This window comes from Chenopodium quinoa, unplaced genomic scaffold (genome assembly GCF_001683475.1).
Source record: "Chenopodium quinoa cultivar QQ74 unplaced genomic scaffold, ASM168347v1, whole genome shotgun sequence".
Classification (NCBI taxonomy): Eukaryota; Viridiplantae; Streptophyta; class Magnoliopsida; order Caryophyllales; family Amaranthaceae; genus Chenopodium; species Chenopodium quinoa.
In genome coordinates this window covers 4349411-4421499 of record NW_018745650.1, presented here as the reverse complement: position 1 = coordinate 4421499, position 72089 = coordinate 4349411, and the positions used below count along the sequence as shown (strand labels likewise).

The 72089-nt window shown below is 37.9% G+C and overlaps 3 protein-coding genes and 1 long non-coding RNA gene across 7 annotated transcripts; 2 read left to right on the top strand and 2 right to left on the bottom strand.

Moving 5' to 3' along the window:
• Window positions 1-7193: 7193 nt before the first annotated feature.
• On the top strand, window positions 7194-14160 carry LOC110716810 (uroporphyrinogen decarboxylase 1, chloroplastic-like). Its single transcript, XM_021895451.1, has 7 exons — window positions 7194-7723; window positions 8637-8717; window positions 8827-8981; window positions 11597-11979; window positions 12068-12352; window positions 13444-13679; window positions 13776-14160. Exons 2-7 carry the CDS (start codon window positions 8695-8697, stop codon window positions 13897-13899), a joined length of 1206 nt encoding a protein of 401 aa, XP_021751143.1. The 5' UTR covers window positions 7194-7723; window positions 8637-8694; the 3' UTR covers window positions 13900-14160.
• Window positions 14161-41242: 27082 nt separating this feature from the next.
• LOC110717043 (acyl-CoA-binding domain-containing protein 4-like) lies at window positions 41243-48721 on the top strand. Its single transcript, XM_021895680.1, has 17 exons — window positions 41243-41483; window positions 41733-41802; window positions 42472-42550; window positions 42629-42781; window positions 42886-42963; window positions 43072-43176; window positions 43294-43360; window positions 43465-43526; window positions 44950-45089; window positions 45779-45905; window positions 46021-46135; window positions 46576-46664; window positions 46762-46845; window positions 46925-47263; window positions 47487-48005; window positions 48136-48195; window positions 48387-48721. The coding sequence occupies exons 2-17, from the start codon at window positions 41759-41761 to the stop codon at window positions 48465-48467; spliced, it is 2142 nt and encodes a 713-aa protein (XP_021751372.1). The 5' UTR covers window positions 41243-41483; window positions 41733-41758; the 3' UTR covers window positions 48468-48721.
• Window positions 48722-49073: 352 nt separating this feature from the next.
• Window positions 49074-56986, bottom strand: LOC110717045 (THO complex subunit 3-like). Of its 2 annotated transcripts, none has more exons than XM_021895682.1 (12): window positions 56792-56986; window positions 56420-56570; window positions 56202-56297; window positions 54062-54191; window positions 52620-52711; window positions 52334-52402; window positions 51440-51497; window positions 51256-51355; window positions 50375-50461; window positions 50201-50279; window positions 49886-50018; window positions 49074-49752 (listed from the first exon to the last, which is right to left on the bottom strand). In XM_021895682.1, exons 2-12 carry the CDS (start codon window positions 56498-56500, stop codon window positions 49718-49720), a joined length of 960 nt encoding a protein of 319 aa, XP_021751374.1. In that variant the 5' UTR covers window positions 56501-56570; window positions 56792-56986; the 3' UTR covers window positions 49074-49717. The 2 variants fall into 2 exon arrangements, with proteins under 2 accessions (XP_021751374.1, XP_021751373.1); XM_021895681.1 differs by having other exon boundaries at window positions 56420-56543.
• Window positions 56987-67377: 10391 nt separating this feature from the next.
• LOC110716932 lies at window positions 67378-70938 on the bottom strand. 3 transcript variants are annotated; one of them, XR_002510630.1, is made up of 5 exons: window positions 70878-70938; window positions 69438-70756; window positions 68821-68892; window positions 68317-68718; window positions 67378-68023 (listed from the first exon to the last, which is right to left on the bottom strand). It is a non-coding gene; the product is annotated as an uncharacterized LOC110716932 (long non-coding RNA). The 3 variants fall into 3 exon arrangements; XR_002510628.1 differs by having other exon boundaries at window positions 68821-70756; XR_002510629.1 differs by having other exon boundaries at window positions 67378-68013; window positions 68821-70756.
• Between the last annotated feature and the right edge of the window lie 1151 nt (window positions 70939-72089).

Sequence of the window (72089 nt, the reverse complement as noted above, 5' to 3'; positions counted from 1 at the left end):
AATATTTGACGCATGCAACACATGTATGTAATTATGTAAAAGCTAGTTTTATCAGAGGCAACTCCAATTGGTCTTTTTGATAAACTTCTTATGTTCATCTAATGACACTAATGTAAATATAAACAATATATTTTTGTGTTTTATAGGTTTAATATTCGTTTTTCCTTCTTCCCTTTCTTCGTTCTTCTCCATTCTCCTTATTTCTTCTTCTTCCTCCTCTGTTTTTCTCAGCACGTGGATTCTTTACCAACGCCTCATACAACGCCCCAACACTACTATTTTCGCCGCCAAATTAAAAGAAAAACCCTAAAAAAACAAAATAAGGATATGGTTAACCTTATAGGGTAAGGGTCTTTCTCCTCCATTAAAGGTGCTCATAAAGTTATTTTTCGAGACAAGTGCTCATAAAGTTATTGATTTCTCCATTGAAAGTCTTTGAATTCGAGTGACGGAGGAGAGAGAATGGACGAAGAAGAACGCATAGACAAGAGAAAAATGAAAACAACCAACGAATTACGATTATACCCCAACATATAGCATAAAAAGACAAATATAATCCTTAAAATATTTATCAAGCGTATTTTCCCATTTTATCAAGGTGAAGAGAGCGTGACATAAACCGAGGATTCGAGGAAGTATGATGTTTGACATTACTCCGTCCTTACATGCGTATCATTAATCTTATCATCCTCCAAACATTTTCATTTTTTTTCATCCTTTTGAAGCTCTTCACTCTTGCAAATTATCTGCAGGTCACCTCATCCTTCTCTTTCCTCCACTGAAGCGCAATGCTTTGAATTCTCCATTGAAGCGCACACTCTAAATTCACCATCGAACAACTTTTGAGCTTTATCTCCTCCATTAAAGCAGCTTCTGAGGTAAATCATTTTTTTTTCTTCTTCTTATTTAAGCATCGGATTACATTTTCATAAGGTTTTATTGTTAATTTAATTGTCAGTACAGTCAATTTAGGGTTCCTCTAAGATGAATTATTGAACTTTTGGTTGTTAATTACTAAAGTTACGAATAATTGTAACAAATGATTGTTGCTAGAATTTACTATGTGCAATTTGAGTTTGACATTCCTTAGCGAGAAGAATTTAAAGTGATTATTTTGGAGCCTAATTTGATAATTGAGTCAAATGTAGTTGCTAATGTGTTGCATGATGTTCTGTTTATGACTAAAGGTGGGCAACATGCCGTGCCGGGCGTGCCACGTGCTTGAAGAAGCGTGTCGTGCCGTGCCACCCAAAATCGCAGGCCAGCCGAGCGGGCTCGTGCTGTGCCACGTGCCTTTAAAATCACGGCACGGCACGACCCACGTGCCGAGCAGGCTCGTACCGGGCTGGCCTGGGAGCTGGCATACGTGCTGCATTGCTTCTTTTTTTTTTAATGTTTATACTTTATACTATTATTTTTAATTTCTAAAATAAATTAAGTTTAATATTTATGTTTTATTATTTATTATATTTAATATTTATATTTATATTTAGTTTATACTGTTTAATGGTTATAATTTATTATATTTAATTTTGAATTATTAATTATTATAATTTTATTTTTTTTGTTATATTAATTTACAAATTATAACTTAACGGGAAAAAAAGGTAAATTGGACTTTGGATGTGAATAATGCATACTTCATATTATTATTACTTGAAAAAAATTGTACAATGATAGTAATAATAATAAAAATTGTACAAGGATATTAAACAAAAATTGGATAATGACGAAAATCGTAAAATGATAATATTGATAATGATAAAAATCGTACAATATACAAAAATTGTCTATTCTTCATCTATTCTTCTTTTTCTTCTTCTTCTTCTTCTTCTTCTTCTTCTTCTTCTTCGCCTTCAAGGTCATCGGCTAGTTGAATAGATTGGGAATTAGCCAAACCCGAACAGTCAGAAGCGGAGGTTCCTTCATCGTTGTCGTTGTCTTCGTAAGAACGGTCTTGTGAGCGATTTTTAGCATCCAACCAATCTTTGAAACACACGCACATTTCAAGTGTTTCGGGTTTTAGACTTGTTCTTCTATCGTCTAACACCCTCCCGGATGCGCTGAAAGCTCGTTCGAAGGCAACGGAGGAGACTTGGATACCAAGAATGTCTCGTGCCATTGCCGCCAAAGTTGGATGCTTCATGCTTTGTTGTTTACACCATGCAAGGAGGTCGAGGCTGTTTATCTCATTGTCATCCATGCCCTTGGTGAAGTTGTAACTCAGGTACATTTGCAACTCCGAGACATCGCTTTGCGTTCTCCTTATTGATGAATCACCTCAAAACCTTGAAATCAAGTTAGTAGCTTGTGAAAATACATGTTGGACCTTTTTACTTACGTTTTTGGATGGTTGGGAAGGGCCTGAGCGAGGAACGGTGCCATATTTGGTTTCATAGACTCTATATAAAGCCAAAAATTAATCCTTCACATTACTCTTATAGGTTTCTACATTATCGTAAATAAGCATGCATCGAAAATAAATGTCAACTAGCATAAATGTATTTTCATACTTTTGCCTAGGATCTAATATGGAAGCAAAAATATAAATCAAAGGAATTTCACTATATTATTTACGCCACTTTGTTTCCATTGCCGGAAGATATTGATCATAATCACTTTGGTTGCGATGATCAGCGAAAAGTTGGGCGAGTAAACATGCATTTGAAAGAAAGTTTTGAGCACAAGGATTATAAACAGAAGAAAAACAAAACGTCATGTTATATAATAACTGTAAAAATTGCATATATCTTTCACATTTATCCCAATCATCCTCATATATAGCATTGTTTGGAAATTTTCTGTTTTAAAAAATTGTTAAAGGATTCTTATATTCAATTGCCTTGGTTAACATGTCATAGGTGGAATTCCACCTAGTTGGACAATCGGTTTTGATTTTTATTGCTCTTATCTTTTGTTGCTTTAGAAAACTCTTCCATTCTTGGTATCTCATTTTTAAGCTATTAATAGACATAATAACATCTCTAATTTTTTTATAGTATGGACCAATTCCTCTAATTCCATCCTGTACACATAAGGTAAGAACATGGCAAACACATCTAGTATGAAGTGCGTCACCATCTAATATTACATCGGTCAAGTTTTTTTTGACATAATTAGCAGTATATGTCATTGAGGTTGCATTGTCAAATGTTATAGACATGATTTTTTCTCGAAGGTTGTATTCATTTATTGCTTCCATTAAATAGTGAGCAATGTTAACACCGACGTGGGGGTATTCTAGCATTTTAAAATGAATTATTTGTTTTTGTAACAACCATTGATCATCTACCCAATGGCAAGTCACACATAAATAGTGATATTTATAACCACTATCCCAAGAATCGGCAGTCAAAGACACTCTACAATTAAGTTTACTCAATTCGTCTTGTAACCGCAATTTGTACTCTAGGAAGTTTTTCATGGTGATGGAATGAACAGTTTTCCTAGAGATTCTTTTATGTTGGGTTGTAAAATGTAAGTTTTAAATGGGTCACTTTCGGAGAAAAGAAAAGGTAGGTCGGCGTGTACTATCATTTTCCTTAGTTCATCCCTATTCCTCTCATAGTTGTAGGTAAAGCCGTGTGGATGAGATTTGGAAATTTTTGGCTCGGTTGGATCACTAGCTGGTTGTGCACAATTTCTAGAGTGTCTACTTAAGTGTCCCGTCCCGGACTTGGATTCTGCCGAGTATATTTTACCACATGTTTTACATTTTGCTCTTGTTTGGGCTTTATTTAGCACAAAATAATTCCATACATCACTTTTGCGGCTTTTAATATTTACCATGTCACTTTCGGTTAATCATTGCTCTTGTGTGTTTGGGAATTGGTGTTTGTGGATTCGGGGATTTGTTGGTTAGTGGTAGAACCGGAGGCATTTAGGGTATCTTGTTGGCTATCTTGGCTAGAATAAAAATTTTGTGGGTCAAAGAAATTAGGTGGGAATTGACCGAATTGTGGAAATTGGTTTTGTGGAAATCTGGCCATATTCATATTATTCATGTTATACGGTTGAAAACCGGAAGTACCATCGTGCCTAAATTGTTCAAAGCCTGGGGGGACGTTACCCAGGTCATTGGTCGGACTTGAAATTGGGGGGGGGGGTCATTGGATTAGGTGATTCCCTAGAACTATTACCACGGACAAATCAGGCTTTCCTATAGGATAATGGGTTGTTCATGTTTGGTGATGCTATAGTTAACAATAATAATTTTAATAATAACAATAATAATAATTAATAACAACAATTATAACAATAAGAATAACAATAATAATAATTAATAACAACAATTATAACAATAACAATAATAATAATTATACAATTATACAATAACAATAATAATATTAATTAATAACAACAATTATAACAATGACAATAATGATAATTAATAACAATAATTATAACAATAATAATAATTAATAAGTAATAACAATAATGATAACAACAATAATAAAGATTAGTTAGATCTTACAACCGTGCTTCAACGCTTTCCACTAATTACGATTACGAACTTTTATTTTTTTCGATATTAAGAGATAATAATTAGAGAATTTAAGAGACTAAGAAAATTATTAGAGAATATAAGAGATTAAGAGAATTATTAGAGAACATAAGAGATTAAGAGAAGAGATTGTGAATTAGTGATTTGGAATGAAGAATTGTGGAGGTATTTATAGAAATTTAGGGGAAGAAGACCGTTGGAGCTATTGAGGGGAAGAATTGTGACGTTGAGCAATGGTCTGCAGCTTGCACGCGGGCCTTGCCTAGCGGGCTGGCACGCGGGCTCGTGCCGTGCCGTGCTAGAAATTGTGAATATCTGAACGTGGCACGGCCCACGGCCCACCTGCCAACCACCGTGCCGGGCCAGTCCACCTCACGTGCTGTGACGTGCCCCGTCGTTCGCCGGGCCGGCCGGGCCGTGCTGCCCCGGCCCGTGCACACCTTTATTTATGACCAATGTTGACAGAACCGTTTTTGACATTTTAGAGGTCCAGGGCAAAATGATAATTAAAAAAATTATTCATTTATATAATTGTTAAATAGTTATGTAGTTTTTTAATTTGTAAATAATTTTATATAATTTGTTAAATACTATCTCCCTTTCTTTAATTGCACCATTTGGACATTTTCATTCACACTTCTCTTTTGATCTTCTTTTGTGATATATCCGTTAGAAAAAAATATAATTAAATATCATATTTTTATATTTACTTAAATAAATAACTAGTAATCATCAATAAATAATAACCAATCAATAATCCATAAGTATATATTTCAATAACTATATACTTAAAGACACACTAAAAAAAATTGTGCTGATTCTTGGTGAGATAATGTACCATTCTTTTTTTTTTTTGCTTTTTTTGTCATTCTCGTATAGAAAATATTTGTGTAAAATATAAGTTCATATACAAATAATTAGTAAAAGGAAAGTCTAATATAATAAAATAATGAAAAAAATTACTATAATAAGTCGAACTTTAGGTGATTTTCCACTATTAAGTCAACTTTAATGAATTAAAAAATAAGTCTAATATTGATGTCCACATTCCATAAATAATTTAAGTACTAGATTTGACTTGTGACCAGTCAAACAAGTCATCAATTGACTTATACTATAATTACCTCCCAATTAAATAAGAATTGACTTAATTAAAAACAAAATATAGCTTAATATTAATTTTAAATATAAAAAATTATTTTTAACTTTAACTATAATAAATAATTTTTTAAAAAGATTGGGGTGCCAAGTTTGGTGTGGAGGGCTGGGTGGTCATAGGTTCGTGCCGACTAGGGGGGGTGGGAGTTGTGTGGGTTCGATCGATCGGCTAGGTTAGGGCTAGGTGGGAGTTCTCCACATAATTGTGGTTTGAGAGTAAGGGTTGGGGTTTGGGTGGGAGTTCGCCAAATAAGTGGGGTTCGAGAGTTAGACTTAGGGTTAGGGTGGGTGTTCGCTAGACTGGTTGGGATACTAGGGTGTAAAGTCAAAATGTATCTAATAAAAGGAACAGATGGAGTATTAGAGCAACTCCAATGGTACGCTAATTAGCAAATTAGCTTTTTTGGCCACATAAGATTTTAAAGCTAATTTTTTTGTAGCTAGTTTGTGCCCTAGGTACTAGCTTGTGGTGTTTTCCAGAGAGAAGAAGAATCTGTCATCCATGCGTTAAAAGATTGCAATTTAGCCCGAGCAATTTGGAGTAAGTGCAATTATTCTATGGTTTTGTCTCACTCTCTTTGTAGTATGGGTGACTGGTGGGAGCAATGTTTTGGTAATTTTGGAAAGGATATGGTGAGTTTAATTACCATGTGTTGGGCTATGTGGGGCGCAAGGAACAAATGGATGATTTGGGTGAAAATCCGAATGTTAAGCAAATTATTGTCTATGCTTTGAAGATTAAAGGTGGAAAAGTTGAATATGGGGAATGGAGGGGTGGAAAGAGTGTCTCTATGGACAGGTCTCTTTCGACATCTGGTGTGGTTAAAATTATTGTTGATGCTGGTGTTTTGGGGGAGGTGGGGACGGGGCTGGGTGCAGTTAGCAGGAATAGTGATGGGGTGGTGCTTTAGGGAGCTACGGTGTAGTGGAGTGAAAAATGAGATACTAAGATTGCAGAGGTGAAAGCGGTATTTTGGGGCATGAAGATTGCGAGACACAAGAATATGAGCTGCATTTGGATCAAGAGTTAATCTGGTGGTGATTAAGGCAATGGGGAAGCGTTTGTATGGCTCCAGTCCCTTTCATCTGATTATGAAGGATATTCTAGATTTTTTTTTCTTCTAATTTTAGTGATTCATGGTCTTTTGTAAAGCGATGGGTTAATAATGTAGCACACAAATTGACTTACTTTCAACCATGAGAGTTTGGCCAATGGGTGTGGAGTGATGTAATCCCTCCTCGCATTTTGGAAATTTCTTCGGTTGATCTAGATGGGTTTTTTTTCAAAAAAAAAAAAAGGTATTAAAGTTGTCACTTCCAAAGTTATTCACTAGTAATTTTTTGTTTTACACAAGTCACTAACCAACTCATACAATTAACTAACTCATACAATTCTACACTTGCTAGTCTGCAATTGTATTTATAATAAAATGTAGGTGACCGTCAGCTGATGTTAAAACCGCAAAGGTAACACTACCTATACAAATGCATAGTTCACACTTCACGTGACACAATTAATTTACCATAATGGTCACGACAAAAGAGTCATCATAACCACATTCTTTTTTGAGGAAAACTCATCCTAACCACATTTAAGACATGATAACTTGTAATTGACTTATGTTACCATACTTTCCTTTCGTTTGTTGTAAACTCAGTTTAATCACTGTAATTTCAGCAATTTCCAAAAAAAAAAAAAAAAAAAAAACTTACAAACAAATTATACAAGCTTTGGTGTGTGAAGATAGTATTTGAAAAATGGAAGTGTAAAGATAAACTAATACTCCGTACTTTTAAAAACAGGTTTACTCTAAACCTTTAAAAGGTCTGCCATACCCCTTAATTGGACGATCATATAAAGACTCAGCCCATTTATTTATTAGACGGATCTAACCAATTAATAACTGTGGCGGGTCATGGGTCATGGCTTTTAATAGGGATCCAAGGCGTCCAACCCATTGAATTGCTCTATTGAAGCGCAGTAGCCGTTCTCCATTGAAGCGCAGTTGCCGTTCTCCGTTGAATCTAGTTCTTATATCCCCCATTGAAGCAGCTTCTGAGGTAAGTTGTTTGTATTTGTTATCATCATATCAAATATCCCTAAAATTATGAGATAATTGAATCAAATATCCCTAAAATTGTGAGATAATTGAATCAAATTTGGTTGCTAATGTATTGCACAACACTTTAATGTTGGGATTCAACTATGAAATCAGAGCTCTTTTCCCTGGGCCCAGGGCTGCCGCCCCTCCCTGCCCTTCCTCAGGGACGGGCCTGAATGTTGATCCTTATCTTGACCAATTTAGGCTCAAGTAACTGGGTGTATGGATTTGTTTGAGTATTGGGATGGTTTTAACAATTCATTTGCCCAAGAGAAATTTTTCTATACCCTAAATTATTTCAAAGCAGTAGTTGGAAATCAATAATGAACTTATCTAAGTGGAATTAAAAAAAAAAAAAACACTTAAAAAGAGGATTTCTATAAGGTTATTGCTAAACAAATCGAATAAGGGTGTTACGACAATGAATAAATGGGGTGGATGGGGTTACTCTAATCAGTCCATGGAAAAATGGGGTTAGTCTTATAAACTAATGAAATCATTTGTATTTTAATAATAGACAAAACAAAAGAAGAGGGGTTATTTGCTTTTAATATGAAGTATTTAATTAATACATTAGCATACATATATGATTAAAGTTCAATCTCTACAAACTGAGAGATTATAAAAGTTTTCGCTATGTGTGAATAATGCATATAACTATGACATCTTTTGTTATTCCGGGCATAATGAGTTTTTTTTAAGGATTATCGGTAAAAACTAAAAAGAGGCCGGTGTAACGGGAAGTTATTTTCTAAAAAAATTAAAACAATGCCATGTTATATGCACTATTCAAAACAATCAGACTATTGATGAGGGATTATAATAAAGTTGAGCCCTGTCCTTACTCACATAGTCACATTGCCTCTTTTCAGCAACTGAAGCCATTGAAGAAAAATAATTAGCAAGAGAGAAAATAAATAGCCATTGAAGATGACTCTTCTTTCTCTTTCAAGGTCAATACACTTCCTCAATTTTGGATTTTTTTTTCTTAATTTTGATAATTATTGATTTGCAAGGACCTCAAATTTGAATTATGTAAATCCTCAATTTTCATTTTCATAGCGAATTTTGCAGCGGTTGTTGTCACACTAATGGTTGGAATTCGTTGAGCTTTTTATCTACTCTTCCGAATTCTAATTATAAACACATTATCCCTCCTCGTCGCAAGCTCAATTACAGGAAATTCCCTCAGACCTGTTCTGCTTCTGCTACCACTGGTATGGATTTTATAATTCTAAGTTTAATCTTAAGTCTTATTAATTACAATCTTTTTTTTTTGCAAATCGTTTGTATTTTGATACTTGAAAATACTTAACACCATTAAGATTTTTAGCTAACAATGAGAAATATATAAAATTTTAACGGGTTGTTTGGTATGTGGGAATGAGAATTAGGAGAAAAGGGAATGGGAAATATTTTGGAAACTGCTAGTTGGGTATTAAAATATTACCAATGCCTTGTTTGTGGGGGAATATGTTGGGAATATATACCGCTGGTTCTCTTAAATCTTAAGTAGCTCAAGCTTGCAATCATTATTTCAGTATTATTAGAAATGGAAGAAGGAATAAAGAAACAATCCATGACATCTTAGAGCATTTCTATTTGTATCGTGTAACGTGAAGGAACTTGGCCGGAGCCCACTGTTCCAATATAAAATCTTAGTTGGAAACTCAGAACATCATCAATGATAACTTAGAATGCTGGTTACTTTTCCACTCTAAATCAATAAGAGGTCTTAAATATGTGCCCACACTAGTGACCCTATTCACTCTCTGAAGTCAGGGTTCCTTTCATTATTTCTTGATCTCGAGGGCCAGTATTAGGAATAAACTAAAGTAAGGATTTATTATGGATCTTATGATTGGTTTGTTGACCAGAAACTCGACAAGACCTGTAGATAACGTCCAAGTAGTAAGAGAGGCCTTCAAGAAGATTGTGGGATAATATGCAAGAAACAATCTGGGAATTTTGGAGCTGTTCCTTAACACTTTAAGACATAGGAAGCTTTCTTCATGAAAAATCATTCTAGATAATATATTCATGCAAATTGAAAACATAAAGGTGAGAGAAGGTCACCTTGGCGCAATCCACAATGGGATTAGAAGTGCTTTGAATATTTCCAATTACCAAAACTGTGATAGGAACTATTATAATGCATAGACTGATGAGTTGAATCCAATGCTTCAAGAACTCATGTACACATAACACTTTAAGAAGAAAGAACCAGCTAACCCGATTACACACCTTATTCATGTAAATCTTAAGCACCTCCAAATTAGTTTCGTTTTTTCTTGTATTAAGACAAGAAGTAACTCATGGCATAAAAGAGTACTTTTCTTTATGTTTTCCAAGGACAAACACTTGCTAGAAATTTGTGATTAATCTGTGCAGTATATCCTTCATAGAGATAGCCATACATCTATTCTAGTGGTTGTAATTTGTTTATTGATAAGTTGTAGGCTTGTGGCTGACCAACTTCTTATGGAACCAGAACCTTAGGGATCATGACGATTACCAAATGATTCCAGTATTTCAACCAAAATTTGTGATGAATTTAGTATACTCTTGCATACAGTTAGCCTTACACTTAAGCACTTAGCCAAGCGCTTGTAACTTGTGTTACTCAAATTGATTGGTTGTAGCTGACCAACTTCCTACGGAGCCAGCACCTAACTGTGATAGATTGATTCCATTCTTTTAACCAAAATCCTAATTTGCGTAATTTTAAAATTGCCTTAATAAATGAATTCTTAATCATATCCCTTTCCACTTTGAAAAACTCTTAAGGAATAATCATCTGGCCCAGTCGATTTCAAACCTTTTAATTGGCGAGCATTGCCTTCTTAATTTCCTGGGTTTTAAAAGGTTGCTGAAGCTTATTATGATTAACCTGAGCAGAAGTTGAAGAGAAATTACCTTTGAAAACTGAACCATGTTTTATCTTTAATATCCATTCTAGATGATTCTGGATTTATTAAAAAGAAAAAAACCCAACTAATATTCTTCAACTTTTTATAGCTCGGAACTTGACGTGAGGCCAAGCGTTTATATTTAGATGATTTTAATAAATTGTACTTATATCTTTATTGGATGGGGGATGTTGGTGGTGGTGGGGGGAGGTAATGTCTCGTAGCAAGCTGCATAGTAACATTAGAATTTCTGAATTCATACTGTTTGTTTATACCCTTAAAATGTCACCTTCACACCAACATTTGGCTGATACATCAGTTTATTGAGTTGAGTACAGGAACTGTACAGATCTATCCTCTTAAACATTGGTGTATAAGCATGTGAACATACAACTTCTTTGTATTAGCACTAGGCTGTGACTAGCATGTTTAGATAATATATTTTCTGATACATTATTGAAAGACATGGCTTGTGGCATTGGGAAAGAAGAACTGAGGACAAATAATTTGGAAATCACGCATAATGGTTAAGAAATCCACGATAGACTAGGTTGTGAACCTTTAAATTATTAAACTCTTTTTAAAAAATGAGCTTAACTTATGTTTCTGAGAGTTTCACCAGAGGTTAAATCTTAGGAGACAGGCTATTGTTTGTGGTGGTATACATTAGAATGTACAAATTGATTCCGAAGACAGCACTGCTATTGTTTGTGGTGGTATACATTAGAATGTACAAATTGATTCCGAAGACAGCACTGTATTATGTCTTATTTGCATCATGGTAGATGGCTGACTATTTGACCTATGCTGCTGCTGAGAGCATTGATGACGTTATGTGAGCTTTTACCACTTTGTATCTTTTTTTTTTTTTTATTCATTTGATTGCTAGATCTCTTATTTCCTCCACATTTTACAAAATTCAGATCCGCTCTTGGTTCAGGCTGCGAGAGGACATTCTGTTAGCCGTCCCCCAGCATGGATGATGCGCCAGGCAGGAAGGTATATGGCTGTTTACAGAAAGCTCGCAGAGAAATACCCATCCTTTAGAGAGAGATCAGAGACAACTGATCTTATTGTGAAAATTTCCTTGCAGCCTTGGGAAGCATTTCACCCTGATGGGGTTATAATATTTTCTGACATACTCACCCCTCTCCCTGCTTTTGGGGTACCTTTTGACATAGAAGAAGTCAGAGGCCCTGTCATCCAGTCACCTATTCGTGATGAAGATGCCTTGAAAACATTGCATCCAATTGACTTGGAAAAACTTAACTTTGTTGGCGAATCTCTTAACATTTTGCGCCATGAGGTGAATGCTATTTTCTTCATGATCCCTGTGTAAATCCTTCGTGCTGTATGAATCTCTGCTGTTACTAAATGCACTCCCTTCCCCTTAGGTTGGTGACAAGGCAGCCGTTCTGGGATTTGTGGGTGCACCTTGGACTATAGCAACATACATAGTGGAAGGGGGTACTACTCGCACCTACACCACGATAAAAAGTATGTGCCATACATCGCCTCATGTCCTGGAGACTCTTCTGTCACACATAACGGAGGCAATTACTGAATACGTGGTTTACCAAGTTAAGTCTGGAGCTCACTGTATTCAAATATTTGATTCATGGGGTGGACAACTACCACCACATATGTGGGAACGCTGGTCTAAGCCTTACATCAAACAGGTAAGTCTCCAATCTGTTTTCTACAGTTTATGACTAGATCATTGTTCATTTGTCAGCTTGTGCTTTTGAACTTTTTCTGTTTTCAACGCCAAGAGACTTGCATTATTGTTTAGAAGTTGTCTGCTAGGGGTGATTAATTCTCTTTATCTGCTAAGCCAGAAAAGTTAGATGCAAGCCTCTATACTGTCTTTTACAGATAAATTTTTAAAGCTAAACAAGATAAGAACTTTTGTCAAATCTTGAGCCCACGTCCCACTGATTTGTAATCATACGTAGACTACTGTGGAACTGTTTATCAAAAGCTTTAATATCGCCTGACAAACATCTACCTCCTCATTCCTTCCTTTTACTGTCAATTTTAGTCAATGCTTTCTCTTTATTGTAATGTACACTGACCTGGTTGAAGCTCCTTCTGATGTTCCTACTTTCCTGCCAGTTTTTGTATTACCCTTATTTTTGTGGGGAATTGGGGGGTGTTGAAGCTGACTGTGGATGCAGGGTTGCATAGCTTTATGGTAATTCTAAAGCTGGTGCTGGTTGTGGGGTTTGTTTTGGTTTGATAATTTTGCAAGGTTTTGTTGTACTGTATTCCTGTGCCTGTTAATCTGCACTGTGCACTAAGGTCTTTGTGGTTTTTGGAGCTGATTAATAAGCTTAAACTTTCCAAATAAGCTTCCTCTGCAAGAGAGTGACACATTGTTCTGGTCCTTCTGGACGAGCTTAACATTGACATCTGGAACAGTACCTTAGTATCATAAATGGATCTACTCCTCGGACATTGGATGTTTAAATAGTCTTAGGCCCTATTCTCTTCACCTTAAACAAATATAATAAAGAATTAGTAAAAATAAGTTAAGTTTAGGAAAAATTAGTCAAGTTCAGTAAAGATAAGCTGAAAGAGAAAATATAATAGAGAATCAGTTAATTAGTAAAAATAATTTAGTAAATATCAAGTGAAGAGAATAGGGCCTTATCGTAGCCATGAGTTGTTGGTTTTGATGGCTATACCTTTTCACTACACCCCTTCCTTTTTGTGTGGTTGTAATTTGGAAAAGCTTGGTGGTATCTGATAGACTTTAGAAAAAATGCAGGTAGTAGATGCAGTGAGGAAAAAATGCCCTGAAACACCACTTGTTTTCTACATCAATGGAAATGGCGGCCTCCTTGAAAGGATGAAAGATACTGGAGTCGATGTGATTGGGCTGGACTGGACAGTAGATATGGCCGATGGGAGGTCACGATTGGGTCCAGAAATCAGTGTACAGGGGAATGTTGACCCTGCTTGTTTATTTTCTCCTCTTGCAGCCTTGACAGATGAAATCCATAGGTTGTCTTTTCAAATTATGCAACCTTAAGACTTTTGTCTCTTTTATACAAGGTGAGGGTTAAGCTGATATATTTTTTTTCCCTTTGATATTTGCAGAGTAGTGAAATGTGCAGGGCCGAGGGGTCACATCTTAAATCTTGGTCATGGCGTTCTTGTGGGAACACCAGAAGAAGCTGTTGCCCACTTTTTCGATGTTGCAAAAAGCTTTAAGTTTGACTGAGTTATTTGCACAACAGAAGAGCCTAAATTAGTAATTTGAGGGAAAAAATGATTCAACATACTCGTAGTTAACAATTTTTGGTAAGAGTCAACTGATTTATGGAGGGCTGTTGGCCTGTTGCTGTATGTTGTTTGTTGTATGATGAAGTTTACAGGCTGCATATCTTAAACTCTGACCAAGTTCTGATTTTTGTAAATGTTAATGCTGAGGAAATAAGTTGTTTGTAATCAAGTTCCAGCTAAATAAAACTGTTTATGTCAAGTCCGTCATCATCTTCGATTAAGGCTTCAATCTCTGTGTTCATTTGTTTAGTACTCAAGTAAATCTGATTCTGTTTACTTGATCTTTCATGTGGTTTGAGAGTGTCTTAAGATTACCTGAAGTCAGTCTTTGCAGAGTGGCATCTTGCAGTAAAAGTAAGAAGTGTTTTGCCCTTCTGTTGATGCTTATAACTTATAGGAGGATGAAAGTTGGGGTTTAATTACATTGCAGATAAATAGTCTATTACCTTAGTAGTTGGATGCTATACAATTAATACAAATGGTAAAAGCACTAAGTAGTAGTATTGGAATACCATTCTTTTTTATCCTATTATTCTTAATATTAGAGGAGGCATTTTTTAAGGCCACAAATAAATTACCTTTCTAACTTCGCCATTGGCTATGTAAGACTCTTCTTCTTTGCTAAAGATGTGCTCCGTATATTAGCAAGGATACATTCTAGTAATCTAAATGCATGACTTATTGAAACTCTTCTGCAAAAAATCGGTGCAAAATACGATAATCATTGGAAGAAGGTCTTTAGTTACTGTGATTATAAATAGTGCTTTATACGTTTGTTTTTTTAAAGTTGTTCCATTGTCACGGTTTACAAATATTGATTTGATCATCATTGGTTATTTACATATAATGAAAATCATAGTCGTATTATATCTTGTTAGATTCATCTCAATATATTATCATATTGTTACAAAATATCAACTTTTGTCAATAGATTCGGATTTGCCAAAAAGGCAAGTGTAGCCTAGGTTATGGTCAATTGGTCAGTGCACCCACTAATGTTCGAACCAAAGTTAACTGTGATTGGGTTGTGCTTCCCAGCAGTACTTGATTGGGCCTAATAATGTGTCTTGCATACAATATGTATCAATGTATGTTGATGTAATTGTGTTGTGCTTCCCAGCAGTGCTTGATTGGGCCTAATAATGTGACCTTGCATACAATATGTATCAAAGTATGTTAAATGTCTATGTTCCAGTTCGGTCTTCGGTCTTCGGTCTTCGGTCTTCAGTCTATATAACTACGTATTCCCTCCGTATTTTATTACTTGCTCCATTTTCATGAGCGAATTAGGAGAAATAGTAAAAAGTAATAAAATATGAAGGAAGTGGAGTTGGTGAAAGAATAAAGTATGATAGTTGGGAGGAGAGAATATGAAAATATTAAAATAAGGTAGTAAGGGGTCCACTAGAAGAGAAGAAATTAGTAAAATACTAGATTAGTGCCCGTGCAATGCATGGTAGTAATAATCTTTTTTTTCATAATTAATTTGTGATATAATATTAAAATGAGGCAACTCATGTGGAATAAACAAGATGCAATGCATATAAGAAAGATGAAATAATAAGGCAAAAATTATTAAAACTACAATTGAGAACAAAAAAAATATTTTGTTGATTAGTTGTATTGAAAATATTTAAAATAATATACATTATATTACATTAATGATTCATGTTATTCCCCATAAAACTACACTATACAATGTAGATGTCGTATGGCTTTTTAATAATGAATTAATTTAGTTAAAAAAAACTGTACAATGTACTTCCAAAAAATAAGCTAAAAAAAACTTAAAACTGACATCATATATTGTATTAACGGAAATTTTTTTAATGATAGCGACATATATGACTAAAATGATCGATGTAAGCATAACCTATTTTAGTAATAGTTAATAGATTTTTTGAAAGAAAAAAAAAGTTATAAGTAGGTAAAATTATTACAAAAATATTTAATAGAAAACTAAATCAATTATTATTATTTCATAAGATTTTAAATCAACACCATGAATAGAATTATTATTTTTTTCCATTGAACTCATTATTGTACAACTATATAATGGTGATTTTCTTTCAAAAAAAAATAAAAATAATGGTAATTTAAATGTTAATATTTTATTTTTGGCTCCGTTATTTTATACTCTCCATCATATATCAATCTTTTAATTATAGGAGCCTGCCCAGGTTTATAACCTAGATAAACCTGATGTGTTTATCCTATGACATTTTAGTAATTATTTTGCATTGAAAAGCGTATTATATATTAAAAAACAATTTTTCTTCTGTTTATGCCATGTGTTCCTAACGGCTCATATTTAACACCGTTAAACTACCATGAACAAAATTCCTTCCTTCTCTTTCCTCCCTTGCCTCTCTGCTGTTATTTCTCCTTCCCTGCTATTCCTTCTCTCTCCTCCCTTGCTACGCCAATTAACCACATATATCGCCGCTTCGCAGCTATAAACCGGCAAGCTGAACAAGAGACACCCTAGTAGCAAAGTATATAAAGTGGGCCCATACAAACTCCTTAGGGAAAGGTATTAAACTAACTATCGTAATCGTAGAGTCGTGACCGGAAATGTGGGGGGACGTCATTCCGTTTATTTTTCAACAACCCACATTGTTAGTTTCTCTTGTGACCTTGGGACTTTATCATTTTGAGCCATTTACGAGCATTTTTACAATTAATTTCAATCCCATCCTGTTCAAATTGATTTAATCGGCATATGATTCGAACGGAGAACTCCGTTAAATCCAGCCCACGTTAATCACCGGCTTGTGAAATTGGCTTTTACAATTGGTTTTAATCGGCTTATGCAATTGGTGCTCTCAACCTGTGCAATTGGTTTTCTTAAAAGCGGTGGATTTATAATTCCGTTTGACCGATGTAGGGGGTCTTGTAGTTGGAGCAATTGGCGATGCTAGTAGTGGTTGTGCAGTTGGTAGGAATTTTGGTTTAGTGGTGGGTAGTTGTCTATTGTGGTGATGGTGGTGGTTTGGTGGAGTTGGTGGTCTATCCACCACGACCCAAATGGTAACATTTCCACTCTTTAACTTTGGGAGGAAAGTCACAAAATCCATCGACGAAATGCAGTCCCACTTCCATCCAGGAATTTCCAATGATTGCACAGTTCCTTGCGATCTCTTGTGCTCTATTTTCACCTTTTGACAAGTTAGACACTTTGCTACAAATTTCGCAACTTCATTCTTCATTCTAGGCCACCAATACATCTTTTTCAAGTCTTTGTATAGCTTGTCCCCTCCTGGGTGTACTGAGTATGGTGTATTGTGACCTTCTTCCATTAATTTTCTCTTTACTTCCTCACATTTTTGTGGTACACACCATCTACCTTTGTACCTTAAACTTCTATCTTCATGAATTTTTGAAATATGTGGCCTTTCCTTGCTTGATTTTCTCACGAATCCTATCCAACATGACATCTCCTGCCTGATTTTCCCTTATCTCATCAAATATTGTTGGTTGAATGCTTAGATTCGCAAGTATACTCGCTGGTACTCCCCATTCTACCACTTCTAAATTTATTTTCCTCATTTCCCTACACAACTCATCAGCCACTATCAAAGTGTTCAGTCCATGACTGGTCTTACGACTTAGACCGTCTGCAACTACATTTGCTTTCCCTTCATGGTATTGTATGTCAAAGTCGCAGTCCGTTGTAAATTCTAACAATCTCCTTTGATGTGAGTTTAGATCTCTTTGGGTGAAAATGTACTTTAAACTTTTATGGTCTGTGTAAATCCTACATTTTACCCCATACAAGTAATGCCTCCAGATCTTTAGTGCAAAAATGATTGCAGCTAATTCTAAGTCATGAGTAGGGTAATTTACTTCATGAGGTTTCATTTGTATTGATGCATATGCAATCACCTTCCCATTTTGCATAAGCACACATCCTAGACCATTTTTGGATGCATCACTATACACATCATAGATTCCACTATCATCTGGCAATGTAAGCGCTGGTGTTGTAATCAACTTTTGCTTCAAGAGTTGAAACGCTTCCTCGCACTTCTCACCCCACTCGAATTTCTTGTCCTTCTTCATTAGAGAGGTCATAGGCTTAGCAATCTTAGAAAAGTCCTTCACAAAGCGCCTATAATACCCTACTAAACTAAGAAACTCCTAATATCAGACACCGTCTTTGGCGTAGGCCACCCTTTCACTGCCATAATCTTTGCTGGATCTACTTTTACCCCATCCTTGGACACAAAGTGACCTAGAAATGTTATTTTCTCCAACCAAAACTCACACTTGGAAGACTTCGCATAAAGCTTGTTTTCCCTTGAGGTTTGTAGAATTACCTCCAAATGTTCAACATGTTCCTCCTTATTCTTTGAATACACCAATATATCATCTATGAACACCACGACAAACTTGTCCATAAATAGATGGAACACTCTATTCATTAAGTCCATGAAGGTTGTTGAAGCGTTCGTCAATGCAAATGGCATTACTGTGAACTCATAATGTCCATACCTTGTCCTAAATGCAGTTTTGGGATATCTTCTTCTGCGATCCTCAACTGATGGTATCCAGACCTTAAATCAATCTTTGAAAACACAGATGTGCCGCTCAATTGGTCAAATAGGTCATCAATCCTTAGCAATGGGTACTTGTTCTTTATGGTGACCTTATTCAACTCCCTATAGTCAATACATAACCTCATACTCCCATCCTTTTTTCTTAACAAACAACACTGGAACTCCCCATGGCGATGCACTTGGTCTAATGTATCCCTTTTCATGTAAGTCCTGTAGTTGCTCCTTTAACTCACTCATTTCTGCAGGTGTCATTCGATATGGTGCCTTGGAAATTAGTGTTGTTCCTGGAACCGGCTCTATTGTGAAATCGATTGCTCTCTTAGGTGGCATTCCTGGAATCTCTTCTGGGAACACATCCAAAAACCCGTTCACCACTTCTATGTCCTCAGGCTTGGCTGCCTCTTCATGTTCTAAATTCCTCACACTACAAAAATATACTAGATACTCCTTCTTAATATACTTAGCCACTTCAACATAGAGATGATCCTTGGGCACTTTGTTTCACCATGCTTCCAATATGTCACCAACTCACCCTCAGTTGTACTTATCTGTACTTTCTACGATCGGCAACAAATTTCTGCACTATAATTGCTCAACCAATCCATTCACAGAATGACATCGAAGTCACTTAACCCAAACCCGATGAGGTCAGATAAAAATACCTTTCCCTTGATCTCTAATGGCACATCCTTAAAAGTTTTGGTACACTGTACTACCCCTCCCATAGGAATAACTATAGGTACATCTATGTCATCTACGGTTTTCAAACAGTATGATAACTTTGAAATAGTGGTTTTTGAAATGAAAGATAAAGTTGCACCAGAATCAAACAAAACTTTAACAGGAATAGAGTTAATAGAAAAGGTACCAGTAATAACATCCTTCGTAGTGTCGGCTTCGTGCCTACTGATCACATTTAGTTTTCCTGGATCTCCACTCTTCACCTGGTTATTTCTATTATTGTTGCCTTTCACTCCATTCTGATGTGCCCCTTTGTTCCCTGAATAGTTATTGTTCCCTTGAAAATTCCTTTGAACCCCTCCTTGATTATTGCCCTGCTTTTTGTATTAGAATCTTTGGAGAAGCACTCATACTCCCTATGTCCATCGGAATAGGTCTGTCGCAAAACAGCAATATCCGTCAGAAAAGGGCCTTTCAACGGAATTCCGTTGGAACAGGTCTGTCGCAAAACACTTCGTAGGAAAATGGACGTTTTCCGAGGGAAATTCCGTCGGAAGACACCTTTCCGACGGTATTTCCGACGGAATCCATTCTGTCGCAGTTGGATTTGACTTTAAACGGGAGTCCGTCGCAACGGAAAAGATTCCGTCGGAATATACCACTTCCGACGGAAAATTCGTCGGAATGTACCTTTTCCGTTGGAATCTGCTACCTTTCGACGGAAATTTCCGTCGGAAACGGCAATAATAAAAAAAAGCCCCCTAAAATGAACCCACGTACTTGACCCACCACCCAAAATCACCACCAAAAAACCCACGTACTTGACCCACCACCCAAAACCACCACCAGCCCCCCTAAACTAAACCCACATACTTGACCCACCACCCAAAATCACCACCAAAAAACCCACGTACTTGACCCACCACCAGCCCCACCAGCCCCCCTAAACTAAACCCACGTACTTGACCCACCACCAGCCCCACCAGCCCCCCTAAACTAAACCCACGTACTTGACCCACTGACCAAACCCAGCAGCACACCCACCCAGACCACCCCCACCCACCACCACACCTACGTGCTTCACCAAAACCACCCAAAATCACCACCAAAAAACCCACTCACCCACTCACCACCACGACACCGCAACCCAAAAAAACATCAAAAGATCCGACCACAACCACCACAATCTGAACTCCAACATCCACCACCACCACCATAAATTTTCAAAAAAATAAAACCGAAAAAACAACAATATATTTAAAATAAATAAAAAAAAATCGAAAAACAACACTTTAATTAAAATTAAAAAACCGAAAAACAGAAATTTAATTAAAATAAAAAAACCGAAAAAACATACCTTGATTCCACCGCATAAAACCTCAAAATTGGGTTTTCAAGGCCAAATTCGACCATGAAAGCCTTAGATCTAGGGTTTTCATGGTCGAATTTTACTTGAAAACCTTGTGTTGTTGATGTTGATGGCGAAAATGGTGGTGTTTGTTGTTGTTGATGGCGAAAATGGTGGTGTTTGTTGTTGTTGATGGCGAAAATGACCGTGGAAACGGTGGTGTTTGTTGTTGTTGAGGTCAGCGTTGGTGGTGTCGGCGAAAATGAACGAAAGAGAAGAACAATGACAGAGGAGGAGGGGCGTAGAGGAAGAGAAGGAAAAGGAGAGAAAAGGAAGAGAAGGGGCGTAGAGGAAGAGAAGGAGAGGAGAGAGGAAGAGGAGGAGGAGAGAGAAAAGATGGAATGAGAAAGGAGTAGGAGGAGAGAGAAAAGATGGAATGAGAAAGGAGGAGGAGGAGAGAGATACAGTAGAAGGAGAGGGGAAGAGAAGGAGGAGGAAAGAGAAACTGAAGGGGCGTATATAGGAAGATTCCAGATATATAAGGGTTTGTTTTTATTATTATTATTTAATTATATTCCGACGGAATAATCCGTCGAAAACTTAATTTTCCGACGGATTTTAATTCTGTCGGAAATTTAATGTTTCGACGGAATATTTCGTCGGAAATTTCCGACGGATTTATTTCCGTCGGAATATAAATTTTCCGACGGAATATTCCGTCGGAAGGCCCATAAATTTCGACGGATTTTTATTCCGTCGGAAATTTCCGACGGAATATAAATCCGCCGGAATATATAGGATTTTCGACAAAATTTTGTGTTCGTCGGAAGACGTCCGTCGGAATCCGGCCTTTTTCTTGTAGTGATCCAAGGTTTCGAACACTTGTCCACACAGCTTTAGCTGCAAATCAGTGGTCAATCCACACTCAAACTTCCTGCCCTTTGCCTTTTCTGTAGCAACAGACTCTTTGGCAAATCGTGACAGTTTAATAAACTTGGAGTACTCAATGACTGACATATCTCCCATTACTAGGTTGGAAAACTCCTCAGCTTTCTGTTTCTGTAGGAAACTGGGGTAAAACTTGTCCCTAACCTTCTTCTGAAACAAAGTCGAGTTAAACCCAGGTAGTGCTTTTATGGTAGTCTCATTTTGTTACCACCAAAGGTCAGCTTCACCCCTAAGGTAATAGGTAGCACAACCTACCTTCGAATTCTCTGGGCACCTTACTGCCCTAAATAGTTTCTCGAACTCCCTTTACCAGTTTTCCAGCACTGTTGGATCAGGTTCGCCTTGATAGGTTGGTGGCTTGCTTTGCGCCACCTTCTTAAATACCTCTCCCTGAGCATCCCCATTGTTGGTCGAGTTTCTTGCTAAGTATTAGGCGACCACTGCTACTGTCTTACAACCTCACTCAACTCATTCCCTTCATTATTGCTCCCACTTCCTCCTGCCATCTTTCTTCGCCTGAATTAAACAAGGGTTCTTTATTAATTATGGTCATGGTTAACTCTCAAGTTACACACCCATCTACTTAACTTATACCTTTCATACACACACATTTAATTTTTAAGCTAACAAATTGAGATTGTAAAATAACAATTCCCAATTGTAGCTTGATCAACCAGATTTTGATTGCTAACCAACCATACATTTAATAAAGCATCACAATAATAAATAAAAATAGTTCCCATGATTTCCCAGAGTTTAGAAATGGATTATTGGAATATTTGAGTAAGAAATGGCTTGTTGGAGTAGTGACATGAAATGAATGATTTGGAAATGGAATGAATTATTTGGCAGTAAAAATGAATTATTAGCAAGGAAATGAATAAATTTTTTATTTCTGATTAAGAAAATGAATAGAAAAATGAAATGAAATGAGTTCGAATAACCTACGCAGCTCAATAGGTTTATTGACTCACTGTGGCCATGCTACTTATTACTTTACTGACAAAGGGATTAAATAAAACTAAGAATCCTAAAGGAAATGAAACTACAAAAATCTAGTCCTTTCGAACATTGTCCTTCTTGTCCTTCGATTGTTTGTAGCTTCCAGGATCGAATTCAGGGTCATCTTCCTCCTCCATTGGTTCAGGTTTCTTTGGATTTTTTTCTCTACTTGAATAAACTATTCATCCTCCTCATTGTCAGATGAAATGTCAATTATAATTGGAGTTGGGGGTGGATTTGGATTTGGAATTTCCATAATGGAACTATCAATAGTATGGTTACTCTCATCCATTAGCTCTCCTTCCTCTTGCCCTCCATTCGCTCCTGTTTGATTACCCTGTGGTGGAGAAGAATTTCCTGATTGATTGCTAGTGGAAGGGGAGTTATTCCCTGCTGGGTTATCATAGTAATAATTTGTTTATGGAATATGTAAACGCTCGCAGTGATACTATTCTACTCGAACGAGATAAGAAATCAAGTATCTGTAGTCAGGGTACCACTGTCCATAACAATCTTTATATTTGGAATAGTTGGGAATGTCCCCGGGCAAATAAAAATCAGCAAATTTTGCTTTGACAGCAAGATATGGTGGTTTGTCAGGGAGACAATGAATTATCATAGCTGAAACATGATCAGGAAGGTCATAATGCTTGTCTTCTAGGACATCGCTCAAATGGGAACAGTAAAAACAAATTTTCTTGACATAGTCGAAAAGATGTTCATATTCTTTCTTAATTAGAGTACCAATTTGAGAGTGTTTGCTAGGAAAGATCGACATCCTGTAAAGGAAAAGACTTAGAAAATAATTACCTTCCCAAAGAAAATAAAATATAGAGTTCTTGCATGAATTTAGGTTTAATGTTCAATCAAACAATTTTACTTATTTCTAGTCACATAATCACATGCTTCTAATCAATCAATTCACATGATCAAACATCACAACCTAAATATTAATGCACACAAGAACATGATTATTTCTAACTTATATGCCCAAATTCTTTCCTACCCAAGCTCGCCAACTTGCTTTTTAAAGCTTTTAAACATAATTCTTACCTTAATCCTTCGCTTTCCTGCAAAATGAACAAACTAAAAATATTTTTTTGACTCCACTTTACAAAAAAAATTCGAAAATAACTTCCGAAAAAGGCCAAAATTTCGGCCCTCATAAGAAAAAAAATTCGAACACCCTAATAATAAAAAAAAATCGGATGTTCCCAAAAAAAAAAAAATTTGGATTTCTCCAAAATAAAAAATAAAAATTTTGGACCCCCTTAAAAAAAAAATTTCGGTCCTTTTAAAATTAAAATAAAATAACTCACTTTTAAAATTACTTGGTTAAATAAACACTTGGCCAAGTTTAAAACAAAATACTTTAAAACACGTTTTTGGCTTTAGTGGTAATAAAAATCTCAACCAAAGCTCTCGGATACCATTTTGTAACACCCTAGAAATTTCTTTCTTTTAAAATACCTGCTCTTTTTAAAATACAAATAGAAAATTCTAAGACATTACTGATTAGGGGATTTTTCTCCCACCAATCGGAATGCACCACGTGGGCCAATCAGGTCCTGCCAAGTGTCCCCCAGTTGGAACTGTCAGGGCTTGCCACGTGGCACACGCTTATTCGTCCACCTTGGACCTATTATGTCATGACACGTGGCATACTCCATGCCTATTGGAGAAACCGGCCACCCAGGCCCAACTTCCGAGGGAAGCCCAATCAGCCCTAGGTTAACCTAAACCTAGGATTGGCACGTTTCCCAAGGTTATAAATACCTCCCTTAATCCTCATTAAGGGGGATTACATGAACTGCATGCTAAAAAGCAGATTACATGCATTAAACACTCTCACCTAGAGAGACCCAATCACTTTAATTTCCGCATTAATTACTCCTTAATCAAGTACTAACTTGACCGTCGGAGGCGGAGCTCCCACCACCAGGAGTCTCCGTTGTTTTGCAGGTACAGGCGTCCGGTTCCAGTCTCGGAATTGTAACTCTCCCGCAGGACATCAGAAAACCCCGAAACATTTTGGCGCCGTCTGTGGGGAGAGTACTTCTGAGATGGCATCCAAGTCTGTACCGACTCCTGAAGAGAGGCGTCCCCTAGACGACCCTCAAGTTCAGTCGGACCACGATACTGAGAATGAATTTGAAGTTGAAGCTCACACAGCTTCAGACGGGACCCTAAGGGCCCGACGTACCCGTCATACCGAAAGGAGGGAACGGGAACATCTTCATACAGGAAGCGAGCCAGCAGGCGCACCGCCTGTTCGGCAACAGCCGACTGATGGGTCTGCTCCCATCACAAGGAGTGAACTCATGACCTTCATGAGGGACTTCAAGGGAGAAATTCAAGATTTGATCAACAAGAAGCCGCCTGCTCTGGACAAGGAGCAGTCGGCTAAGAAACCCTCCACTTCACTGAAGAGGAAGCCAGTTCAAGGGCGAGAGGCGACTCCTCATCCTAAATCTAGGAAGCGGGAGCCGACTGCCCTTGATTTCACAAAATACCGTTTTCCTACTCCAGGAAATAGGAAACCTGTTCGTCATATTCAGGCGGACGGGTCGAGGAAATCATACACAGACGCTCGGCTACTGCTAGAGCAGAAGAAGAGTGACCGATTGTCAGAGTCGGCCTCTACTTCAAACTTCCAAGACAGTCTGCGAAATACCTCAATGAGGCATACTCAGTCGTATCATGAGAGTCAGTCAGGCGGCACCTCCCGTCAGTCCGGCTTTCATAGAGACCAGGCGGTACCAAACTTACCGTTTGTGCCGCAACAACAGTATTTTTTACAGCCACCTCCATTTGGTGGACATGCAGCAAAAAATGTCCAACCTATGGACTGGCAGCTACGGTTGCTTAGACTTGGTGAACAGCCGTCGGCCTTCTCCAAGGAAATTACTGAAGCCGCTCAGCCGACCAAAGTGAAAAATGTATTAGTAGGCGCCTATGACGGCACTACTAACCCAGAAGACCATCTTATGGCCTTCACCAACCTGATGTACCTTCAAGGGTTGGATGATCCCACTTGGTGCAAGTGTTTCCCAGCGACTCTCAAAGGAATCGCACAACAATGGTTCGGGAACCTGCCGACTGGTTGTGTAAATAGCTTCAAGACGCTTGCTTATTTATTCACCTCCAACTTCGCCATGAACATCCCTGCGAAGAAGACGACCCTTGATTTAGGAACAATTCAGCAGGGCGAGAAGGAGGGGCTTCGTTCTTACATCAGGCGGTTTAACCTGATGAGAATACAGATTCAAGGGTTACCGGATGAAGTAGCCTATACTGACTTTTTCAGAGGTCTCAAAGACGGGTCGACCTTCAAATTTGATTTAGTCCGAAAGAGGGTGGCGACACTTCAAGAGGCCTTGATTGAAGCGGAAGCCTATATACAGGCGACTGATCTTTGTAGTACGGCAAAACTGTCAGACGGGAGAAGGTCCGACAAAAGAGAAGGACGACAGAAACAGTCGTCAAACAAAGACGAGAAGAGAAAAGAGGTCTGGGCGGCTGATTCCTCTAAACAGCCGGCCCTGAAAAAGAAAAAAGAATTCAAACCATACTCCCCAAAGTATGCGTTTAACAAGGATAGCCAATTTATCCTAAAGGAAATCAAGGGACGGATCTCAATTGAGAAGCCGGTCCCCATGAAGGGTTCTGCAAACTATCGGAACCAAGAAAAATTCTGTGATTATCATGAAGATGTTGGTCATCACACCAATGATTGCATCAGTCTCATGCGATATCTGGACCGCCTGGCTGAGCAAAGTGATCTTGCCACTTATGTCAAGAAATCTACGGGGAACACTTCCTCAAAAAAGCGGTCGGCCAAGAAGAATCAAAAAGCCGACAGCTCCGATACAGATGATGCAGTCGTCTACACCATTGCAGGCGGCTTCTCAGGAGGCGGCCCCACTATTAGGGGCAACAAAGACAACATCAGACGGTTAGATGTAAATTCCGTTCACCAAGAACGGCCCTCCAAATATTCATTTCCTGAGATTGTCATCACTGAAGAAGATCTAGGAGGGGTAAGAGGGCCGCATGACGACCCTATCGTTATTGAATGTAAAGTGGCCAACCAGAGAGTTGGTCGAATCCTCATAGATACCGGAAGCTCCTCAGATCTCATCAGTAGCAAATGTCTGTCTAAACTAAAATATCAGACTAATTGCATATATCCGGCATCCCACCCTTTAGTAGGGTTTGGAGGAGGAGTCGTCCACCCACTGGGACGAGTGGACTTACCCATCCGCCTGGGCGAAAAAGGGGAAGGACGACACATGGTAGTCCGGTTCCTGGTAGTAGAAGAACTCTCGGCCTACAACATGATTCTGGGACGACCAACCCTGAATAATTCCAAGGCTGTTATAATCCTATCTCTTATGTTGCTCAAGTTTGAGAAGGATAATGGAACAGTCGGCTCCCTAAGGGGAGATCAGAGGATGGCCCAAGAGTGTTATCTCTCGGATGTCAAGCCCACTGTTATGGCCACTGGGTCGTCTGGTGGAAAAACAGACCTTGACAAAGTCAAGGAGAGTGCGCCTGTTCAAGAAGCAGGCGACAAGAAGAGAAAGGCATCCCAGACAGGGGCCGCAAGAAAAGACAGAAAATAGCAATCATTGGCAGAGGAGAGGTCGGATGAATTCCGCCCTCAGCCGGCTGGTGAGCATACGGACTTGATCTTAGACGACTCGCGTCCTGACCGAACAATCAAGGTTGGGACGACTGCTCTAAGGGCCCTGGGTGACGACTTTCACAAACTATTGAAAGAATACAAGGACATCTTTGCATTCGAAGTCCATGAAATGCCAGGCATTAGTCCTGATCTGGCGGTACATAAACTGGCCGTGGATCCAAAAAAGAAGCCGGTACGGCAGAAGAAGCGGAACCATGGCGAAGAAAGAAGTCAGGCGGCAGCCGCCAAAGTTAAAAAATTACTTGATGCAGGGTTCATTCGGCAATGTTACTTCCCAGACTGGGTTGCAAATGTGGTGCTTGTTAAAAAGCCGAATGGCACCTGGCGAATGTGTGTAGACTACACAGACTTAAACAAGGCGTGCCCCAAAGACAGTTACCCTCTGCCTAAAATTGATAACCTGGTCGACTCAACAGTCGGCCATGCTTTGATGAGCTTTATGGACGCCTACTCTGGTTTCCATCAAATTCCTTTATGGAAGAAAGATCAGGAGAAGACGACCTTCGTCACTGATCAGGGGTTATACTGTTACACGGTCATGCCGTTTGGTCTTAAGAATGCCCCGGCCACTTTCCAGCGAATGATAAACACTGTGTTCTTTGATCAAATTGGGAGAAATGTCGAGGCATATATTGACGATATGATTGTCAAGTCTAAACTTCAGAAAGATCATCTGTCGGACCTCCGAGAAACTTTCGCCACACTCAGGCGGCACCATGTCATGCTCAATCCCAAGAAATGTGTCTTTGGAGTTGAGTCTGGGAAATTTCTCGGATTCCTTATCAATCAGAGAGGAATAGAGGCGAACCCTGAGAAGGTGCAGGCGGTCATTGACATGCAGTCGCCTCGTACCATCCGAGAGGTTCAGAAGTTAACAGGTTGTCTGGCGGCCTTGGGAAGATTTCTAAGCCGATCAGGCGACAAATGCCTATACTTTTTCCAGGCAATTAAGAAAAAGGCAAGGTTTGAATGGGGGCCGGATGCTGAGGCGGCCTTCCAGAAATTGAAAGTTCACTTGCATTCCTTTCCAAGGCTGGTCAGCCCTTTGCCCAAAGAAGTACTCTACATGTACCTGGCCGTCTCTGATCATGCGTTAAGCATTGTTCTCCTTGCTGAAAGGGACGGCTGTCAGGTCCCGGTCTACTTTGTCAGTCATGTACTGAAAAATGCCGAGTTGAGGTATCCCCTAGTGGAGAAATTTGGTCTTGCACTCTTCATGGCTGTTAAAAAATTACTTATTGGCACATGCAGTCGTCGTGTATACAGACCAACCTATCAAGCGGCCACTGACCATCATGGAGTCGTCAGGCCGAATGATCAAATGGGCCATAGAAATACAGAGCCTCGAAGTTACTTTCGAGCCTAGAAAAGCAGTGAAGGGGCAAGCCTTTGCTGACTTTATTGTTGAGATGACTCGTCCTCCTGACTCTCAAGTTCCAGACCAAGTCTGGAAGGTATATGTGGATGGAAGCTCTACTTCAAATGGTTGTGGAGCAGGCGTCATATGTCAGTCGCCAGAGGGCGACAGGTACGAGTATGCTCTACGCTTCAGTTTTCAGGCCTCAAACAATGAGGCAGAATATGAAGCTTTACTAGCCGGAATCCGCATGTGCAAGGCGGCAGGGGCAAGAAAAATAGACGCATGTTCCGATTCACAATTGATAGTGAGTCAGTACAATGGCGAATACGAAGCAACCCATCCGGCCATGATCAAGTATTTACAGGCGGTCCGACAAGCAGTCGGCTCCCTTGAGGATTTCCATCTGACCCAAGTGCTGAGATCAGAAAACAACCAGGCGGATGCACTTTCGAAATTAGCATCATCCGCCTCTTGTGATACTCCTCGAACTGTTTTTTGGGAAGTAATGGTTAGGAGAAGCATTGAGGAAGAACCTATTGCAATCCTAGACAGAAGCTCAACCTGGATGGATCCAACCAGGGCATATCTGACAAACGGTACCCTGCCGGATGATCATCAACAGGCGGCAGCACTGAAAAAACGAGCAACCAGTTTTGAAATAATAAAGGGAGAACTTCACAAAAAGGGGTACCTTCAACCCTTCTTAAAGTGTGTTACTCCAGAAAAGGGGCGAGAGATACTAGACAATCTTCACTCTGGTTACTGTGCTTCTCATATAGGCGGTAGGACGCTTGCTCAACGGGCAAGGCGACAGGGCTACTTTTGGCCTACTTTAGAAGCAGATGCAATGGAGATGGTGAAAAAATGTGACAAGTGCCAAAGGTTTGGCAAGCTAATTCACCGTCCGGCTACTGACCTCACTACCATTCATAGCCCACTACCGTTTGCTAAGTGGGGCATGGATATTCTGGGTCCATATACGCCTGCTACAGGCGGAAGGAGGTACCTACTTGTTGCCGTCGACTACTTCACTAAATGGGTAGAGGCGAAGGCTGTAAAGGGAATCAAGACGAAGGATGTAATTTCATTCATTTGGAAAAATGTCAACACTCGGTTCGGGGTTCCCATGTCTATGGTTTTTGATAATGGTCCCCAATTTGAGACGCCTGTTCTCAAAAGCTGGTTGGGTGACCAAGGAATTGCACACTACTTTGCATCTGTCGGCCGTCCACAAGCAAACGGCCAGGTAGAAGCCTTTAATAAAATCATCTCAGACGGTCTCAAGAAAAAGATTGAACGAGCAGGCGGCCTATGGGCGGATGAATTACCACATGTTCTCTGGGCCATTAGGACGACTGAAAAAGGGGCGACTAGAGAAACTCCATTCCTCCTAACTTATGGTGCGGAAGCTGTTCTTCCAATAGAACACTACGAGCCGACTCTTCGAGTAATGCTATATGACGAAGAGGCAAACTGGGAAGCCATGCGCCTGGCATTAGACTCACTTCCTGAAAGGAGGGGCAATGCTGTCTTGCGCCATGAAATTTACCGCCTGAGAATGACTAGATCATACAACAAAAAAGTACACAGGCGTCCACTCAAAGTGGGGGACTTTATACTTAGAAAAATGGAAGCAGTTGGTAGGGCTAATGAGTCTGGCAAACTAACTCCCAACTGGGAAGGACCCTACCGAATCTGTGAAGAGGTCAGGGACGGTACCTACCGTCTGGGAACACCAGACGGACAACCGTTGCCTCGAACTTGGAATGTAGATAATCTTAAGAAATATTTCTTTTGAATGATGTAAATAGTCAAGGGCTACTTAATAAAAGTTTGCATACTTGATATTCAATTTCGTACTAAGAGGGACACGCCTACTAACAAACAGTCGGCTACTCTCCAAGTTTAATTTTTATTCTTATTTAAGAGGGGCATGCCGCTTGTACCTGTACAGTCGGCTACTCTCCATTGAGTATTTTACTCTATCTTCAGAGGGGCATGTCGTCTGTACCTTTACAGTCGGCTACTCTCCATTGAGTATTTCACTCTATCTTCAGAGGGGCATGTCGTCTGTACCTTTACAGACGGCTACTCTCCATTGAGTTTCTCACCATAAGGGCATGCCGTCTGGACATATAGTCGGCTACTCTCCATAGAAGAGGGCCGACTGGTTCCAAACACACAGCAACCCCCCCCCCCTTATACTTAACAAAAAATGATCAGGGCCTGGCCGACCCTGTGCCTAAATAGGCGGCTACCCTCCTTTTACTTAGCACCTACGTTCACCAAGAACTAACCAAGGCCACAGGCCGAATGATCAGACCAGGCGCCCAGCCAACTGATCCAATCTTCAAAACTAATACGACCTGTCCCAACATCATAGCAGGCGTCCGGCGGCATCCCTCCGGATGAAATTCGTCGCAGAGAGCAGCTCCCTTTTGGGTGGAACATTGCTCTATAAACTAATTACACGGCACCTATACGACTGCCCCCAAGGGCAACCACGTAGCCGTTTTTGAGACAAGGATAACTGTATCACTAACCAAACCAGTGGTAGCAGTTGACATCTGAGTCAGATGCCGCCTGTATTACTTGGGATAAATGCAGGGGGTACCTCTTGAGTTAATAGCCAACAAACATTGGTGAATCAAGGGGTCTAGCCGGCCTCCGCCGCCTGGTACCTCTACTTCTCAAGCAAGAGTGACGGCGACTGAGTAACACCAACGTTAACTCATAGTCACTCCCTCAAACTTGGTATGGAACCTAAAAGGTTTGAGTAGACCGCCTGTTTTTTGGCAAACAGGGGCACTCAAACCCCTATTCCTACTAGGTAACCACTCGGGTTAATAGCCAACAAACATTGGCGAATCAAGGGGATCAGCCGGCCTCCGCCGCCTGGTACCTCTACTACTCAAGCTAGAGTGTGACGGAGACTAAGTAACTCCTATGTTAACTTTAGTCACTCCCTCAAACTTAGGATGGAGCCTAAAAGGTATGAGTTGTCCGCCTGTTTTTAGAAAACAGGGGCTCTCAACCACTACTCCTGCTAGGTTAACAACTTATGAGTTAAAAGCCAACAAACATTGGCGAATAAAGGGGAACAACCGGTACCCACCGCTTGATACCTCTACTACTCAGTTACTTGGCAACTAGGTAACAATCATGTTTACTTGGTCAGACCACTTTCCTACTTGGTTAATTTTACAAATGACAGGACCGCCTGCCTAAAGGGGATTCAGTCTTTAAAATGGTTCGAATACCGATTGGATAAATGGCCGACTGATCGTCTAGCCTGGAAACAGACAACCAGTCGTCCAGGGGCATAGGCGGCGTGACTAACTATCCGTACCTGTCTGCAACTATCGGCCATGTAAAACAGTCGGTATAGTGTACAATTGGATATCAGAATATTCAATACTTAAACAAATTTGAAGCAAGCAAAACAAAAAAATTCATTAAAAAGAAGCCGGTCATTAAAGACCGGCAAAATATTCAGAGCCCCGCCCCCCTGGCCGGGTAAATACAAACAAACGGCACGCAGGCCGTGGAAAGAAGACATAAAGCTTAAGAAGGGGGCAGATCTTCAATATTAGCAGATGCCGCCTGGTCAGCACTCTTCTTGCTGGACTCGGCTTCAGCTGCATCCTTTTTTGATGCATTACCCCCAAGCGGCACAAGCGCCACTACCGGCTACTCCTCCTCCTCCAACGCGTCTTCCAACGCCTCTTCCTCAGCAGCCGCCAGGATCTCTTGATTATATCTATCAGAACACTGGCGGTACGTTTTTTCCCATGAGGCAAAGTCGGCATTGGGGAAGAAGTGGCCCCAAGTCATGCGCTGGATTTGAGCAGAGTCTTCCATCATCTCCCGGACCAGCTCTTTCTTTTCTTGCTCGGCCTTTTCCGAGAGCTCCTGAGTAAGACTCTTCTCCTGGGTCACCATGCGTTCCTTTACGTTGGCCAAGGATTTCTCCAAGGCTTCGTATGAGGACATCTTTTGGCGAAGAGGTCTCAGCTCGGCCTTGAGATTGTTGATGGTCGCCTCCAGCTCGCTATTCCTCTTCTGGGCCGCCTCTAACTGAGCCCGGATAGCGGCGGTAGCCTGCGCCTGATAATAAAGAATATCAATGGTCAGAACTTCATTTTGGGCAATTTGAAACATTGCCTTATCACAGTCAGAGGCGGCCATAGCTTTTGCAGCCTTTACCTCTATGTTCTTCCGGTCAAGCGGCTTGCGAAGGCCGTTCACTCGGAGCAGGGCCTAAGTAAAAAGGAACAGGCGTCGGTTTCCAAACAAAAAGAAAACAGGCGACCTGGAATTCAAATACTCAAAAATATGCTGTATACCTTAGCAAGGACCCCTGCAATCCCGTCTAGGTCAAAGGTGCCGACACCCCTGACCGCCTCCCTTTCAGCTGGAGGAACGACCTTGATCATAGACTTGGCCACCTCGACCAAGTCAGGCTCCTGAGGGTCGGCTGCATCAAGCATAAACAAGCGGATTAGACCTAGTGAAGAAGGGAGCAAGTCTAAAATTTACAAAGACAATTTCATACTTCTAGGTGGCCCAGCTGGAGTTTTAGAAGAAGTGGCCGGCTATTTCTCAGCCGCCACATGTTTCCTGGCAGAACCAGGAGAGCTCGCAACAGTCGTCCTCCGGGCCTTGGGGTCCGACTGTTGGGAAGAAGAAGCTCTTGGAGCGCCCGTCTAAAAAAGAATAAAAGAGTCAGTACATGCATAAACACAACTCCAAAAAGAGGGTGAAAGGTTCGAAGCCCACCAAGGGTGCCCCCTTGTTGGGGGAGTCGGTTGAAGACTGTTGCATGATGGAGGCCCGCAACATGGCCGCCGCAGTCTTGGAGGCGGTAATTTTGCTCATGGCGTCCGCTGCAAAAACAAATAGCAAAGTTAATAAAAGTCATAACAAGAAATGCATGGAACAACAGAGTATTCGACAGGCCGGCTACCTCTTGAGCACCGACTGCTGAGGCCACAGGCGGCCAAAAAGTACTCGTCGTAGAGCCATTTGAAGCTCGGGACGCAGTGCAGGGGTACTTGCTCTCGTACCCCTGAAGTAGAGTTCACCTTCGACTCTACTTTGAAGAGTCCTTTATCTAGGATCTCTTTCTTAGCCTTGGGGGGAACAGGCGGCATGCTGCGGCCGCCTGCAAGAAGGGGCGGATTCCTGTTCCACCTATTGAAGCGCTTGTTCAGCTCTGTGTCTGAACTCTTAATGATGAGGAAGGTGCTCCGCCAGTCCTTCCATTTGTTTGCTTTACCTCTCGTCATGAGGTAGCCCCTGTGGCTCGTCAATTGATACCAGCCGGTACCGCCTGCCTTAGGGGTCCGGCTGAGGTAGTTCATGTGGGCGAAAGCCTCGAAGCTCGGCTCCACCCCGTGCAGTTCGCACCCGGCCACATAGCCGAGTACGTTGACCCAGGAGTTCGGGGCTAACTGCCACAACCCCAACTCATACCCATCCAAGATCCGCTGAACAGCCGGATGTAGTGGGAAGCGCAACCCAGCCTTGATGGCCGCCTCGTAGCAGCCAAAGCAGGCGCTATCATAACTGGTACCAGCCGGCCAGACGACTGTGTCTTCTGGATCCGGCACAAACACTAAAAAGCCGGGGCCCATTGTGTGGTTTGCGATAAAGCTCTCCACTTTCTCTTGCATGGCTGTGATCCGGCCCCGAGGTACCGTGCAGTAGTAGGGGGTATTTTGCTCTCGGTGAGAGGCGGATGGCTCCGCCCAATCGTCCCCCTTCTCAACTGCGTGAGAAAGCCTCGCCTCTTGTAGGCGACTGTTTTTCTCTTCTGTGTCCAGGGAAGCATGGCCAGAAGAGCTAGACTCGGAATCGTCCTCTGACGAGTCCGAAGAGGACGACTCCTCCCCTCTCCCGGAGGGGCCCGCCTCCTCTCCTTTAAAAGGAGCAGGAGAGAATGTAGAATTGTCAACTGTAAAATGGGAAGGGGTCACTTTGACTCCTCCCTCAGAACTGCCGGCTTTCAAGCCGCTTTGTTTCACTTCCACATCTGGCGCCTGGTCAGATGTTTCACTAATCGGCACCCTGTGGGAGGAGCCGTCTGAGTTTGAGATCCTGGCAGTCTTTTTTGTTCTGGCCATCATGCTCTGCATAGACACAGATACGGTCGGACTTTGTATAAAGGGCAAAGATGGGTCCGGAAAAGGGCAGGCGGCACTCCTAGTCCTAGATTCAGCCGTCCCCGGTGACCGGCTGATCACTAACCTAGGTCGTGTCGTGTGCTTCCGTGGTGCCATTTCAAAAAAGAATAAAATAAAGAGAAAATTAAGAGTAAGAGAACCGACGGTTACCTGAACGAGTGACGTTGATGGAGTTCTGAAAATCCTGTGCAGTCGGCTTATCAGAGTAGGCGGTAGGCAGAAAGGGTCCAAAATGTCAGAGCAAGTTCAGGGGTCCGAATGTTCTCTCACAAAGTTCTCAAGTGTGAAAATGACTGAAGTCAACACTCCCTTATATAGGCGGAAGGCGAAGGGTCACTTCCAGAATTCATAATTTGGGCGGGAAAATCTCTCGGCCTTTCGCCGAGTGACACCTGTAGGAGGCCGTCGCCTGTTACAGTGCGACACCTGTCACAGGTAACACGTGACCAGTCACGTGCCACCTGTGAGGGGCAAATGATTAGGGGATTTTTCTCCCACCAATCGGAATGCGCCACGTGGGCCAATCAGGTCTTGCCAACTGTCCCCTAATTGGAACTGTCAGGGCTTGCCACGTGGCACACGCTTATTCGTCCACCTTGGACCTATTATGTCATGACACGTGGCATACTCCATGCCTAATGGAGAAACCGGCCACCCAGGCCCAACTTCCGAGGGAAGCCCAATCAGCCCTAGGTTAACCTAAACCTAGGATTGACACGTTTCCCAAGGTTATAAATACCTCCCTTAATCCTCATTAAGGGGGATTACATGAACTGCATGCTAAAAAGCAGATTACATGCATTAAACACTCTCACCTAGAGAGACCCAATCACTTTAATTTCCGCATTAATTACTCCTTAATCAAGTACTAACTTGACCGTCGGAGGCGGAGCTCCCACCACCAGGAGTCTCCGTTGTTTTGCAGGTACAGGCGTCCGGTTCCAGTCTCGGAATTGTAACTCTCCCGCAGGACATCAGAAAACCCCGAAACAATTACCGCCACCGTGAAAACGGCTAAGGCAATTATCAAAGACACACAACGGAAGACTCTTTAAAAACCAATCAAAACAAGTCAACTTAAAAAGTCAAACCAATGAAAATAAAGTCAAACCAAAGTCAAACGAAGTCAACCTACAACTTGGAACCATTGTAGGCCCTTATTAAAACCGAAATAAGACTTAAAACCTTTGTGTTAGTCTCACAAACAAAAATATATAATATTCAAAGTAATAAATCACATCACATTCTTATTGAAACTAAGCATGATTCGCTCTTCACTCATGCCCATCATGAATATACTTCATCCGCTGAAAAGCTCCTCTTTACTTTGTCCCCACTAGTCGGCATTAGAAATGGGTCGTCGTAGGGCCAAGATATAGACAAGGCCAAACAAACATATAAACACACAATCAGCAACGCTGAGTACATAAGCGTAAATTGAACACACTAACATGCTTTCATCCTATCGTCACACAACTTACCTTGTTGCACCTGTTTACAAGCATACAACATAACCAACTAACAAATTACTAGATTATTTAATTAGCATGATTACGCATCAAACGGGTTTCCCCCTAACCTGCCCCAATAAAGGGGTACTAACACGGGAGCTAACCGTGCCAGTATAAAAGAACCACTCGTAAGTAGAGAAGGTTGAAAGAGTGATCATAGCTTACCAAATTAAAGAATGAAGATGTAGAAGGATTTGGGTTTTTTTTTTTTTTTTTTTTTTTTTTTTTTTTTTGGGATCGAAATGACAGTAGAGAAGGATGATGAATATATTTATAAATCAATCTTGATGGTAGGTATCAGTCTAGAAGGTTTGTGGGATAGGATCAAAATTTGCTATTAAAACTGATTTTGTTACTAGCCTTTATTCGTGAAACCAATTATGCCTTCTTTTTTTTTTCAAAATCAGTTTCTGTAAATTATCCAAAACCAGTTTTTTTTTCTCTTAATAATAAATCCGAAAATGAAAATTAATAATTTTAAAATTTATTACTATAACATATAAATTTGAGAGTAATTATAAATTTAAAAGGTTATACTAGAAAATTCGTTGACTAAATATACTCAAAAATTTGCGGTATTACACCTACCCCCCCTAAAACAAAAATTCGTCTTCGAACTTAAAATTAGCTCTCAAAATAAGGCTCACACAATGACAAAGGCTAAATTAGTATTACAGCACCCGTTTGCACCAAAACATTAATAAACCGAACCACTTACAAACCGAACCATTTATGAACCAAACCGTTTATGCACTGAACCGCTTATAAACCGAACCTTTTACAAACCACTTACTATAAAGGGAAGATTAAAATCACGTTAAAAAGGAATTCAAATGAAATCTAATTAATTAATTATGCACACATGTTTACTACATGGTACATTATTGTTTTCCCTGACTTTTTTTTTTATGTAATTATGGATTAAGCAAAAATAATCTTCGTCTTCTCTTTAAACGACATCATCAAATTGCTTCATATATTGTTCGGAATTATATTGTACCAAAGCTGGCCTAGTCAAATTCTTATGATGTATTATTGTAATTATTCTAGAAATTTTTAGAATGAGATTACATCCTTTGATCTTTCAAAAACAAATTAAAGTCAATACAAAAATTATAATGAAGAATATTATTAATCAATTTATCAATTGAAAAGAAACTCCAAAGTGCTAGCTTAAAAATAAAATAATTGTGTACGTCTTTAACAAGATATTATTTAATTTTAAACCGAAACCGTTTAACTACCCGAAACCAACCGATCCAAATGAGAACCGAACCGATTAAAAACCGATTTTTTAAAATCAAAAATCGACCCGAACTGTATTTTAGTAAACCCGTTATGGAACCGATCCAAATAATTGTTAAGTCGTATAAGAACCGAACCCGTTAACGAACAGAAGCAGTTCTAAACCCAACTGAAATAGAACCGAACCAAAAAAGAATCGAATCATTATTAACCCGACCCGTTCTAACCCGACATCGATTAAACCCAGTTTAAAACCGTTTTCACCGAACCGTTTACAAACTGCAACTCTGTATTAAAACCGACCAATAATAAACGATATCGAACTGAGCTGATAATAATTTTAATCGAACCGAAACCGACTCGTCGGCCAATTTTAACCAATTTCAAACTGAACCGATCTCAAACCGAATCGAAACTGAATTGTCAACCCGTTTTGACAGTGCTAGGAGCAAGTAATAAAATACAGAGAGAGTAGTATATAAGTTCAGCTTAGCCAAATTAATTTCAGTTCAGTGTATATAAGTTCAGCTCAGTCAAAATAATTTTAGTTCAGTAAAAATAAGTTTTAATCAGTAAAAAATTATAGTAACTTTAAAGAACAAATTTGATAGAGAAATAGTAAAAATAAGTTTTAATCATCAAAATTAATTATAGTTTAGTAAAAATAATTTTAGTTCAGCAAATATAAGGTGAAGAAACACTTGCTCTTTAAAATTGCTGATTTTTACTGTTTGAAACTTATTATACTACAATGAAATTATTTTTACGGAATTTAAATTATTTTTAGATTTCTTTTTTATCGTATATTACTCTCTCTGTCCCCAATTATTTTACCATTTTGACTGTGCACGTTTTCCAATGTAAAACTTTAACTATAAAAATTGTACCTACTAGAAAACAGCCCATTTTCGACGGAAAAATTCCGTCGGAAAACACGTTTCCGACGGAATTTCCGTCGAAACCGGTTGTCGGAAAACCGTTTGTAGGAAAAACGACCTTTTCTGACGGAAATTCCGTCGGAATAGTTTTGTCGGAAGTGGAATTCCGGCACCGGAAAAATCCGTCGAAAATTTCCGACGGATACTGTTCCGCCGGAAAATTTCGACGGAATTTCCGTCGGAAACCGATTTAATGAAATTAAAAAAAAAAGCGTCGCGCCACCATCGGCATGGCGTATCACCACCTCAAAACACCACCACCAAACCCTAACCTAGACCACCATCAGACCGCCACTCCCCAAACGATCCACCCACCACCAAACCCTAACCTAGACCCACCCAAATCAGCCACCTAGCCCAGATCCACCCAAATTCTAAACCCACCTAACCCAGATCCTCCTAACCTAGACCCACGTATCACCTAGCCCAGATTCACCCAAATCCTAAACCCACCTAGCCCAGATTCTCCTAACCTTGACCGAACCCACCCACCACCTTAACCCACCTAACCCTAACCCGAACCCACCCACCACCTTAACCCACCTAACCCTAACCCGAACCCACCCACCAAAAACCACCCACAACCGCCCAAAACCACAACCACAACCCAATCAACAAAACAATGTGTAAAAAAAAAAAGAACAAAAGAAAACATACCTTTAAAATCGAATTTCGCTTTGAATGTCACCTCGAATTTGGTTTAATTTGGCCAAATTCGACCATGAAACCTCTAGATCTAGAGGTTTCATGGTCGAATTTGACCTGAATAACCATGCGACGCCGGCGAGAAGGAAGTCAGACAGCACCTCCATGGTCGAAATTTGCTTTATCGAATTTAACCCAGACCCAAACCCTCGCCGGCAACAAAGAAAAGAGAAGAGAGAAAAGGAAGGAAAAGAGGAAAGAGAAGGAGAAGAGAGAAAGAAGCAGGATAGGTTGCGTAGTGGTGGTGGTGGTGGTGTTGAATGCGTAGCGGCGGTGGGTTTTGTTGTTGGTGTGAGAAGGAGAAGAGAGGAGAACTGAGAAGGAGAAGAGAAATGACGAGAATGGCGGAGGAGAGAGAAGGAGGGAGGAGAGGAGTTTAGAGAGAAAGAGAAGAGGAAAGAGGAGAGGAGAGAGAAAGAGAAGAGAGGCGGAGAGAGAGAAGAGGAGAGGAAAGAGAAAAGAGAAATGAAGGGGGAGGGGGCTGTTCCGGTTTTTTTAGGGTTTGGGGTTTTTTAATTTTTTTTTAAAAAGCCATAATTCCGTCGGAAATTTCCGACGAAATTTAAATCCCTCGAAAAATAATTATTTTCCGACGTAAAATCCGTCGGAAGCTAAGTATTTTCAGATGGATTTAAATTCCGCCGGAAATTTCCGACGGAAAATCTAAATTCGTCGAAAATTTCCGACGGAATTTAAATCGTTTTTTCCGACGGATTTTCGTGTCCGTCGGAAATTGACCTTTTTCTAGTAGTGTGTTAGTTGTTTATTAGTGAAAAATATAACAATTGAATATTAATGAACTATTCATTAAGACTTATGAAATAAGATCCGACATGACTATGTTATGTCTTATATATTAATAGTAATATAGAAGATTATCTCACCTTATGAATAACGTCAAGATTACCAATGGAAAGGACAAAAAGGGACGAAGGAAGTATTAGAATAGTAAGCAAAATAGGGCCAAGAATAAGTAAGACCAAATATAGTAATCATAAGCGTAAAGTAGTAATCACAAGAGTACTTGTGAAGCAGTTGACTCTCCTAAGTAGAGGTGTCAAAAACTGATTCGACTGACCCAATCTGATTTAACCCGAAAAAAAGAACCCGATTTAGAATTCGACTTGTATGGACATAATAATTTAATTTGACCCTACTTTGAAATAGACCCAAACCACCCAACCTCACGTCAACAAACCCAATTCAAATACTCGAATTGACACCTTTACTTTATAGTCTTATTAAACACTTAAAGTCCCACAATTCCGGTATTACATTAAAATAAAAAAAATTAACGAATGAGATTAACCTTAATCAGAGATGGGATCATATAAAGATCACGTGAGAATGTTGTCCGAAGCAGAGAAGAACGAAATATGTTTTGGAGTTACTAAGTTAAAAGGAAGCAAATGATGAAACATGGTCCCGCAAACGATGCAGTACTGCCGCACGTATTAAATGGCTTTGGCCTTGATCTTCGTCAAATCGTCATCATTTCCCACCTCCAACCGTCAACACTCAACTGGTCACTCACTCACTCTTTCCCGTACTACTACACTACACTGTCCCCCCGGCGTACTATAGCATCAACGTTAACGTCGTCAAATAAAGTTAATATAAAACGTTTTACGGATAAAAGTGAACATTGAACAAGTATATTTTCCATATTGAAGATATTGATACATTTAATGTGTTTTAAATACACTTTTAAAAATAAAGGGAATAATTAAAGTTGTGTGCTAATATATGTGCTATTATTTTTTTCATATTTGAATAATTACATCACTTTTTAAAATGAAAATACGAAATATCTTTCCATGTTTTATCAATCGCTTTCCTCCTACAAACTCCGCTTGTTATACTTTATCATTTTTCTCTTCCCATAATCTCAACTCTCAATACATACTCACATTGTCATTTGACTAAATAGTATAATTACCATCTTTTATGAATATTAACAAATTTAACACCGCTTAAACGGTAAAATATCCACTTCATTTCACTTGCATATATATTACGGATTATAATGCACTTATAAATAAATATGCACTTATAATCCTTATGGACAAATGATTATAGAACAACTAAATTAAGAGTTTAATGAAAGGAGTACCTTTCTCCTCCTCTCTCTATGCTGCTAACATGAGCCTCATTTTTGTCTTTCCCAATTACAGCTTATCTCTGTCTGATACAGTACCAGTAATATAAGAGAGATAAGATTCTGTCTTCCTCTTCAATACGGTGTCGTTCAGTCTCTCTGCTTCGTTTCTTCTTTTGGGTTCTTCAGTATTTCCGCCTATTTTCTCTCTCCTATTTCTCACTTATAATTCAGGTACTGTTTTTCTTTTTCATGTTTAGAATGTTCTATACTTTCAGAATCTATGTTTTGCTTTTAATGTCTTTTTAAGATTTTGGGTCTTTTTGCTTTTACTTGCTTTTATTTTTAAAAAAATTTAATAAAATTAAGTTTTAAAAGTGACCCCTTTTTTTAGTTGTTGATAAAATAGTGGAATTTCAATTATTTTTAATTTTTTGGTGGGTCTGCATTCAATTTAAATGTGGTTGATTTTTGATTAATTAGGATTATATTGAAGGGAGCTTGTGCATATGAAAATGTTTGGTTTTTCACGGAGGCGGGCGAAGCTGGGAAGGTCAGTTTACTTATGGTTTATTTAATACGCACTCGATTTGAACTACTAATGTGACAACTAAATCAGGACATAGGTAGTACAGTAAGTACGCTAGTGCTGCTGTTCGTTACATTCATGTATTGTTGGCTTGTCGCTTAGTAATATGTAAATTCCAGTATCTTAATTCTTGGAATTATGTTTTCTTGTGTTGAATTTTGGGTTGAAGGATCTTACAATTGTGCCAAGTGATATGTAATTTACTAATTTATGATATTTTAATACTTGGAATTATGTTTTCTGGCGTTGAAATTTGAATTGAATGATCTTACATGCATGCTGAGTAATATGTAATTTATGATGTTTTAAATCTTGGAATTACGCTTTCTGGGGTCGAATTTTGGTTAGAAGGAAGGTACTTCAATGCATTTGCTAAGTATTGTAATATGTAATTCATGATGTTTCATATCATGGAGTTCCATTTGACTTTCACATTATAATCATGAAGTTATTATAATGCGTTCTTTTTTATGGGATTATATTAAAGGTTTTTTTGTGATTTTTCTATGACGGGTTTGGGCAATGGGGCCGTTGATTTCGGAGGAAGGGAAGGAGAGTAGATAACAACATTGAGGTTTTTATATTTATAAGCTGTAGAAGCTGAGATGCTTACTTGATTGAATTTTATTCCAGGATGAAAGTGCACCTCACAGACTCAGCCCAGGGTACAAAAAGTCCTTTAAGACCTCTCAAGCGGACTAGCAATTCCAATGTAAAACATTTAAGTCACCTTTATGTAACATTGTGTCAGGAAGTTTGAATTTTGCATAATAATTATCATACTTGATAGGTGGAAACCACTGTGGTTGCTGCTAACCAAGAAGGCGAGTCCAATTGTCATTGTTCATCTGCTCCACGAGATATCAGCAATTGTACATCAGGGAGCTCTGAGAGCTGGATGGTTTTGTCAATTTCTGGAGACAAGCCCAAACCTCGTTTGAATGTAACTTCGATTTCACTTCAGTCACACATCATTAATTTTTTTAATTATTTTGGTAAACTGAATTTAGCTGAACAAGATAAATCATGTCCTTTATATTTGAGCAGCATGCTGCAACTGTAGTAGGAAACAAGATGGTGGTGGTTGGTGGGGAATCTACGGAGGGAATGTTAGATGATGTGCAGGTTCTCCCTTACATTGCTCACTTTTAATTGTAATGATTAAATGTCATACAACATCATGAAATTAGAAAGCACCGGTATTCCCTTCAACATTTTGTTTCACGACTGCAGGTGCTTAGTTTTGATCAATTTTCATGGACCACAGCTTCTTCAAAAATATATTTGTCACCAAATACCCTGCCTCTGAAGATCCCATCTTGCAAGGGACATAGTTTGGTACTGTTTCTATATTATGATGTTTATAATGCATCAGATTTTGATCATTGAACATTATTTATTAACAAGCCTGAGGCCCTTAACAATTTTTTTGGGTGTTCCTTATCTCTTTACTAGGTTTCTTGGGGTAAGAAAGCTCTCTTGATTGGAGGAAAAACTAATCCTGGTAGCGAAAAGGTTTCAGGTTTGCACCTAGAGCACTTTCACTGACTATAAGTTGCTACTCTTGCCAAAATCTGCTCTTACGGGGAAGTTAGCGAATCTAATTTGTATGTAAATGTTCTGCAGTGTGGGCATATGACACAGAAACAGAATGCTGGTCACTAATGGAGGCAAAGGGTGATGTACCGGTATGCTCTCTTCACAACTTCCAGGATGAAAAATGACCCATATTGGAGCTTATTGTAGTACTTTAATTTATCCGAGTACCAAATAACCCAGCCCAAAGGTGATTCTTTCTCAAGGATTATGATACGATAGTTTGTATTAGGGACCCTTTGTTGTTGTAGAAGGAAGACTGTGATTTTGTTCTGCAACGCCACCCTTGTATCTGCTCTTTAATCCTTCATTTTGATAGGAATACCCAAAAGAGAGTGGTCACTGATGGAGATCAAATCCATTATCTGATATTAAGATTTGTACTAGTAGTTTAGAGCCAATGGAAATGGAAGATACCATCTCTCATATACTTCTGAAAATTTCTTCAAAAGTGGAGACATGTTTAGGACTGCTGCTTTTGCCTATTTTATTCTTTCCCTCTGCATTATTTATATCCACAAATGGTAAACTAAGTGACATGTTATTCTTCACTTCATTAATAGGAGTTTTTCCCCCTAAAAACTCTTAATTCAAGGTTGTGATTATTGCTGTTGTGTCCCTACACTTGTCTTCCAACCAAACACAGGGCTAGATTTTTAGATTGTGATTAGTGCTTCTAGTCTGCTCCACTACGCTCGCTGAACTAAGACATATGCAACAAAGTTGTGCATATTTACTTATACCATTAAAGATGTTTAACTAAATACAATGAGAGCCCCTACCTCTAGTTAGTTTACTGGGACTGGACTACCTTGGATTGCTGTGATTGATAACAATGACGTTTATGTAAGTAGTTAGTGAATTTATACTCACTAGTCAATGATTCAATGCCAAAATTATTTCGTTGCTTTAAAGAACTTTTAAGGAAAAATTTGGGATCATAATAATGTGAAAGGTACAATAATGTACCCTATCATTCCCATTGTGATTGCTGTAGCTTCTTTGTTGGTTTTTCCCTAAGTGACTGTCATGCTTGGTCATTGTTATGCAGTTTATGCATAATTGGACACTTGAACACGGTGATAGATAATGATAATAGAAAACTCTTTGGTTTTTTTGACATGATTTGGATACAGTGTAGATGTGTTTTTTTTTTCTTCAGAAAAGGGATTCTTTTAACTATGTCAATCATCATAGAAAGACAAGAGTAGTTATGTGTGAATAGTTTATGTCTTTCAATCATGTTTAGTTATTGTCTACTGGTGATCCAATTTGGGTTTGATGCGATTTAATAAAGTGCGGACAATACATTAAACTATGTGAGCTATTCATGTACCTCCTACCCTTCATTAAAATATTTAATGAGATATTGATCATTGTTTACTATGGTTAATTATACTTGTCTACCTGAAGGTATTCGTACAACCATGTTGATGGGTCATGATTATTTATATGTATTTACATTAAAGCTTCTATTTGAAAGTAGAGATTCTTAAAGTTAGCATATCCGTGTAGGTTGCTCGTAGTGGTCATACGGTGGTCAAATCAAGTTCTGTTTTAATTCTCTTTGGAGGTGAGGATTCTAAAAGAAGGAAGTTAAATGACCTTCACATGTTTGATCTGAAGTCAATGACATGGTTACCTCTTCAATGCACGTAAGTGGATCCCATCTCCCTTCACATGTCTTTAATCTTTTCTTGTAATTGTTAGCACTTTCGCATCTAGCTCAAATCTAGCATGGTAATAAATTGTGGTATGGAGATTAAGAAATTTGTAATTTTTCAAAGAAAGGTCTAGGTCAATGTCCATGGTAATGCCTCTATCCCCAAATATGTACTCTGTACTTTATTTTTCACGAATATTTATTTGCACCAAATGCCACTCCTTTTATTTGAACTCAATGCCACTTCTTTTATTTGCACTCACTACCACCTTCTAAAGAAGGTAGCGAAATTTTATGAAGAAAAAGAAATATTTGTGGGCAGACAAGCATAGGCATGACTGCTTATCTGCATGAGACTTTCTTTTTGCAATATACATAATAATTTAGTCCCATTATTGGTATTTGTTAACGATTATCTAATGGACTGTTAATTCTATGCCTTAGATGTCCAATTAAATGATTTAAGTTACATATAAATTCATTTCCATTGTTGCCATTAATTACTGCTTATCAAATGGGCCATTAGTTCAATACTTCAATGCCTTACATGTCCAGGGTTACATCGTACCTGATTAAAGTTATAACTGGTACTTGCTTGGGAGAATCTATTTTAATTTTGGGTGTGGATACTTGGAAATTGCTGGTATTACTAGAATTTTAACAAGTACAATGTGTGAACAGGGGAACAGGTCCATCTCCAAGATCCAATCATGTTGCAGCTCTATACGACGATAGGATACTCTATATCTTCGGAGGGTCTTCAAAATCTAAGACTTTTAATGACTTGTACTCTTTAGATTTTGAGACGGTGAGTAGAATCATTCCTGCTCATATATCACTGTTCAATTTTTCATCTAAAATCATTCTGTACCTTCATTTGTTTGATATGAATGGATAAATTAAACTGTGCCTTCGTGTTGCAGATGATGTGGTCAAAAAACAAGATCCGGGGTTTCCATCCTTCACCAAGAGCTGGTTGTTGCGGTGTACTATGTGGAACTAAATGGTATATTACTGGTGGTGGAAGCCGTAAAAAAAGTAGGTATCAGCAGTATCTATTTTTTTGATTTTGCTAATTGTCTTGCTTTTGCTTTCGGCAATAGCTGGCTGGATTCAGGAGTTTTTGAAATAGCTAGTGAGAGAGGCTTGCAACTTTATTGGGGCGTCATTCTTTCCAATAATTGGCCACTGTGAATTTTTCATCTTAATCCAAACCCAACACATAGTCAATCTTTTGGCATAATTGGAAATGGACAACTTATCAGTACATCGATATTAAATGATAGATTTTACTAGTTAGAGTTCTGTACTAAAAACTTCTTTTCACTGAACCATCATGAGCACCTGTGCTGTTTTAAAATTAACATCAGCACACTTTTTCCTTGTTTAAAAAGTAAGATGCCTAATTTCAATGGATGAATAAGCATTGAAAGTACTTTGCTCATGTTTCAATGGTGTTTTTCTTATGCCTTGTGCAGGACACTTGGAGACCTTAATTTTTGACATTGTAAAAGTTGAATGGTCAGTTGCGACTACATCACCTCCATCTTCCATCACAACCAATAAAGTGAGACAACTCTCTCTCTTTCACATGTAGCAGTTGTAGGTAGTTTATCTGGGGGTGTTCTACGTTCCTTATTACTATTTTCTGATGTAATTTGCAGGGATTTAGTCTTGTGCTGGTACAACACAAGGAGAGGGACTTCCTTGTTGCATTTGGAGGATCTAGGAAAGAACCATCAAATCAGGTTGGTTCTAAGTTTTTCTTCCACAGCTGGTATTAGAGATCACTTGTGTTTCAATAATTTACCTTACTTTATTGCACAGGTTGAAGTGCTGATATTGGACAAGAGTGGAAACTCTTCTGGGAGAAGGTTGGCCCCAAATAAAAATCCGGGGTCATTACCACGGCATAATCGTTCTTCATCTAATGAGTTTGCATCTCAGCTTCATGGTGCTCCTTCCTGTCCAGTTGATTCTCTTAGACAAAATTTAGCATCAATAATAGAAGAACATGGCTCTACTAGGAGATCTCTATCAGAGTCTGTCCATGCTGATTCAACAAATGCTTCTGGAAGTGTTTCTCTAAGGAAGCAATTTCACTGTGAGGAGGATCCAACTCGTAAACCATCAAGGAGTTCTGATGATGAGAACTCACTCTCTCAGGTGAGGCCATCATAGTTTCACTTTGTTATTACTAGTCTAAACTTCTTTATAACTTTGTATGCAATATTGGGCTTTCTGTTGATTCTTAGAGATTATTTTTCATGACTTGTAAAATGTAAGTGTTGCTTGGTGGATACCTGGTTGTTAGCTTATACTTTATGTCCCTTGATAATGTAATGCTTGTATCCAAATTTTTATCCTGTACAATTTGAATGAATTTCAGTTCTTAGAACAAAGAAGACCCCCTGAAACAGCTTTTCCAGCCGAAACCTCAGGCAGATTTATCATGGAAGATGTACCTACTTTTTCAGAGTCTGGAAATCTTAGTGTCCCCAGCTGTGTCAGTGAAAAGTTTCCACTTGATAACGAGGAGATAATTTTCCCAGAAAGTGATGAGAAGTGTGGAGTTTATTCTGCTCCTTCAAGCATATATCAATTGTATGAAACAAGAATGGCTGCCTTGATAAGGAAGAATGGGATGCTTGAAGGTCAACTCGCAGCTGCTTTGGCTAATCGTGAAGCTACTGAGAAAAACACATCATCTGCTCTAAAGAGTAAGCAAGAGACAGAGAAAAGGTTGGCTGATACCATGAAGGAGATGGAGTTGCTGAAGGAGAAGTTAGGAGGTCTGGAACTGGCACAGGAAGAGGCTAATAATTTGTCTAACATTGCACATTCTGATAACATAAGACTTGAACATGATGTAGCTTTCTTGAAAGCAGTCTTGGATGACACTCAGAAGGTATAGCTTTTTTTTGACATCTTTACTAAAAAACGCTCCATTTTATGTGCATTATTGATTTAGACAACCACTTGCTTATGCGAATATATGTTCATGTATCTCCTCTTTTTCCCCTAAAAACTCTATCTAGGAGCTGCATTCTACCAGGAAAATGCTGACTAATGAACGAACAAGAGCTTTCCAATTACAGGTATGGCCTTGTATTCTATGTTCAAGTTTCACTTGTGCATATCCTAGTATAAAGTTTTCACTTACCTTTTAAACAATTTCAATAAAATATTTACAAAGTATCTCGTATTTTCAACTGTCCAAGGAGTACATTATCTGGACATACTCGACATACATGGCAGTACTCTAATTTTGCATCAATATAATTTGCAGTATGAAGTTTTTCACCTGAAGCAGAGATTGCAGTCATTAGAGAATCGTACATCTACGCCAAGAAAACCATTTCAAGGATAATTCAAGAAAGCATCAAGGTTTTCCAAACTCCACACAATAGCTTTGGCGATTATTTATTTTTGGTTATTAGCTTGAATTGTAATATTTTGTAAATATCAAGAACTATCCAGAACAAATTCAAGTATCATCCATTAATCTTGGCTGCTAATTATGCATGCTCTAATTCTCTGGAAGAAGCTAAGTAATACAATTCCATAACTCGAAACTAAGTGGTTACACGCACTCAACATGAAGCGCCAACTTCCGATTCTGAACTCTTGGTTTTTATCAAAATAAATTTGCTGATGTTAATTTCGCCATAAATCATGGGTAGGGATATAGCACTGTTAGCACAATATTCAACATGAAGCATCAACTTTCGACTGAAAACTTGATGTTAATACCCAAGCTAACTTGCAGGTGTTTGTCACAAATTATGGATAAAAAGCTGTTACTTTAGTGCATCACATATGTTGCTTGTATCCCTAAGAGAATGATTCTAGAAAGTCGCTAAGCCTACTAAAAGCCTATGCAGAATGAGTAAACAATCCGAAAACGAACAGCTTTTTTGAATAAATTTGTTCATCCTTATGAGCAGAGGAAATGTCATTGGCTCAAGGATTAACATAACTTAAAACTTGATACTAAACAACATACTAAAGAGGGTTGCAATTAACAAAAACACAGGAAGTGCAAGTATGAGTTGCAATATGCAAAATAAACAAAATCCTACCAAGTTCAGAATGTATTACTTCTGAACGGAATATTTCAAGTGTATTTCGGAGCAAAATTACCTACATAATTTCTCAACAATAATATTTGTTTCAAATTGGAAACATATAATAAAATTTAGCCAGCCATAACTAGTTAAACACTAGTGGTTGATGCTCAAGTCTCTGATTGATGTTCCTTTCTTCATCCGTCCTCTTTCTTTTCTCAAGCATGCATCCCTCAGAAAAGCATAGTTGGGGAGTTTTCAAAAGGGTGTAGACTGGAACCAAATCTGACTAATTCTGAAGATTTAAATCATACTTAAAATTGATTGATTTTTCCATTTGAATAATCCATTGCCCGCCTCTACACAGATTGCCACAGCTACTGCTCCATCTCTTTAATATTGGTCGAATTGGAATACATTACTAGCAATCTAGCATAGTTAAATTATCCACCTAACATACGCATGTCTCATTCCACACCAACACTTCAGCAGAATGCTATCAAGGGAAAGGAAATTGAGCATACTAAAACCTCGTACAGTCGCACTGCAAACACTAAGCACTCTGGAACCCGAATATGCGGAAAACACCTGCCAGAATTCCACCAAAAAAAATAGGGTGAAAATTTGAAGATTGTCCTCTCAAAAGGAATTGAGCTGCGTGCTAACAAAATAAATAAATGGATTATCAGCTTCAAGTATAAGTGCACAGAAATCTTACGACCTTCATCGGCTTGGTATTTGTTTTTATCATCTCCAGCATATGCAAGCAAGTTTGATTTTGGATTCCATTCAACACTATTCATTGCCGCCCGACAAGGTATTTGATGGATAGATCGTCCAGTTTCAATACTTGCCTGTTAAATTCAAGTCAAATAAATCAGATAAAGCATTTCCAACAATCATGACCAGATTGACCACACCTCACAAGGGGTTCTTAATGCCAATTGAACACAAGGAGTTTAGATACCAAACAGAGCGGTAGATTTAGGAAAGGGTTGGAATCAAATGTCAGCAAAAGAATATCTAGGGGACTTACTATGTCAATGAATAAATCTTCACTGGCTGAAGCAATATACTCTCCAGTGTGATTAAAACTTATTGTTCGGACAGGCCACCTGAGATTATTTAAAAAAAAAAAAAAAAAAAAAGTTACAGGAATATAGGAGGACCACAAATATATAAACATAAGATAAATCTGAAGTAATCTTACTCGAGTTTTACAAATGTTCGAACACATAGCATCTCTTTAATATCCCAAAGGCTGACCAATGAGTCAGCACTTCCAACAGCAAAATATCTGCCATTTATCCCAAATGTATCAACAGGACATGTTTCAATTAATTACAAGGAAAAAGTTATAAATGATGAATGATTTGATCTTTGTAACCAGTAGCCATGACCTATACACACGTCAATAATGAATTATTAGGAGAGAATACACGAAGTCAACAAGACACGACACAAAACCAACCTGAACACAGCCCATTTAAATAAAATGGTCAAATTATGTAATTATCCTACATTTTACATAGTTCTTGATAGATTTTGTGAACAACATGAAATTGACACACGACCAAACACGAACATGATAAGACACGACTTTTTGCCAGCTCTAAGCAAAATAGAGATGATTAATGACCAGAGTGCTACAAACTTAATACTAAGGATATTGATAACACTGCATAATCACAAGCTATGTAACTCAGACTTTTCATTTCCCTTTAAATACCAGAGTCAGATTCTTGACAAAATTAAGAAAGTACCAGTCTTGGATTTTCGACACTAAAAACATGGAAACTTTTCACAAAATAGACAAGTTGGACAACTGAACACAAGGGAATTCAGTAGCTGCCACCAGATTACCACCAGCACCAAAACTAATGACTACAACTAAAAAACAGATCTAATATCAGGAACAGAAAATCACACCATACAGCAACCATGAGAGTTTGAACAAAGGTATCTTAGCAAGAGAGCTGCAAGACATGATTCTTTTTTTTTTTTTTTTCCCTTGTTTTTCTTCCAACAAATGAAAGACAAAAATATTCCGTATCAGGATGGATAGATAAGTTGAGACAGAAGTCGGGATACCTTCCTAGTGGATCAATTGCAATACAATAGCAACCAGCAGTGTGAGCCGTAAGGGTGTCAAGTGCCTTCAAAGAGGGGTATGCAAGGACTTCAACAGTACCTATAGCGCAAAACATGACTGATATTGACATTTCCATTTGACAAAAGCACAAATCAATATTCTACATCAACAATCAAATCTTACCATTTCCAGTTGTCAGAAAGAACTTTTCTCCAGTCATGTCCCATGCAATCTCATTTACCTGCAAAAAAATTAGTAATAAATACATTATCAACTCTGTAATTGAACAAAAATATTGGAGCTGATTTTTTACACTAGCTTAATTTACTTTTACACTCTTCTACTTAGAACATGAGAATTAAGAGCACAGTTTCCATTGACTTTTACACATCTCTCTGGGTGAGAAAGAGTACGGAAGTTACCTTTCCACACAAAACCCCCAAAACTGTGAGCCATTCATATTCATTCAGGATAATGGACAACAAGGAACCAATGCATAGTTGCAAGCAAGTATATATAATAAAAAATAAAAAATGTTTATATTTAGTATAGGTATAGCAGGCCCAACCTGGGCTGCCTCTCTCAGGCCCCAAACACATGTTACACGGCCAGAAGTGCGTGGTGGTGACTGATGAACACCAACTCATGCTTGAACCAATTGGGATTTCCCCCACAGGAATGCATGCAGATAAATGCATCATAACTATAATAACCCAAATTTTTTAATTTTTCAAAAAGATTACTTTCTTTTTTGTGAATTTTCCTTCACTATGATCTTTAGTCATACAGTCATACTACAGAAAGATTAAAACGTGATCTTTTGGTTGACTTAAGCTTTCAACCTTTTAGCTAGCAGCTTCACTGCAATCATATAACTATTTGGTTTTCAACTAACGTTTAGAATTTCAGCTAGCTATGCCAAAACACAACCGTAATCTAAATGTTATGTCAAGTACTTAATCATGTGACCAATCACACTTATCAAGAACTACAAAGCAAAGGTGAAGTTGAATTTAAAACATTTCGAGGAAATAAAAAGCATAGAGACAAACTGACAGTAAGATGAAAGGAACTCACCTCATAATTGAACTTCCGTCTGTGAATTGGCTTAAATTTTCTAACATCTAGAATTGTTAGTTCATCATCCTACAAAAAGGAAAAAAAAATTATGGTTTTAGAATGAGCAAAAAACCCCAAAGCCAAGGTCAGGTGTGAGATGGCCTCTTCCAGCAATAGGGGGTAACAGCAAGCTGACATGCTGCCAACCATGCATTAGTGACATTCTAAAAGTGATCACAAAGAACAAAACTCAAAACAGTGTAAGAGCTACGCAAGAACAAGCATGAAAATTGCAGAGAATTACCCTGTTTCCAACAGCTATGTGTGCCCCATCAGGTTTATATGTAATGTTAATATTTTCACCACTAAGTTCTGCTTGTTGTGAGCATTTCCCACCTGCTCAGCACAAAGTCAAACATGCTAAGAGTCTCATTCTATTCAATATGTTGTAATACAAACAAAATTGGATGATTCATTGTTCTCACATCTGATCTTTACTTAAAAAGTTCAGTTATACAATCTCCGATTATTGTTCACTTTTCAAGGTAAATGTAAGATTTTAGTGATTATTCAACAGGAAAGAAAAGGGGGAAAAAAGGAGGGAAAAAAAGCCAATATGAATGGGGTTTTTGGCCTTCTAGTACGAAAGTCAATGAATGCAGCATCACCCCCTAACTAGTTAAATGGATGAAAAAGTCTTACAAAACAACACCGGGTAGATGGTGCTAATCAGAGAATATAAATATGTTTTTATGCGGGGTAAAAGTAATACCATCATATTAAATCACCCAATAGTAGGATAGGCAATGTCCATGAGGTCAAAATGAATATTCTTAGTGCTTGTTTAGTTGACATGGGAAAAGTATTAAAAAGCATGTCTGGAACCACCTATAGTTAGATCATATTTTAACTTTGTTTTGCTAGAGATGCAATAATAGGATGAGAATATATGGAACTTGTAGAAAGGAAGCATACAAACACAAAGATCACAAGTGACAACGTTCTGGACATGTGTAACTGTGTAAGTACAGCCTTACCCGATTCATTTCATACCCATGCAAACGATGTGAAAGGAAATTAATTGAAAACTTGAACATATAATAAACAGCACCTACTAGTTCTGGGATATAATTGTGGGAGCATCTAGGTGGCTTCTCTTTCCTTGATGAGAAGAGACTTCTTGTTCTATTTAGCAGGTATACTTAGGGAGTACTTGATTAGGCTAACGGTCACCAAAAAAAATAAAAAAATAAAAATTGCAATCATTAGAAGAGTAGCATTTGGTTATGTTAGGAAACAATAACCATGTTCCTGCTATTTACTCTCTGCACTATGCTACATGTCAACATATTTAAAATTGAATTGGGCTAGTATCAGTTGTTCTAATTCTTTGAGAGGATCTCCATCATCTAACACGGAAAATGCATGGACTCTGACTATTTCTTAAGTTATTAAAAAAAAAAAAAAAAAAAGTATTTTTTGCTTTAGGCAATTGTAAACCAACCAAAGGTCCAAAATTTTCCTCTACTTATCCTTCAACTTTGCTGAAAGTGTAAGCATGATATGCCACACATGATTGAGATAACCCAAAGAGAGTTGGACATTCATCATGAGTAGCACTGGGTAAGACAGAAGGAAAAAGTTCATGATGAAAATTAAGCCATAAAATGAGACGGTGGGGGCCATTATGCAATATAACTAGTTGCTTTTTCCACATCTATAAGCATCTAGATTATCTCGACTTACTGCGAGCATCCCACAAACGAACTGTTTTATCCCCTGATGCAGTTGCAAGTAGATCTGCGTGTTTGGGATCCCAACAAAGCTGGTCCACACTGTCAGTGTGCCCCTTAAATTCAATATCCTTTACCTTTCCCTGCAGTAGATATCAAAAGGATAAGGAATATAAACGCATACAAAAACACAAAACTATAAATACTATAATAGATGTATTTCAGACATGATAGCACTTGCCAGATCTAAGTAATATAAAATTTGCACAAGTCAGGATACCAACTCTTTATTATATCACCATGGTTACGTGGTAACCCAAAAAAAACCCAGTTCATGCCATCGTGAAAGGACTAATGGGAACTTAAAATAGTGTAGCACATTGCAATAGATGTTAACAGTGTCCAAGCCTTGACTCTAATAGGATGGAGTTGGGATCAACTGCATGAACCAAATTATTATATCCAGTGGTTGTAAACAAGGATCCTCTTACTTCATTCAATTTTAAGTACTATATGCTCCCGAAAACCAAATTTCTACTTATCATTTTTAACTTTATCCAAGTTATCTTGGCCTACCTCGACTTCTAAAATCCCGCATTGCAATAGACAAGAGATATCAAAACAGGTACTCCCTCCATCAAGATTTAATTTTCACATTTAGACTAGTCGAGAAGCATTTTTTGACCATTCAGGTATTAAAGAAGCATGTTTGCAGGATATTATCATTCTTTAAAACTATTATTAGTCGGGAAGGTTTTTAACACCAAGATAAGGTATATGAAAGAGTTGTGCAGTTATATGGTCTGAATGCTAAGGGCGCAGCTGAAAGTAGTAAAATTGGAGAAAAGAGGAAAGACTTTGGGAATTCTGATAACCAAAGTAATGCTAAGAGGTTTAGAAATGAAAACTCTTCATAGAAAGGTAACCAAAGTGTTAGTGATTCTCTTATACTTCCTCCATTTTTTATTAGATGCATCACTTTCCTTTTTAGTTAATAAATTATCTTTATCTCTTTCTTATCACATGGGCCCTCTATACTTTTTCGTTCTATCTCCCTCTACTCCAAAAATTGCCTAGAAGTCCGCAATTACAAAAGTGATGCATCTAAAAAACGGAGGAAATTTCGTATTTTAAGTTATTATACAGGTAGGAGAGACAATTATTGGGGTGTTACACTTAGAGTATCAAATGCACGACAGCTCAAGCTCCAACTAAAAAACGGCACTAGTAGGAAGAGCATCAGAGGTAATAGTTGAGTATCATATCAAACAATCAAAGACATTAAGGGATAAAGTATGCACGTCATAGTACAATATTCCAATAGGTCTCCCCGATCCACAAATCTAGTATCCACACAATATTTCAATAGGTCTACCTAATCCACAAATCTTGTATCCAAAACAATATTTTAATCAGTCTTCCCAATTAATAGGTCCCCATGAGGACACTAGGAAGAGAATAAGGGAAAGCTATGTTAATTGAACTCTTCATTTCACCTCAATAGTACCCATTTTGAATTCCCCATGGATATTGCGGCACTTCACTTTAGGCCAAAATTAAGGAATTTTTTCTCAGATTAGCCAAGCGCCTATATAAAGGAACCCTTTTAATCAAAATAAGAGCAAAACAAAGTTGAGACAAAGAGGGTATACAAGCAATTCTACAATCTCACCTCACAAGCTAAAGTGCATAAGACTGAAATAAATTAGAACCATCTTCTAGAGGGCAAGTCTATAATTTTCTGATACAGTAGGTTAGGCAAAGTCACAGTTTATTTAATACTAATTCCCCTCTCAATTAGTTCCGGCCACATCATCAAAATACGACTAGTCAACTACAAACATAAATTTCTAATTGAATCTCTTCCCCTCACCTGAAAAACCGGGATTCATTGCTCTCAACACGATTCATACACAGCTAAGTAGGTCACCTGGTCACTAAATAATCAATTTGACAACCCAATACAATAACACATTTCAACCACCAGTCTACCCGGTATTGATCCCCCATTTGGAGAACATATGCAATCTCACATCTAACCACTTACAACTTTAACAAAACCACCCAAAACAGATTCATTCAATCTTAGCAATGTTATACAAACATCAAATAAGATACACATTAATTGAGGAGTGCATAGAACCAATACTTACATGATTATTAGGTTCAATATGCCAAACTCGAGCTGTTTGATCAACCGAACCCGAGGCAAGCTTAGTTCCAATACAATTCCAAGCCACTGAATGCACCTTAATATATTTTGGAACACATTTACAATATTACTCACAAAACATTATACTCGCATGCAGGAAATTGGACCCAAAAAAAAAAATGAAAATCCTATATATAGGGCAATTAAAGCTAAAATTACCTTCTTTTTGTGACCCTGATATTCTCTACTGTAGAGATTCTTAAAAGGGTGCGTTGCATCCTCCGCTTTCTGCTGCGCCATTAAAATAAAGCTCTCTCTTTCTCTCTCCTCTTTGCGCACGGCGCTGCAACAGAGCCGTGCAAGAAATGAGCTATTTTGTCACACCCAGTATTAAAATCACACAATTCATCACATATTTTTTCGCATATATAAAATTAAAGACAAATAATAGAAATGCAATGCACAAATCTTGATTCAGACAGGCAGACAGCAATTCGATCAACAGAATTACAAATTCAATCAACAATTCAACAAAAGCGATAGTTCGGAGTACAATTATACATTAATTTTTGAAATGAAATTAGGGGCTACCTTGTTGTGCAAACGATGCTTCCAGTAGTGGAGGTTAAGCTGTGCGCGGCTGCCGGAGAAATTGGAGGCGAAGAGATGCGGCGGTGGACGGCGGGCTTCGTCGATGAAGTTGGAAGTGGGGGTACTTGCGTGAACCAGTTTTTGAATAACTAGGAAATTCAATGTGTACTGCAAGTCAGTAACTGTAGCCAACTAGCCATTACGTATGGGCGTGTTAAATACCGTATACGGTATACCGCTATAAAAAATATCAAAACTGCCAACATTTTAGTATGAGAAAAGGATAACTATGCCCTTAGTATTTCACCACTATCTTCTCTCTTGCCACCAATCACTCACACCTTGAAACCACTACCATGATCGACGACAACCACCACCACCCTGACTGACGACCCACCACATCCACCTCAATGACAACCCACCACTTTCCCTTGTCGGCGGGAAAGTTGTGGTTTTTTTTGTTTTTTATTTTCAGCTCCGGTAACCGGTTTTGGGCTTCGGTTGACGGAAATTAAAAAAAAAAAAAAAAACCACCACCTTCCCGTCGGCGAGGGAAGGTGGTGGGTCGTCATTGAGGGGGATGTGGTGGGTTCACCGGTCAGGGTGGTGGTGGTGGTCGTCGTCGCCGGTCGGAAGGGGTGGTGAATTAGTAGGGGTATGGTTGTTCATTCACACCAAATGTTTGTGGTGGTGATCGTTTTTTATGGCGGTGTTTACCAATCCACTAACAATTTACGACTTACAAATAACTCCTTCTGTTTATTTTTTTTAATGGTACAATGTGTTTACATATAGGGCTGTTCATCGGTCCAAGACCGGACCGGACCGAAGACCGAAAATTAGAATTTTAAGAACCGAAGACCGGACCGATTAAGCTGGGACCGAACCCAGACCGGACCGAAAGAATCAGTCAAACCCCGGACTGGACCGCTTTGGTCCGGTTTAAGAATTTTTAAAAAAAATCTAAGTTTTTAATAATTTAATGAAAAAGTCGAAAAAAGTAAAGGAAAAACTATATTTTAATGTCTTTTTTGTATGTTTAGTACAAAAAAGCTCATAAAATTAAAGTTTTCTAAGCTTATTAAGGATAATCTTAACCATTATTTAAGGTTTCACACATAATTTTAAGCAAAAAAATAGGGTTTTGAACCGGACCGTACCGAAGACCGAAACAATAAATTTCTAGACCCGAAGACCGGACCAATTAATTCTGTCTGGTCCTGGGGTTGGTCTGGTCTGGCCCGGTCCATTTTTTAGGTCTGGACCAATTTATGAACACTCGTATTTACGTATTTGTCGAGGCATAACTTTGACCAAATATGTCTTTTAATTAAATAAGCTAAAAGACACACGCAATGCATACGTGTGTAATATAAAAAAAATTATTATTCTCTTTTTTTTTTCTTCATAATGTTATTCTCCTTTTGTAATAAAATACCAAAAGAATTAGTGGGTTTAAAAATTGTTGATGCATAAAAAAAATAGTAATTACAAAATAAATATGTTATTTAAAAATAATATGTTGATGAAGTCATGTAGGATAAATAATAGGAATATAGGATATGACTTCTAAAAAATAAATTAAAAAAAGGATGAAAGATAATTTTTTTTTTTAAAAGGGTGGTATTTTTTATAAAATAATAAAGAATAAAATGAGAGGGGTATTTAGGGAAAGTGAAATTTATCATCCAAAAGTCTTTCTCACTTTATATATTATTATAGATATTAATAAAAATTATAAGAAATTTAATTTTTAAAAAGGCATTGTGACAAATCTAAAATACCAATAGCATATTACATAATTGTATATATTATACGGAGTACTAATTAATAATCAGTAAGGCCAGCCAGAGTATAAGAGTTTATGAATACTCGTAACAAATTACACTCCGTCCGTATCTTATTACTTGCTCTAGTTCCTTTTGCGGCCGTGTTTAATTAGTTATTTCATTTTCTTTTGAAAACTTTTAACGATATTTTACTATTTTTCTATCCACTAGTGGTCTCCTCATATCGGCATATCATAAGTTTTTGCAAGCATCGGATGTACTAGTAAAATTTAATGTATATCCAGCTATTGTTTATCAAAATTTACCTATATCCCTACATTTAAAAAGTTTGAGAAAACTCTTATGAATAGTGTACGGACATTTATACCCCCTAAGAATGTTTGTTTACTTATTTGCTCTGATTGAAGTTGTTTGTCTCTTTATTTTTAACATTTTTAAGAATAGTATGCGGACAATTACACCCCTAAAAACATTAGTTTATATATATTCTCTCATTAATGCAGCCAACAACTAAATTTGAGGCAATATAAAACCAAAACAGCTTTCCGGACATGGCTAGCTATGACGCTCGCATTTGTTACCCTTAGTTTCATAAAAGTTATCTTTTTTACTCAATTACCTTTATCTCACAAAATTACCTTAAATAATCAAAAGTTACTTATATTACCCAATTACTTTTATTCTCACAAAGTTATCTTTAGGCTATCAAAAGCTACCCCATATTACCTAGTTACCATTGTTATTAGAATTGCGATCCGAATCTTAGGATCGTACGATCCTGCGATCCGAATCTTAGGATCGTACGATCCTACGATCCAATTTTTACCAAACGATCCGGATCATTAGCAAAATTGTAATTAAGTGGGATTAATTGAGTTATGCACTTGGTATTGTAGGAGACTTTAAGTTAGGTGATTTCTAGCATTTTAGAAAGACAATATAAGGTATGTTCGCGTACTCGGTATTTACTAAAGCGTGTAGAAGCATGCTAGGATTTATTTAATTAACTCCAAGTTAGTATCATGCTAGGAATTGGTTGGAATTGTTGGATTGGATTGGTTTTGTGAAGTTGGATTGGTTTTGTTGATTGGTTTATGAGGCATGATTTATTTGAAATGAATTATTGTTGGAATTTATGATGTTTGGAATAATGTATATGGACCACAATTTTATTATTGGCATGTTTAAAGGCTTATTTGATTAAACTAAATGTTTAATTTGGTTTGGAATAATAAATTTGAATTTTATTATGGTTCATATAATTTTTATTGATGCTATAAGCATGGGAATTGAGCTATTAAGGGTCTTAGAACACAGGGATAAATTATATTGTGGTGCCTACGTGCACTTAAGGTGTTTATACACCAAGGGATAGGGTTTGCGGTGCTTTATGCGCTTAAGGTGTTTCTACACCGAGGTAGTTTAAAAACAGTTCAAGAACTAAATTGGAATGTTTGATTACTTGAATGATTCATGTTGGTTGATTATGTTGATTGATTGAGAGTCATCACCAAGTTTAAAATGTGTAAACAACGTAAAGTGAAAGATGTTACGCACCAAAAACTCTTACAACGTATATACCTTGAGTATGAACATATGGGGGGAGTTATGTGACTCTATATTTGATCAATAATTCTACTGGGGGTACAAAACGTTGTACATTCTTTTTTATTATTATGATGCATAGGACGTCCGTCACTTTCATGTGACATCTATGCCTACTTGGTTAGCTTCTGGAGTAATTTACCTCAATTTATTTGGGGCAGGGATTTGGTTGGAAACTCGTTCGATGCGTAATCAAAGTAAATAAAGTAATGAGTCCATGTTATGTCTATTGTTTGTAGGTTGGTTGAACACTGAGGAAAGATAAGTTATGTTGTTATTGCTAGGATGCTATCATGTTAGTGTGTTTCCTTTTACGCTTATGTACACAACATTGCTGATTGTTTGTGTTTTGTGTGTGTTTGGCCTTGTCTTTATCTTGGCCCTAAAACGATCCATTTCTTATGGTGAGTAGTAGGGACAATTAAAGAGCAGCTTTTCAGGTGTTGCAGCATGTTCATGTTGGGGCTTGACCGAAGAGCGAATCCTATTCTAGTTCTATTTCAAATATGTGTTTATTATTGATTATTGGTTATTATTATTATTTGAGGATACTATCGCGTTGGTTTTAAAATAATGGTTTGGCTTTAAAAGGGCCTACAATGGTTCCAAGTTGTAGGTGTGACTTTGTTTGACTTTACTTTGCTTGGTTGAACTGTTACTTTGTTAGACTTGTACTTTGGTTTAAAAGGTTTGAAAAATGTCTTCTGCTTTGTATCTTTGATAAATGATTTAGCCGTTATCACGATGGCGGTAATGCCTTAATTATTTTCTATTTCATATTTTAAAAGGGTAAAACATGTATTTTAAAGGAAGAAAATTTTTAGGGTGTTATACATCGATCCCACCCGATCCTGAAAATCAACTAAATGGTGAGGAATTTCAGCCTAAGTATGGTAGGATCGGATAGGATCGCGTAGAATCGTGTAGGATCGTACGATCGTACTTGATCCTATGTAGGGCTTGCAAATGGATTAGGTCGGGTCGGGTTCGTGTTCGGGTCACCTAATTTTGGGTTAGCAACCCCCCAACCCGACTTGATCCATTTAACTTTTTCGGGTTGGAAATGTTGACCTAAACCTGATAATTTCGGGTTCAGGTCAACCCAAAATTGACTTGACTTTTTTTTTTTTTTTTGGTTCTAAATCAAGTTTCTTTGACCTGAAGCTGATTTTTTAAAAAAAGTTCATAAATTTTCATTTCAAATCTAAATAAACAACAAAGTAACAATCCTAAATTCCTAATTAACGATTACAACCCAAATTTTTTTTTTAAAATTAAATATCATACCTTACAGATTATGCATTATAGGATATATAACAAAAACATGAGAATAGTACTGTAAACATCATCAGACATCAGCTTCATCACACCCTTGTGTCCTTTAATTTCACTAATTAGAACTTAAGCCTTGCTAGTTGATACTATCACTAGTGCCGCCGCCACCACCTCTCATTCTTCCATAATTTTAATGCGTGGGAAGTCTGGGAACTACCTGCCCCTACCTTACTCTTGAATTGCAATATGGATCTCCACGGTTGAAGAGAGAGAAAATTGAGAGGAAAATTGAAATAGGAGAGAGAAAGAGCTTCTTATGGCTGTGAGAAGTGAGGCTAAGAGGAGTGAGACTATGAGACTGTGAGTTTTCGGGTCAAGAATCTCAACCCAAACCCGCTATTTTCGGGTTGGGTTTTCGGGTCGTGTCAGCTTTTTCCAGCCCTAATCCTATGTGATCCTACTAGTTTTTTAGATTATTTAGTATTCTAAATTATTTTTTGGTTGTATTGTCTTAAATATGGTCAATTAGTTCAAAATTATTGGTTTTAGCATCAATTTTACCTCGAATCACATGTAATAAGTATTATTATTGTCTTTTATCATCCCTTTTACAAGTTTTTGTAGGATCTTACGATCCTACGATCCAATTTTACCGATCCGATCCTTCACCTTTTCGATCCAAAGTAGGATCCTGATCCTGACAACATTTCCAGTTACTTTCACAAAATTATCCTTAAACTATCAAAAGTTACCCATACTGTCACAAAAGTTACCCATATTTTTTTTCTTTTTTTCCCGCCACATAGTAATTTACTATGCACCTGATTTTATAACTTTTGTCTAGCCTTTTTCATATTCTTTCCTCTCTCCACTTATACTCACTTTCGATTTTCAGATTTTTTTTTCTATTTTTCAGCCAACCCCTTCCATCATAAAATGATACTCCCTTAATCCCTTAATGATAGTCCCTTTTGGCCAAATTTTAGTCCCAAAATGTTCACTCCAAGCTTTTCCAAAAACCATTAATATTAATTTTATTTTTACCAAAATTCCCTTCAATTCTCAACAATATTTGTGCAAATTTAGCTTTCCCATGTAAATTTTGCATTTTCATATAGTACTTTTATTACTTTCTCTTTCTATTTTTTTGCATACCCCATGAAAATTTACATTTCCAATGTAATTTTACTACTTATTTAAGTTTCTTAATTCCCGTGAAATTTCACCGAAAGGGATTATCATTAAGGGACGGAGGGAGTATTTTCTACCATTGGCTTTGTTTGATTCATTATTAGTAAAGGAAAAGATGAGAAATGAAGGGAGGGGAAATTAAACAAAGGAAGAGAAGAGAAAAGAAGGAGATTTTATTTGTCAATGTTTGGTTAATGAAAGTTAATGAAGGGAAGAGAAAGGAGATACGAAATATGCTTTTATTTTTCTCTTTTCAGTCAAATTCCTCCAATTTTAGGATGAAAGAAAGCTGAAAATTTATAAAGAGACTTTCCTTTCACTTTCCTTCCTTTCCTTTAAATTCTCATGTCATTCATTAAACCAAACATGGGAATATATTAAAGGAAAAATGAAAACTAATAAGCCCACCTTTGCCACTTCTGCTCAAAACAATCCCACCTTTTTGAAATCTAGAAACAATCCCACTTTTAACCCCCCATATGCTCAAAATGATCCTTTTTACCTATAACCCCCTCCCTTTTTTTTCCTTTTTTGACGAGAAGAAAAGGGATTTCATTAATTAAATATAGTCAAACGACACTTACATATAATTCCTAAGAAATCAAGAATTCCAACACAAGTATATAACATCTTAAAACTAAATATATCGTAGATTTGATCAACAATCGACTTAATAAAAAAACTTCATCTGAAGCAATACAATCTGTGAGTTTGCACTGATTCGGCTTGAAATGCGTAGTCGTTTGAGTGAAAATACCCATGTAATCCTCTAGATTCTTTTAGAGATTATGAAACCCTAGATCTTCAATTTTCGCCGTTGTGAGAATTTTTCAAACTCAACTTTGAGCCCCACTGTGATCATGCCTTTAAGCAAGGTGGCGCCCAAGAGGAAGGAAGTTAGAGATAAAAGAGTCGCCAAAAAGTTTTAGGAGCTTGTAAACCGTTTACGGGTGTGAAGGTTACACCCCATTCACGATCACGGAGATCACTAACTCCATAGTGGTCCGGAACCATGACTGGATATTCGGGGATAATGGTACGAATCCAGCCTAAAGGGATTGAACCCACCCTAAATCGGCCTCTACTTAATTCTTATGATATTTATGTGCGCTTTCCGATCAACATACATACATCAAGTTAATCCTAAGCATATTTAATCTACGTTGGTTGATTATTAATGTAAAAATAAATCTAATATTGGTGATCACTTGAATTAAAATCATATTAGCCTAAATCAAAATTATTAATTATCTTATTAAGCGTGATTTCAAGTACAAATTCCCTTTAAACCTGCAAGAAGGGGCGTGATCAAGTAATAACAATCAATCAAGCAACATAATAATTGACACAACAATCATCATCATAATAACAAACCACAATTAGCAAGATCCTAGGCATGATACTAAATGGATTAATAAGAAACCCTAGCATGTCACCAACAAAAATCATAATCGAAGCATTATTCTAAACATGATACTAGAAATTAACATGGTATTAGAAATATTAATTACACCCTAAACATGATCTAGAAATTAAAATCAACATCCTAACATGATACTAGAAATCAGAATAAACATCCTAACATGAACTAGGGATTAAGATAATATTCTAAGCACGATTTCTATATTAAAAGAATAATTAAGTAATCGAATTATTATCTTGATTTCTAGTAATTAAGATAATATTCTAAGCATCATTACTATCTTGATTTCTATCAAAATAATACACACGTTAGTAAATCAAATAAACCAAATAAATCAAATAAGAATTGAAATATAGATTTAGGACCAAACCCTCACAACTATCAACCTTTCACGTCGAGGTCGAAGGCAACTTCGAGATTGGCTAGTAGTATTTGAAACTCGTGATGGAGGTATGGTGTTTGATTAGTGAAAGTATCAAAGATGTGTGTTATAACGTGTTTAGGCTAGGCTAAGAAAAGAATCAAGAAAGAGAGAGAAAGTATTAGAGAAGGGATTTGATGATGATTGTTGGTGATTGATCAAACTTGTTGATGATTGAAAACGGGGTGAAATGACCTTTATTTATAAGGAAAAAAAAGGGTCGAAGGATTAGAAAAGAGTCAGGATCCGAATCAGAATAAAACAGGTTCTATCGCGGCGCGACAGCTTTGTCGTAACGCGACAGGTCTATCGCGGCGCGATAATCCTGCAATTTTGCGGTTTTGGTTTTTATCTTAACTTTTGATCCAGAAATCGGAATAAGATAAATAATATGTCGTTGGAAAGCTGTGGAAGTTTAATTTCCAACCTAATTATAATAAGGTTGATATCTTTTATAGAATAAAAGATATGATCGAAATAGTGGAATAATGTCAGTTTTGGATAAGTTTGGTATTTTAGTCATATCTTTTCCGTTTCTTATCAGAATTGGGATTATGATATATTATTGGAAAGATAATTTCAAGGGCTATCCAACCATCTAAGATTTGGATAAAAATTATGAGACACAAAATTCAGTTAAGACCGGGATTAGGATTATCAAAGAGAAGTTTTATTCAATCTCAAACTCTTTGATCTTTATCTTTTCGAAAAGGATAGATTAGAACCTTTTAGATGATTCTAGAAGCTCCTAATTGGTTTAGGATTGGAAATAAGGTATTTAGACCCTCACATGATCACTGGGTCGTACATAAGGTGGACCTAGACTCGTTTTGGGCTTGGTATAGTATTTTGGCCATAACTTATTCATTATAAGTCGGATTTGGGCTTATAATATATCGTTGGAAAGCTCTTTTCAAGATCCATTCAACTAAGCAATAATTGGACCAGGATTATGGACCAAAATAATCTGGTTTAGATGTTTTTATAAGTTGGACACGAAATGAATGATTTTAAGGACATGAAATGAATGATTTTGGATTAAAAGACACATAATGAATGATTTTGGGTTAAAACATTTTAAGAAAGGTTATAAATATGGTCAAGGTTTAAGGAAACTTCACGAGACTCTTCAACTCGTTACCAAACTCGTTAATCAAAACGTGAAAGATACTCATCACTGGGTTTGGTTTTTGGGGAGACACAATCAGGTGTCTATAGCCATACAAATAGAAAAAGAAAATAAACTCAAGAGAAAAATCATCATCCTAAGGATGCGACCTATTTATTGAATGCAATTAAAATGTTTCTGGGGTTACCACTGGTAAGGAAACTAGTGGATGCCCCTACAAAGATTCACAACTGAGACCAAGAGGAAAAGAGATGGTAGAGATGGAGAGAAAAGGGAGAAGGGAGAAGGAAAACCTTAAAAAAAATACCTACCAATGGAGGCTAGGAAAACCCTCACAAGGGAGAAACCCTAGAGAGAACCAAAAAAACCCTCCCCATGAGAAACCTAGAGGGAATAATTTTTTTTCCCACATGTAACCTATTTAACAGGTTATTATTATCATTATTATTTTTTTAAATTCTATCTCTTTCCTACCTCCCACCTTCCTAACCCTTTTAATGGAAACACCACTATCAACCCACCACCACCTAACCACTGAACCCCAGCTGACCCTACGACCTTACCCCATCTGAGCTAGCAACCCAACCAAATCCCACCCAAACCCTAATCTCGCCTAACCTTCACCATTATTGTTATTGACTATGGGATGTTATATGGTTGCTACTTTTTGTCACGACCGTTAGGCTATTTAAATGGGGGAGAGAAAACTCACACGTCACTAGTGGAGAATAATTGGACAAGGAAAAGGAAAAGCAAGGAGGTGAAATTAATTCAGGCTGGCGGGGAAGGGGTGGGGCTGGTTAGACTGGCGGGGAAACGGGTGAGGCTGTCTCCGGCCAACAGGGAAGGGGGTGGGCATGGCGGGGGACTGGTTCAGGTAGGCTAGGAAAGGTGATAATTTTTTTTTTCTGGTTTAAATTATAAAAAAAAACTGGTTTATACTATTAATTTTTTTAAAAAATTATTTTTGAAAAATAGAACCAATCAGAAGGTGACACGTGGCAATTCACCTCCTAAAATCGGTTACCAACTTCTCAAATCAGTCAAGGGATCATTTTAAGCAGGTAGGGGTTAAAGGTGGGATTGTTTTCAGATTTCGAAAAGGTAGGATTGTTTTGAACAGAAATGACAAAAATGAGATTATTAAGGCTTGTTTAGTTCACCTTATTTTTGCTGATCTAGTCTTATCTGATCTGATCTATGATCTAAATTGATTGATTTTTTAGCGATAAAAAACCACACATAAAACGATGATCTAAATAAAACTTATTTTTTGTGATCCAATCTAATATGAACGTATTTTTTGTGATCTGATCTAAACTTATTTTTTCTTAAATAAGAAAATATAAGTTGAACTAAGCAAGGCCTTAGTTTCCATTTTTCCAATATTAAAACCATTTCCTTTCTTTTCTTCCACTAGGCGAAAATTGCTAATCAGCACCGATTCAAAACCCCCATTTCGCACCGGTTTTGAACCGGTTCTGATTTGAGAGATGCCAAATACCAAGACTTTTCGCACCAGTTCAAAACCGGTGCAAAAACTTATTTTTCGCACCGGTTCTTGATGTGAACCGGTGCGAAAAGTCTCCAAAAAATTAAAAGAAAAACGTTTAGCACCGGTTCTTGATTTAAACCGGTGCAAAAGGTGGCCAAAAAAATTTAAAAAAAAAAAACTTTTAGCACCGGTTTTGTTCCAAAACTGGTGCAAAAATGCCTCAAAAATTTTTTTTTTTTTTTTTTTTGTGCATTTTTTTTCACTTAAATTGACATATAAACACTAACATATATATAAAGTTACATATTTTCATTAAAAATGGACAAGACAACATTGTAAGTGGCTGCAAGGGCTCAAGAACAACATACTATTTTAGTGATTGTTATTTTTCTTCAGTTTGGCTACTGTTCTATGTTGATGTCCTGTTCCTGGTCTGAGTTCCAGCAGGAGCTGTCCTGGTCTTGTGCTGGTGGCTGCTCTGCTGGCTGCTGTGTTGTTGTGTGTTCAAGCTGACAGGCTGCTCTACTGTTTGCTGTGCTGCTGTTTCTATTCTGCTGCGTTGTTGTGCTTCTGTCTTGTTCAGGCTGGCTGGGCACCTGTTTTGCTTCTGTGGCCGTGTTTCTACTCTGTTCAGGCTGTATGGGTGATCACTTAAGTGATCACACCAAGGATTATAGTTTTCAACCAAGGGGACTCACTTCTAAGATTTGGCCCTCTCTGATCGCTCTCTTTTTCTTACTGCTCATTTTCCTCTTTAAGTAAATTACTCTCTTCAGCATCATAGTCCTCTACTTTAGCCCTCGCTGACCTCTCTTTTTCTACTCGAGCTAGCAGTGAGGACCTGCTTGATTTCATCCACAATTGCTTAGACTTGACCTTCATCCAAAAGAGTCCTAGATTTAACTGTAAATAAAAATAGAGGGGGAAAAGTCACATGTTACAATAATAAAGATTTAACTGTAAAATAAACAAACTTCATTCAACAAGAGCAAGGAACTAAACCCATATAGCATCAACTCTCTTTCTCTCTCTTCCCCTCTCTCACACGCACACAAATACATGCACATTGACACACACACAAATACCAAAAAAATTAAGGCAAAATACAAAAAGAAACATTTGGAGCAAGTGCATCTAACAAACAATCCAGTAATCTTAAAAGCCTGAGGTTTATAGCCAAAAAGCATGATAGGTACCTTTCATCATCGGAATCTTCAATATCATTATCAGTCTGCAGAGGAGATGGTCACATTAGGTATAAGCTAAGCTGACTAAAGAAGAAGAAGCATAACAGTACTCATATAAGGAAGGAAATCCTGCCTTAAAACAAGCCGGAAAAAAAAAATCATAATAACAAGCCTTAAAACAAGTTGTGTGCTCATATAGATAGCAGATATAGTAATACACATTATATAAGACAACATTTGGTCTGAGTAACATGTAATAAAGCAATCCTCCAGACATCACAGCACTTCCCCTCCTCCAAACTTGGAATGGTACTGACTACTTAAACTTTTTCTTTAAGCCTGATCTTTTCTCTTGCTGCCATTTCCTGGCTTCCATAATTGCCGGGGTTCGCTTACTTGGAGTAGTTTCACCTTGAGGAAATAAATCAGGAAAAAGCAAAAAGCAATTATATCAGGCAATTACGTAGACATTGCTGTCAATTATCAGGATCAAAATTATGCAAAGCAGTTTACCAAAAGTTCCATTGCTGTCCACTGTAAGAGATCTGACAAGTTTTATCAATTCCTTTGGTTCTTTCCTAGTCACTTGGTCAGAGAAAACATCTACCAACATGAGCATACAACTCCAAATTGAAATGCAGCAAATTAGATTGTATAATTATCGTCACAGAATTAAATGTTAAGCAAACTGATCAAAAGACTATAAACGCCGGACAACAAGAATGAGGAATAAGTTGATTTAGTTAATTGCTGCCCTGCAGCCACTGTCCAGTACCAATTATGTATGTGATATCCTTAAGTATGCTTTTAAAGTATTTGCATTGCTATTTTGAGATAAACTATTCTTAAGCTTGCTAATATAGTTAGTGTAGTCATACAAGTTCAAATGTTAGACATCATAGATCTAATAAAGGCAATAAGCGGGAAAAAAAAAAAACAGAAAACAAAACAAAAATTGAAGAACAATGAAAGAACAGGGAGGGATTTGTCAAGCCTAATCCAGTAGAGAATGATAGATCATGTAAATCTGCATCCCCCCCCAATGGTCTACAAGGTCAGAGGATCAATTCTGCATACCCAATTCCATACATAGTAAAACTAGCATAAGGATAAAGAACATCTGAACATACCGCGGACTCGGCAACTCCTTAATCTCCCTCGTTGTCGGGTTTACCATCAACATATTGCTTTTCTCGTCACAAACAAAAACTAAACCATCACAACAACACACATTATTAACAAGGGTCGAACCAAAACGATGATCATCAAAACAGAGCTTAGTAGCAAAAGTGGTAATTTTGTCGAACAGGTGGTGGGCATTATTCAAGTGGGTAGAATACAGGTAATTGGATTCCTCAGAAATAAAGATTAGTGATTCTTATAGTAACAATTCTATGCTCAATCGTGACACACAAAGCTAACAGAAAATTAGTCAAAATTTCTCGAATTATCCCAAATTTTCCTCACAATTAAAAATCCTTAATCTCGAATCCAGAAAAAAACTTAATTAGTAGAAATCAAACCGAATTGAAGAAAAAATCATACTAAAATAAGCTGGTAGAAATTAAGGATTAATAAATTCAACCAATTAAGGAGAGAGAAATTCGAGTATGAGAATGAAGTAGAGCTAAATTTGTAGTGTTGTATTGAAATTTCTACTATTGCAATAGAATATGGAGTACAATGGACCAACAATGTATGTTGGAGAGTAAATTGAAATACCAATACTAATTTTGCGTAGAAAAGACATGAATCTCACAAACAAGAAGAATAGTTCAAATGAGGACTAAAAACCACTCTCATGATTTGAACCCCATAAACAATTGCCCAAACATAACTAGTTTTGGAGGGCAACAATCTTATAAAAACCAAGATCCCACACTAAGCTAACACACTGAACTACTGAAGTGCAGCCAAGAATATACCTTTTATCTTCTCATACTGCAAAAAGTAAGCTGTTTTTCTATGAATTCATAAGTCTAGCATTCGCAGATGCAAATTTTAACTCTTCCTATCATCTCTAAATTGTCAAAGTAAAACCGAGTTCCATTTTACTCCAACTACTATATTTCAATCTAGACTAGACTTCATAAGTCTTTGGCAATTGGTATTTTAAAGCACAAATTAAGAGCCAAGTACATGGAAAATATAGAATCAAGCACAGTTCAATAGAGCAAAGACAATTACTTTTAATTAGCAGCAAACCACAACCTATCAATAGCTAATAACTCTGCAATACAAGAAGATGAAAAAACATAAACACTATGAAGTCAAAAATATGACCTCAGAATTACCACCAGCAATGGTATCCTAAATCTCCTGCATCTCGGGATCACCCTCATCGCCACCGCCTTTCTTTCGCCTCAAACTCAATTTCAGGAGCAGGCTTCTTATCTTCATTAAAAGCGTTGTTACCTCCATTGTTGTTGGTATCAGTTTCTCCAGCCATCTTCAACAAATTTCAAACATTGTTACATCAATTAAACCCAAAATTTCAAAGCATTTAACATGAATAATTGGACCAAAAGACCAAAATATAACGCAAAGCTAAATAACCCAGAAACCCTAACCTCAAATTTCTGATTTTTGGTTCAAAATTGATTCGAATTTGTTGTTTTTGAAGACGCACGCACATCGAATTGATTCAAAATATACGGACCCAGAAACCCTAACCTCCAATATTGTAGAAAGAGAGAAGGAGAAGGAGATCGAAAGAGAGAAGAAAGGAAAAGGAAAGTGGCGGTTATGGAGAGGGAGATCGAAGGAGAGAGAAGGAGTTTGAGGAAAGTGCTGAGAGAAAGCTCAGAAGCCCCTTCAATGGAGAAATTCGAGTACGCTTCAATGGAGGAGAGAGAGAGGCAGATCAGATGAGAGAGGGGAAAGATCGAGGAAATGAAAGAGAAAGAAATAGTATATCCAGGTTTTTTTTTATTTTACAATAGATTTCACACCGGTTCGAACCGAACCGGTGCGATTAACTCATTTTTCGCACCAGTTTGGTTAGAACCGGTGCAAAATCCCATTCTCCCTTTTTTTTTCTCTCTTAAAAAATCTTTTTCGCACCGGTTTAATAGGAACCAGTGCGAAAAGTCTTTTTCCCAATCCCGCCCATTTCTTTTACCACCGGTTTTCAAGAACCGGTGCGAAAAGTGCGGTGCCTATTTCACTTTTTCTACTAGTGTTCCAGCCACATCCCTTCAACCAAAAAGGGTCTAAAATCCCGTGTATGGAGAAATGAAATTAGTACTCCCTGTGTTTTTTTTAAGTGCCCCGCATCCCACAAACAACCGTTTTTTAAGTGCCTGTAGACACTTGATTATGTCTCCTTAAAAACCAAACCCAGTGATGAGGAACTTTCACGTTTTGATTAACAAGTTCGGTAAAGATTTGAAGAGTCTCGCGAAGTTTCCTTAAACCTTGATCATATTCCTAACATTACCCAAAATGTCTTTAAACCTCAAATAATTAATTTCGTGTCCTTAAAATCATTCATTTCGTGTCTAATTTATAAAAACGTCCAAACCTGGTTATTTTGGTCCATGTTTCCAGTCTTGTTATTGTTTAGATGGATGGGGTTTGAAAAGAGCTTTCCAACGATATATTATAAGCCCAAATCCAACTTAAAACGAATAAGTTATGGCCAAAATACTAAACTGATCCCAAATTGAGCCTAGGTCCACCTTTAGTACAACCAAATAGTTATGTGGAGTCCAAATATCTTATTTAGGCCCTATATGATTATATTCCCAATCCTTAACCAGTTAGGAAATTCTAGAATCCTC

Coding starts and splice junctions, on each gene's coding strand:
- LOC110716810 (XM_021895451.1), top strand. CDS start 8,695: ATGACTCTTCTTTCTCTTTCAAG. Junction 12,353..13,443: donor CTAAGCCTTACATCAAACAG/GTAAGTCTCCAA, acceptor GAAAAAATGCAG/GTAGTAGATGCAGTGAGGAA. Junction 13,680..13,775: donor TTGACAGATGAAATCCATAG/GTTGTCTTTTCA, acceptor TGATATTTGCAG/AGTAGTGAAATGTGCAGGGC.
- LOC110717045 (XM_021895682.1), bottom strand. CDS start 56,500: ATGGCGCAGCAGAAAGCGGAGGATGCAACGCACCCTTTTAAGAATCTC. Junction 56,298..56,419: donor ATCAGGGTCACAAAAAGAAG/GTAATTTTAGCT, acceptor AAATATATTAAG/GTGCATTCAGTGGCTTGGAA. Junction 52,712..54,061: donor TCGTTTGTGGGATGCTCGCA/GTAAGTCGAGAT, acceptor TGTGCTGAGCAG/GTGGGAAATGCTCACAACAA.
- LOC110717043 (XM_021895680.1), top strand. CDS start 41,759: ATGAAAATGTTTGGTTTTTCACGGAGGCGGGCGAAGCTGGGAAG. Junction 41,803..42,471: donor AGGCGGGCGAAGCTGGGAAG/GTCAGTTTACTT, acceptor ATTTTATTCCAG/GATGAAAGTGCACCTCACAG. Junction 46,136..46,575: donor TGGTGGAAGCCGTAAAAAAA/GTAGGTATCAGC, acceptor TGCCTTGTGCAG/GACACTTGGAGACCTTAATT.